General features: G+C 37.8%; 1 protein-coding gene across 1 annotated transcript; it reads left to right on the top strand.

Annotated features, from left to right (window-relative positions):
• The first annotated feature begins 15,382 nt into the window (after positions 1-15,382).
• On the top strand, positions 15,383-46,200 carry VRK1 (VRK serine/threonine kinase 1). The gene is made up of 13 exons (XM_084208057.1): positions 15,383-15,457; positions 20,722-20,877; positions 22,375-22,430; positions 26,761-26,830; positions 27,223-27,310; positions 28,730-28,838; positions 28,980-29,072; positions 30,066-30,198; positions 31,426-31,546; positions 32,406-32,464; positions 33,306-33,484; positions 37,415-37,508; positions 44,618-46,200. Exons 2-13 carry the CDS (start codon positions 20,727-20,729, stop codon positions 44,692-44,694), a joined length of 1,230 nt encoding a protein of 409 aa, XP_084064183.1. The 5' UTR covers positions 15,383-15,457; positions 20,722-20,726; the 3' UTR covers positions 44,695-46,200.
• The last annotated feature ends 17,359 nt before the right edge of the window (positions 46,201-63,559 follow it).

Raw genomic sequence — 63,559 nt, 5'->3', positions numbered from 1 at the left:
TTAAAATGAGAAACTGTTAGGAATTAAATGAGATGCTTTATACACACATGCAGCAATAGTTCAGGCATACTGCAAGACACTTCAGAGACAGATATGCACACACACTCACCTGCTCATTAGAAATATTACATTTATATTTTTTGTGATTTCTATTGTCTTCTGAAACATTTCTATTTATATGCTAGAAAAATATGAACAGCATGGCATACAGCACTATTTAAAAAATATTTAAATATGGCAATGGACCTCTCCTGGGTCTTTACTTTGCAGCTTCTCTAACTGGTAAATTAACAGGGATTTTTTTCAGGATGCACTTGTAGAATTTGAACATATTTCTCTACTGGAAAAGTTATTTCATGGAAATAAAAATCTGAAGATAGCTGCACCTTTTTATCCAGTGCTGGGTTTTAAAGAACTTAATAGCCTCTCAGTATTTTTAATGCGTGTGATATTACACAGCTAACAAATAATTTCAGAATTCAGTTACCACAATTAGGAATTTGAAGCAGGTGGCTCAATAATGGGGCTTTTTCATTTCATTTATTAGAAGGGGGAGGAAAAAGCCCAGCAACGCAGAGCTTCATTTATTTTCATCAGCTCCACAGTAAGAGCATGGCAATTTGCAACACCAGAATCATTTCAAGTACAGCTTTGCATACATCATTCATTTCTTTAGTTTTAAAAGCTTCTTATCGTTCAACCAAAATTTGAAAAGATAATTTCCTGTCTAAAGTCCAATCTGGTCTGAGCATCCTGGCTGCTTTTTAACACTATGTTGGCTTTCTTGGTAAGCAGATGGAGCGTCGCTGTTACTGCTGCGTGACCCCCAGGTGAGTGTGACTTTGCCCGCGTGTGCCTGCGCGTAACACATCCGCAAGCCAGGGCCGTGCATGATACCCAGCTCGAAGTTTGCCTCACCTTCCCGTTCGCTAGGAAGAGAGTTTAATTTCATTTCTCTTCAGTCCCAAGCCCGGTAGCAGAAGCAGCACGCTCCCAGCAGGAGGATGCAGCGTTTGCAGCGGTGCAGCCGCGGCCGGCAGCCCCGCCGCACGCAGGGCAGCGCTCGGCGAGGCTGCGGCGGGGTCGGGGCAGCCTCCTGCCCATGGCGCCGCTCCTGCCGTGCGCTCTCCGGGCTCGGGGGCTGCGGGGGGCTCGCACCTCGCCGAGAGCCCCGCTGCCCTTCAGGGAACGCAGCTCCGGATGCACTGCGGGCCCGGGAGACACTTTGTTGGCTTCTCACTAACGTGACGTGTTTATGCTGCTTCGAAGAACAACAAAGCTCTGTTGTTCTTGCGCCAGAATAAAGGGGTTTCACACTGCGTGAAGGTACCTCAGTTTCTGCATGTATCGCGAGGGCAATGGCTAAGGAAAGCATCAAGGAAATGTGGCAATAGTCTGAGGCCAGGTGACAGGTCTTACCGTGCATTAGCAGGTTGCTTAGGTTTAAGTAAAACAGAGGCCTTAAAGTGCTGCCAGTGGTAGGATTTACACCCTCAGTGTCCCACAATTTAGAGATCAATTCAATGCTGCAACCACAAGTGCTGTTACAGAGCACGAGTGGGCTATTGCTGTCCACTGTGCGTTTGAGAACATGCAGCCCCTTCTATCCACAGGAATTCCCATCAGAAACCTCCTCCTGGTTCAGAATCCAGGCAGAAACTTCCTTTAGAAGCAATCTCTCGGAAGACTTTGAAGCCCCCCTGCGCTGTACCATGAGCCCTGCAAAGCTGAACCAGCTTGTGTTTGCTACTGGGCTAAGTGCCCAACAAAGAGCCCCTTACCATGGCAGAGAGAATCTGTTACACACGATGCCATATTAAGCAATTAACAGGGTTGTGGGGCTGAGCTCAGTGCCTATCCTCTGCAGTTTAATCATTTCTCTGTTTGCAAGGTTTCTAGCAAATAAGACATCCATGTTCCTCGCATTAGCACATCAACAGTGTCTATGGGAAAGGCAGAGACACAAGGTGCACTGCTGATCTGCTCAGGAACAGGGTCATATTGGGCAATACTAATCAGAGGAGGTGCAGCTTCTCAGCTGACTGCTCCTGTTCCGATTGCACAGTCAGCTGCCTGCAGACAGGATGCCCTCCTGGTAAGACCTTGTCCAAACACGTTTGGCTCCATGTGGAAATTTTGCAATTCTTTGTATGAATATGTACTTGACAGTAAGCATTACTGAAAAGAATCTCCTTTTGCCCAGGTGTTGCCTGCTTTCAAACCAGTTAATGAATACTGGTGATAATTTAAAATAATAAGGAAAAAATGACATATGATTCTTAGCCCTAAGAAACTCTCTTCTGCAGAGCACAGGAGGCTACTCAGCTGCACAGGCACAGCCTTCAGGGCTGTTTGAGCCAGCAGCCTCAACACAGGGCAGCCTTCACCTGCCCTTGCAGTACAAGGGTGCCTCAGCCCCAGTCTCAGATTCTGCAGCCCCAGGGAGCATTTGTGTGCCCTTGGATCTCCTTCATGCAGCCACTCCTGCCACTGCTGGCAGAGCTATCTGCTCTTTGACAGGAGCTCAACAACCCTGTGTAAAATTGTCCTTTCCCATGCTAGAGGGAACATGAACCCCCCGATATTTCACTTTAGATTGACACAGCCCACAGTTAACATCACCCCAGGATACTGTATGCTACTTCAGTGTAGCTCACTGCAATACTCAGGGTAATGGTAGGATTGCACTGAAATGGGAATAGTGCAACTTTGAAACTTGGAGACTGGCTCAGTCCATTTACATTAGGCTATCTATGAATACTTTATATGCGGAATATCAAGAATAAAGTGAATTAACGTGAAGAGGCAAACTGACTCTGTAAACTGACTCACTCTTTACAGCCCACACAAAGAGGTAAAATAGGGAAAGATGCTGGAGAGGTTGAAGGAAGACTGTCCAGTGAGTGGAGCACTATTGCAAAAGCAATGGACACTACAGACTTGAGCCCCAGTCTGAAGGAAACATGGAAGCACCCTGGGCCTTTCATTCCCCATGTATAAATGGAAATTATTTTATCAGTTGTCTAATGAAATGATTTCTGAGTATAATTGAAATAGGGGAGATATGTGTCTCAGATAGATGAATGGACAGATGGTTTACAGTCTCATCCTGCCCACCTGCTGCAGAACACAGCTAAGCCTACTACAACTGTGTTATTTGTGAAGCATGGGAACTGCTGGTCCAAAAACCCCCAGTGAAAAATGCAATGACAGCAGTAATGAAAGCAGCTCCCACATTTTCACAACAGTTCATATTTCCATCTAGCTAACAATTACTTCAAAAAAAACGCAGCTATGTTATTTTTTGGCAGACAACAACTTGAAATCCTGATGTGATCTATGCTACTGGTCTCTTCCAAACACTGATTGTCTCAGTAAGAAAGCAGACATCAAGATTCTACAATGTGACATGGAGTACACCTGCTCCATCATCTGGACATTGAACTGACTTGCTTACTTTAGAAAGGGAAACATTGACTAGTGCTTAGTTTGTTTCCAGAACAGAGCACTTTTCATTCTTTATGACATCCTAAAGTAGCTACAGCCAGATTCTGCAATGATCTATTTGACAGTAGGGAGTCCCATGAAGTCTACAATAGTTCTTACTGGCTTACATGTCATAAATTTTACTAGAATGACAGAAGACTCACATTGCTTTTGTGATCAATGAAGCATTTCCTTATTAACCAGGGACACCAATCCCACCCTTTCTGAAGTTAGTGAGAAATAATATTGCTTCTTATATATTTTTATGAGGCCTTATGACTGCTTCCAGTGCATCAGTAATGAGTTAAATATTGGTATTAAAAATTTTTACTTTTGCTGGATGGTTTGTTGGTTGCTAGAACCTGGAATGTAATTTCTGGCTCTTCTTCTGTTGTTACTCTTTCCCCTCAAAATTTAGGAAGAGGAACGTTGTTACAGACTTAAATTTATCACTAAAAGCTGATGCATGGAAAGGCTGGTTGGTGCAATGGAAAGAGGCTGGTTTTATTTAGGCATTTAGAAATTGATATCTAATTAAATTTTGAAATGAAATGTTAAAACCAGTGGGTGACAGACTGTCTGTAGGCGTGTCCCCTGAGGTGCTCCCTATTTTATTTGTTAATGATCTTTCTTCATTGCCCACACTAAGCCAAGCTCTACCAACTACTGCTATAGCACCATTATTCAGCATTTAATTTCTTACAATCTTAAAAAAAAAATAAATCACACTATATTTAATGAGTTGCTCATTTAAGACCTCAGTGATTGGTTCTCTCCTGTGCACAGATCCTTATCTCTACCCATTTCAAATACTAAAGTATTGTTTTTCAATCACAAGATTCTGGCATTGACAAAAGTGAGGTGACATGGGGTAAATTAATGAACTCAAACTGGCATGACAAGAATATGCAGGTGGCCAAAGACTGAGATCTAATTTTAACTATTCTACTTGGAAAAGCATAGATGTGTAAAGAAGTGACTTGAGGGCAGATATGCAGCCTCAACCTGGAATTTTAAACTTTTCCTTTTTGAAATTTTTCATTGCTTCTTTCTTTTTTCCCTATCTCCCTTCTCTATTAAATCAATGTCAAGAAGCTACTTCTGTCTGACCTTAAATGAATAGAAATGCTCATTACCTTTAGGTCTTTGCAGTTATCACTAAACATATTGATATTCTCTTGTTGCTTTTTTTTTTTTTTTTTGGTGTTTGCTTGTTTGTTTTTTTTTGGGGGGGAGAGGGAGGGTGTTGCTTTGTTTTTTATGTTTGTTTTTTTTTGTAACCACTGATAACATCTCTGATATACACAAAGGCACTGGAGAGATGCATTAACAAGTACATGCAGTAGTCTTTTCAGCCTGTGCCACTGGATGGCTCAATGTGTCACAAAAGAAATCTCTGTTAGCAGTATAAGTTAAACTCAGTTATTCAGTTTGTGAAGAAGTTACTTCTCAAGGAGGATCTGAATATATTTTGCTAAAGGTATGAAGATCAGAGCAGCCATGATGGCCATGTTATTGCAAACTGTGAAGTTTCCTTTATCTAAAATTCTGTAATATCTTTTTCAAAACCTCCTGAAAAAGATGAATACAAATTCCTCTCTGTGGAGAGCAAAAATGGCTTTGGACAGCTGAGTTTGCTTTTTGATACTAAGGAATCAAGAACAGTAGGTATACACTAACTTGGCAGCTCAAAATTTGCCTATTCATGGACTTAATAAGAGCTGTTGTTATGGCTGCTCCTTACCACTGGCTTAAACAGGGACCAAGTTAGGAATATGTTGGAACATGTGTCTGTGTGTGACATGAAACCACAGAGACACACTTCAGAATAGTTCCCTGCTTAGACAAACTCTAATCGTTTGCTGCTCTTCAGTCTGCAACACAGACTTCAAAATAGGTAGATAGGGCTATTTTTGTTCTTTGTACCCCATTTTTCTCTAGGAAATGTACTGAAACAACTAAATTCTTTGCAGTTGCTTACATAAGTTGGCAATCATTGTTTTTTTACCAGTCTTGATACACGTCAATAGCTCAAATCCAGTGCAAGATTAGAAAGTAAAACTACCCATGTTCCAGGTCCCTGAGTTGTCCAGTCCTATGTGTTTTGGTTAGTAATGAGGTCAGGAAAAGGAAACCAAACTCAGCCTTTCCTGTCTTCTTCCACAGAACTTGAAAAACATGATGCAGCTTGTTAATAGTGCAAGTCTTTATTTAAGATATAGTTTGCTGTACCAGCCTGAAATTTCAACTGCTCTTTGAATGATGATACATTAAATTGTCTGCACTAGAAATATGCTTTTGGAACTGCTCTGTTTTTTGTGATAACTGTGTTGGATTCTGAGTCATAAAGGTTATAAAACAGATACAATAGACTATATTCTGCCACAGAGGTGGCATAGTTCAGCATGACTGAGTCACTGCTCTGAAGAGAGACAGCACTGATTTTTATGCAGGGTATTGCAAGTCAAGCCTGAAGTGCATTGGCAGAGCTGCATTGTAGCAGGCAAAAAGCTGCTCCTTAATACATACCTAATTTAACTTGAACAATTCACATTTTTCCAGATACCCATCATATAACATTCTAAACTAGATTTTGATGCAAGTGACCCAGGATCATTTCAAGTAGTGAAAAGGGAACAAGTAAAATTCTGAACCATTATAAATGGTCAACTTGGCAGGTGCCAAGAGTAGCATGTGTGACCATACTAAACAAACTTGGCTGGGAAACTTGAAGTTGGCAAGTATCTTCTACCTGCTGCCCTGTCTGCTTCAGTTTCCCTCTTTCCTCAGCTGGAAAAATCTTACTTACTAGAGTAGTGGAAATCTTTGCAAGACTCATGTTTTCTTTTTCCTCCTCCTACCTCTGCTTGTCCTTTGCTTTACAATCTGTGCTGACTTGAAAAGGTTTTCCAGTTGGCCATGTCTTCTCTCCAGTAACTCCAGTTTTTTTTCTCCTTGCCCTCTTCTGTCTGGACTGTCTGCCCTCTTTGTGCTTTGTCTCTTTCCCAACAACTTTTGTGCCCAGAATACCAGGTGCAATTCTTTTCTCCTTGCCACCAGACCAAACCCCTCAGCTGCCCACTCCTACCTGCTGTCATCTCTGTCACTCATCTGTTAAATCCCCAGGCTTCTTCTATTCCTAGGCAAATGTCCCTTCTGGTTCTTTCTTGGAACATCTCCTATGGGTTTTCTGAATATTTCTGTGTGTATATTTCTCACGATAGTTTTGATTTTTTTTTTTTGTGTTATTCCCTCTGTTAGTATGGCACGAGGCTATTTCAATGCTCTATTTTATTTATTAGTACCCTGAAAGGTTTGGCAGCTCATTATTGATGTGAAACATAAATTCACTATGCATCAAAAGTGAATAAAAACACTATTAGACCACACCTTCAATGATTCATGTTCAATGTTCATGCCCTGGTAAAATGACCACACAAGGGCAGATGATAGGTTGATTTGCATTATACTATGTTGTTAATTTGAAAAAAAAATCCTTTCATCTAAAAATGGTGTTTTACAAGGAACTTTTCAGATGCTTTATAATAATCTGCATTTGGTACCTTATGCTTAGCTTTCCATTGGAGGAAAAATAAACCAACAACCTCTAGGCTGTGTGTGAGTTAAATATGTCATTCTATGAAGAAAATGATCCATATGTCCTTTCAGTCTTTTATGCTTTCCATCTTTTTAGTGTTTAGTAACTAAAGATTATTATACATAATAAATTAGATTCTTAATCAGTAATAAAACTTCAAATACTTCTACCCAGTATATTATATCTGTAATGTGAATTAATTGTTCACAAGTGGCTTGTTCTAAAGACCAGGTACAAATGTTTTTCAGGATATCCCAAGGAAAGCACACACCTACACATGCATACCTCTTCCATTCACCTTTGTGATTCTAGGATGACATAATAGTTTTTTATTTCCAGCAGATGTTCTAGCAATTCAGAGATGTGACAAACAACACTTGCAGGAAAAGGTTATGTATCCTATCTGACCAATTGCATACAGAAATGGCAAACTTCCATGCATATGATTTTCCCTTTCAATTTTCTTACATGAGAAAATTTTCTTGCATCACATTCTGAACATTCCCAAACATAGCCTTTCTCTCTTTCATATGACACAAAAATTGGTCACTAAATAATTACATTTTGAGCTTAATCTAAACAACAGAACAAAGGTATCACTGTTGAAGTGACAGCAAGTGTATCTTTAGCTGGTTATATAGGACGATATTGTTTCTGGTTATATGGGTTATGTTGTTTGGTTTTTTTAAAGATTCTGGAAAAGTTGTGGAGGTTTTTTTGATGCCCGAGGTGTGAGTGCTGTGTGCCATACCATGGGGTCTTGATTAAGAGTGAGAGGCAATGCAGCATCTATGTTGAATAGGTACTCCATGATAGCTGACTACAGGAAGGGAGCTTTTCATCCCCAAACAAGTGCTTGAATAACATCTACACAAGCAGGAGAGAGAGACAGCATGTGCACTTTGGGATAATTTAGCTCTGTCTGCATACAGGGTCGAGCAAACAGCACCAATGATTTCATGCCTGAGCCAGGCAGAACTGTTCCTCTGCTAGGAGGCTGTCCACACACAAACAATATAAAGCCAAGTAAACAGCAAGCACCCAGAAAATATTTTCAACTTTAAATAAATGACTTAATAAAAAGGGTATAACACCTTTTAGACAATCTACTACTTTTAAAAGTAGTTGTACCCTCTCAAGTTTTTACAACTAGAAATGCAGGCAAATGCAGGCTCTATTTTGGGGCTCTGCAGATAAATTATGTATTAAAAATATGCTCCTACTTTAATGATCATTCTCAAAAGGCTCTTTGAAAATGAAAGAAAAGCAAAGTTTACTTTGGTCAAGGAGACGGGACACAATTCTAAAAAATATTCAAGAATAAGTTATATAAAATTCATGAAGCTGGAATATTTACTCTTTTACCCATCAATCTTGACCCAGCTAAGTTACTTTCATCAGGAGAGATGGAATGCTTTATACTTATAGCCTTTCTAGCAGTCAATATAATATTGACTGTATTGCAGCCAATGTAGCCAGTGTGGTGATGAGATACTGTAGTTTTCACAAGCTTTCATTAAGTTTGCTGTGAAATGCCATGTTCTCATATTAGTCATCCTCTCTGCTTTATATCTTAGAAGATGCATTTCAAACTGTTTTTAAAGTACATTATTATTCAGCTGTTCACCAAAATAGACCAATATACATTATAATATGTTTACGAGGTGGCAGTCTTACAATTCAACAATTTAAAACTTACATTCTATCTGACATAGCTACAAAATTGTTTCAAATGGCTGTGCTTACTTTTTGGAGCAAGTAGTTCTAAATGAAAAGGTTGATGGCTTCAATTTGATTATTAGCAAGTAAAAGAACATTGATGGAAATATTGCAGTCAGTATGTTGATATTCCCAGGAGAATGAAAAATGTTTAGTGGACAGTTTAGAATACTGTCAGTATACAGTGTCATAAAAACTGCTGAAGTTGTTTCTTTATTTATATCATTGATGTAGGTTTCATATCATTTAAATATCTTCAAAGCCATGTCATTACTGAAAAAATTAGTTCTTTTAACAATACATGGCAAACACTTTCTTTCTAGTATACTTCAACACAATATGAGTTATAGGCAGCTGGAGAGGGACAAAGCTCAGAATCTCCCATCAGAAAGTCTGCAGGGAATGTGGAACTCACCACCTCCAGCATGAGATATGCAAGGTCATCTTTTGTATGTGTGGATGGAGTTAGGTTCAAGCATTTGAAGGGAAAGGAGGTGGATGAATGGAAGGAAAAGCCAGAAATTTAACCTGTTGTCTTAGTAACAAATCATAAACCAGAGAGCCCATCAGATTCTACACAATTTTTCTCTGCCCTGGTAATTTCACTGTGGCAGAGGACAAAACTGATTATCATGTTTTCCTAGTTGCTACTACTCTATTAATTAATTCAATGCTTTCAGCAGATGTCTGCATGAAAATACGGCAACTCAACTTGAAAAAACAGATCTTAAAAACAGAGGTCTTAGGAGGTGAGATAATACTCAAGTAAAACAGTAGTTCTCTGAATAACAGGGCCAGTGCCTGTGATATGGAAAATAAGCAAATGAGACCCTGAGGACAGAAAGAAGATGGAGAGAAGGAGCAGAGTTACAGTGTGTCTCCTGAAGTCGAGGTTGGAAAAGTGCTGAGATTGTGTGTGAAGCTACATGTGTGTTTCTGCAGCTTCTTAAAGCCTTGCATAACTCTTCAGTGAAAAATGTGTTTGGAATTTTCCCCACCTACCATCGGAAAGAAAGCAATTATTAATTTACTATCAGACAAGAAGCTGTCCTAAGCTATCTACACACTTGCATCAAGCTATTCTAGTGGAATACCTGTCTAGAAATATCCAAACAAGTGGCCTTTAAAGCAAAGAGCACTGGTCACACAGAAGATCCCTGCACTAACAATCCTGCACACTGAAATGCAGCACTGTCAGTGGAACTGCAAACATCCACCTTCCTCACCTGCCTCCCTGCAGCCAGAGGATGCTCTCCTGTCTCTCTTCCATTCATCCTGAGCCTGTGCCGCTGCCAGCACGTGTGAAAACCATTGCCAATTGTGACAGTTGTTTTTGTGAAGGGGGACATCTGTCTACATAAAATGATGCTGGGATCTGCAAACTCATTCACAGAGGACATGAAATAGTCATCAGATGGTAAAAATTACCTTCTTGGTTAAAACACAAACTGATGTCCCAAAAGTGAGAGAGATTCTATCTGACTAACGCTCACCTGAGCCAGGCTGAAGTTTGTGACATATGTGTTCAGGGGAACCCTTGTAATTGCTGACAGATGGATCTCCATCTAAAGAGCCTTCCACCTCTACTTGCATCTCTCATGTTTTGAAATATTAACAATAAAAATGACCTTCTCTACTCTACATCAAAAACCAGGAATATGAAATTCTTGAAAAAGGTATCAATATATTCTCTAAATGTCGTATCAATGAGCTGTTTACAAATGCCAACAAAACAGCCCATTGGCTTTGGGGCTCTTCATAGATGGGGTTGTCTCAGAGGAATATCAACATCAGCCCAAGTCTCTCCTTGGCATCCCCTTTCTCCTCTGATTGTTTCTCTAAATCTTTTGCTGTAAGTCTAAAAGCAAAAAAGTCCTCTGTACAGTTGGTTCCAATTAAGAAAATTAAAGCCATATATTTGTAAGCAAAAATAAAAATTACACAGACAACATTTAAAGCACAAGAAGAGTGAATGAGCAGGAAGTTCTATTGACTCTTGACAATCTACCTTATGCAACACATTTCCAGGGTAAATACATTAGCAGTTCAGTGTTTAATTTTTGCAGAGAAGCATCTTTTTTTTTTTTGTCAGATCACATTTTGTAACACAATATCAATCTTGCCATACCCATGTTCTAGACGGGCTGTAGGGATTCTGCTGTAATTATGTCAAAAAATGAAATATTCCAAAATCTGATTGACAGCTTGATTATAATAATGCATGTGACTTAATCCAGGGTGTACTGGTGTAATGAAGGAGAGAATGTCAGTGGTAATCAACAGTATGTTTGTTAAATTTTGTGGAGCATTTCTTGCTCTTGGGTTGTAGTACATTGAAACCAATGAGACACCTAGTGGTAACACTTTTTTAGAGTCCCTTAGCGCCATTAGAGATTGGGGAAAACCAGTTCTTATCCAAATCATGTATTTTGTTACATGTCATGTAAATAGGATGTAGACTAGCATAGTCATGAACACCAACACTATGCAGTGCAGTGGCAGGAAGGATTCCATGGCATGCTCAAGTATAGAACAGCAGATCTGTAAGTACTTTTTCTTCTCCAGACAGGTATTTCTGTATAATAAAGCTTGCCAGAAGACAGACAAGTATGAATTATAATGAATTGCAGTGGTTTATTTTTAATTTTCATTGTATTATATCTCCTTGCAAGGAAACAGTCAATGATTTCTGCCCCTTTTACTTCCTCAAAGAAAGTTTGTATGACCCAATTAATTCACCAAAAAAACGCCCTATTTATATGAATATGGATTAACTTTTGATATTTAAAAGGATGAAATGTGCTAATTTTCATTAGCTTTTTGTTTTTTTTTCTCTGAACAACATGCTCCTCAGATCAAAACTGCTGTCTCCAAATTTTATAAAAAATCTTAGGTGCTTTAGCATGTAGTTTATAGGTAAAAATATTACCTAAATGATAAATTTGTAGTGCCGTCTCTCATGAAACTGATGGATAAATCCAGAGACAAGAAATTATTATTTCCTAGATTTAAATAATTCAAGGTGCTGCACAGTATAATTGACTCAAAACTGTGTTCCTTCATGGGTCTGCTGATATCTGGTAACCTTGATATTTTGCCTGTACATCTTTTCCACAAGTTTTACTGTCCTTTCAAATGTCTCCCTTACAACTGCAAAATCCATTTCAGGCCAATATTTTTCCCTCGACCCAGATTTTATTCCCTTTTAACCATCTGTAACCACTGACTTGTCAGAAACCAGGTTACCTATATTTGTTCTATTTTGGGGAGTGAGGAGACAGGGTGGAACAACTAACAAGGCTTTTGAATTTATTTGGTATTTTCTGATTGTAATATTTTTCAACATGTGCTATGTTTTCCTCTGTATCTGGGTAACGTTCAATAAAATTTGCTTCTTGGCAAGGTATAGTTGGTAAAAATATACAAATGAGATGCAATCTAATATAATAAAGTGAAAGATAAAAAATATATAAAGCTGGCATACTCACTTAATTTCTGCAAAAAGAATTGAAAAGATTGTTAGAGGAAGTAACAAGTACATGGTGATTCTTTATTTTTCCCAACACACAAATACATTTTCAAAGTGTGCAGAAAGATACTATTTCTTCTATTTTCAAGCAAAAGAGTTAATACTGCGTTGTTTAAAAATCCACTGTAGAAAACATATGACAGCTTGGTGACCTTGGAAGTGATAGTGATGTTTTTAAGCAGTGGGAAATAGGGAACTGTAGATAGGGAGTACAAGGCACAGAGCTCTCCCTGTTTGCATCAAAGGAGGGTTTTAAAAAATATAACCTCATTCTTTCGCACATTTTGCTGGAGCCAAATCACCTTAAGAAATCACTATTTGATCAGTAAGTCCACAGCTAAGTATAAGCTCACCTCATTCAAGAGATCTACATCCTCTGAGCTACAAAGAATAGCAAATAATAAGTTTATAGAATTGTGGTTTCTTATTTAAATAGCATATAGTGACAACACTACTATTTAGCAGAGAAGTGTTTGGAGGTATGCTAATGGCCACAAGAAAATTTCAAACCTCCATAATGTGCTTTAATCACCAGCTGGAGATCAAAAGCCACCATGTGATTTTATACAGCATGGGCAGCTTCCAGAACTGCCTTACATGGAAAGAGATCAATGGTAAAATTGGTAGATACAGCAAAGCTTTGCAATAAAAGCGTTTTATGTATCTTGTTCAAAGTATTTAAGTGCCTTTTAGATCACTGATTGAACCATAGACATTATAAAGTGGAACCTTTTAATACCAAAATAAATTTGCAGAGTAAAATTCCATTACAGGAAAAAGCATTGCACTGCAACAGGACAGATAATAATTCTTTCACATGTAATGGAATATATGAAATGTTTGATGATAAACAGAAGTTCTTTGCATCGTTACAGTTAGATCCTATGCACTGCTGTTTGTGTGCATGTGAGTGAATCTACAGTGTAGGATATACAGTGCCCCCAGATAAAATGCATTTGTACCTATAAATATCACTCTAACTGGGATGGGAGGAGACATTTCACAGTCAAGACAATTCAGTCATTTAAGTAGAGGAAAACTGCCTATGCATATGAGTTTGGACCTTGAGCAAAGAAAACAGAAATGCTTTAGAAACTCATAAAAGTCCTTTAATTTGGACTAATTTAATGCATTTCAAACAGCTCTCATCTTATAAGCTTCAACTTATTTAAAATTATTTCCTTTAAAATCATGTGTCTGTCAGCATCACAAAACTGCCAGGAGAAAAGTGAAACTTCCAATGGATTTCACTGTGTAGCTTTTCTTTCACAGTGTTTTCATCAATTCTTCTAATACTTCATCCCCTTTCTGTTGAATTATTAGGGACTCTGTAGAGACTGGATCTCTTCTTCCCCATATTCCATTCCTCTCTTTAACAAATTAACTACTTGGAGAATGAATACAGATGATATACAGATTTAAAAACATTTTACCTGCCTCAGCATCTTAATTTTGAATTTAAAATGATTTGAAAAGTACAATCAATAATGTCTTTTCATTCATAATATCGAATAAGGAGTCAAGTAAACCAGGTCTTACTTTGAGATTTGTTGCAAATTTTCTTCATCACTTCAAGTTAAGCAAACTTTACCCAGCATCTCTGGGTCTGATTCTTCATTTGTAAAAAGGGTAAGTATTTATTTTGCTGAAGCGATTCTTTATTAAGTTCTTTAGGAAGTTGACCCTGACAAAAGCCAATATTGTACCTTTATTTGGTGAGGAAAACTTAGATGATGGCCTTATCTCATGGGGAACTTTTTAGACAGATGTGTAGTAACTCCACTGAGTAAATAAATAGTCTCATCAAATTGATTAAGCATTGAAAGTAACAGTTTCTTATTCACTGCATTCTGAAGGAATTAATAAAGAAAATTGTATATTCCTTCCCAAAAATACGGAAATTAGTCTAACTCGTAAAGACACCTGGAAAGATTGGCAAAACCAGTTCTGTTCCTATCTACCTTTGAACAGCACTCAGACACAATCAGATGTTGTACTGGTCTCCTAAAATACACACAAGCTCTGAGGTTACTGGGTAGATCACTTTAAATTCTCTTGAAATGTATATTAATGGATAAACAAGACAACTCTGGAGTGCCATAGTGATATTCTTAGAGAATAGTGATTACTCTTTTCAAGCTTAATAAAAGCACACATTAGATGAAAAAAGCCACAGCCTTAATTTAATTTATATAACCTCTTTCCTCTGAGAAAAATAGTGTGAAATGTGAATGGGAAGACAAAAAGAAAGTTTGCAGTGAACACATTTTTCCCTTAGTGTCAGTATATTCCCACTGCAAGAAAAAAGCCACAGCCTTAATTTCATTTATATAACCTCTTTCCTCTGAGAAAAATAATGTGAAATGTGAATGGGAGGACAAAAAGTAAGTTTGCAGTGAACACATTTTTCCCTTAGTGTCAGTATATTCCCACTGCAGGACAACAAGGATGCGCTGACAATGGAAGGAGGAGGAAGCACCGTCCCTGGAGGTGTTCAAGGAAAGGCTGGGCTTAGTGCCCTGCTCTAGTTCACCTGCTGGTGTTTGGTCACAGGCTGGATTCAATGATCTTTTCTAACCTAATTGATCCTGTGGTATCAGCTTGACAAAGGCCTTCCCAAACTTACTGCACCACAAGAAACCAAGGTTTCTCATAACTCTCAAAATTGCTTCACTGAAAAGAGCTATGAAGCACTAGAACAGGCTGCCCAGGACAGTGGTGGGAATGACAGTGGTGGAAGCACCCCTAGAAATGTTCCACAAACGAGTGGATGTGGCACTTAGGCACGGCTTTGCGGTGAACACGGGCTTTGAAGGTCGCCTCCAACCCAACCGACTCCATGACCGTAAGACTCCAGCTCTTGGCCCATCTCGGGCCGCGGTGCCTGTTGGGAAGTGTAGTCCGCGTAGGACCATCCTGCGGCCACTTGCTGCGGTCACGGACTATATTTCCCAGTAGGCACCGCGACCAGGGAGGGAAGGAGGCGGACGGCCGCGCTCGGCGGACCAATGGGTGCGGGCGATGCTGGGAGGTGGCGCCGGGGCGGGCGGGCCGCCGGGGCCGCGGGCAGTGCGGGAATTTCGGACCGGGAGGAAAGAGCGACGCCGGGCCCGCTCGGCCAGGAGGTACTTGGAGCTAGCGGATGCCTCTGGCGTGCAGAGATTTGGGGCTTTTCTTTTTAGGAGGCGAATTTTGGGGCGCTGTTTCGCATTCGTTTCGCCGTACCGAGCATCCCCGGCCCTTCTGGCGGCTTGCGGGCGGTTTTCCCCGCTTCCCTCGCGAAGGAGGCCGGTGGCACCGGGGCCTAACCGAGCCTTGTTCCCCCGCAAGGGTAGGGGAGGCGCCTTCCCTTTCCTTCCCTCTGCGGCCCAGCCCGTGGGCCGGCAGGGAGGGAACGGGGGCAGTGGGGCAGAGCTCCCACAGTTTCACCCCCGAGGTCTGGGGATCCGCCTTTGCCGGCTGTGGGCTCTAAAGCCGCCTTCGGTGGCAGCAACCTGAGTTGTTTTACTTCCTGCTTTTTGTTTTTTGGTTTTTTAGCACCAAAGCTAGGTGGAGGAGGCTGAATAAAAGCTGTGCTGTGTGCCACTTTAGAGGTTCGTCACCTTCGGGATTGTCTTGGTGTGGCATCACCTTGGCTGGGAGGCGTTCCTGAGTTTTGCTTTAAAGTAAACTTTTTTTTTTTTTTTTTTTTTTTTTTTTTAAACACAGGCCTACAAATCACAAAAATCTGCGATTTTAGGATCAGGAAAGGCCTGGTGTGTAAGAATTGGACTAAGCTGGTTTCTGTCATTGGTTGTGGTTTTTCTTCACTTCCTGTTTCTTGCTGTTTGACTTCCTTGTTTGAGACTTCAGCAGTTGCAGACAGGGTGAAATTTGTTGTTCTCTTTGGTTTTCAATTTGTGTTTAAGCACTCTAAGAACTGTAGGCTTTTATTAATTTATAGGGAATCCGTGGACCCTTTTTATGGCTAAGAAAAATACAAGAGCTGTTGTGAAGCTTACTGTTACTGTGTCAAAGGGCTTGTGCCCTCATCTGTAGGAATAAGCTGCCCACTAAATTCTTGGGGATGATCCCTAAGTGAGGTAGGATTCCTGATGAATTTTCAGAGCTGATGATTTTTATACAGTGTGCTAAATTATCAAAAAGCCTTTAAGTGTCTCACGCACATTTTGCAGTTGGTATAGAGGTGAGGTGGTTTGGAATGACATTATTTGGTTCCTTAAAATGCTCACTGGTTTTTATTGCAACAACTGAGTGATGGTTAAAATTTTCAGGAGAACCTTAACTGACCTTAAAAGAAACTTTAAAAAAAGTAATGTATTCTTCAGAAAGCAATTTAAAATTAGTAGCACAGTAATTCCACTTGTAAATGACTGTTTCCTGCCTCTGAACAAGCTACATTCTGAAACATTAAGTCATCTTGGTTTGTTTAGCAAAAAATGGAAAAAAGGCATTTCCTTGGTCAACTGTGCTGCTGTTGTGATTACATATTTCTCAGTAATTGTGGTCCACGAATGGTATTTATTAATTTTGTCTAAAAATATATTTTTTTTAATTTCTTGGGAGAGAGCTGTAGTGCCCTTCTTGTGTGAGTACCATTAACTGTCCAGTATCTTAATCAGGAACTTAGATTGGAGGGGTTTTCACAGACAGGGATCAGCCAGTCACAGAATGTCTGAATTTAGGAACGAAGGTCTTTGTTCACTGTTTTTCTCACTTGGCGTGAGAAGTCACTGACACATCAGTTATTTTTCGTGTTGTCACTCCCATGAAACAACTCTACAGTTTTCAGGAGTCTTTAAGTGTCATGTTCTTTCTTCCCTACTCCTTGAGAGCAAAATTTTAGTTTTGTTTTCTCCTTGTGTTATTTTTTTTTTTTTTAGGCAGGCAGACGTGGATTTCTTGCTTTGACTAATGAGCAGTTTTAATGATACATAGATTTCAGGTCTTGCTGGAACTACCTGCTCCTCTAGGAGCACAGGTCACCAGCATGCCTTCTCTGGGTTGACAATGAAAATACATCCTACTACAATAAACAACTGTAAAAATTACAATTTCCAGAAAATAAAAGAGGAAGATCAGGAAGCAACCAGTATGACTTGACACACAGCAGAAATTTCTTCAAAATATATTTGTTTTGTATTCATTTCAGGGTTTTGTTGATAATGAATGGCAACAAGAATTGAGAAGTGGCTATTCATATTTATTCTAAGAGTTCAAGTATCGCTTAAGTAGCAATCGTAGCAGGCAACATTTGTAAAGATAACACCACTGATATGCAGACAATTTTGCGTCAATAGTGCTATCTCAAGTACAATGTATTCTGTTTCTTCCAAGATGTTTTATTAGGTAGAAACCTTTGTAGTACTAAGAGGCTTCTGGAGAGAGTTTAGACAAATAGACTTCTGTTATTCATATTTCTTAGCAGGAAAATCTTTGTTTTGAGCACATTGTAGCAACACAAAATGCTGCTGTTTACAATCATGCACCTTGAATATTGTTCTTGTCGGGCACCTTAGCTAAGTAGGGTCAGGTCTGACACTTGAATGATAGTACAGTACTTGACATCCATGGCACTGTTTCCAAGGACTCTAGCATGATTGCAGGAACTAATGAATTAAACTTCACAATACCTGTGGATAGAAAATATTTCCTTTGTTGATGGAAAGAAGTATTGAGAGGAAAGTTTAAGATTTTTTTTTTCTTTTTGAAGGGATGGTGGTGGTGAATTTTTAAAAGTGATTTTAGGGAGAAGTAGATGGCTTTATTCCAGTTCTGCAGCATACAGTAGACAGCTAGCTCTATGTCATGTTTGTTGGTGCATGTTTCTTGACAAACTCCTTGTGTTTACTGTATTATGATTTGAAAAGCATATAGAATGATAGAATTTGTACTCAATTTTAATTGTCTTTAATTTTTTTTTGGTTGTGGTTTTTTTCTAGTTCTGTCTTTTCATGTAGAGAATTTCTGCTGTGTCCAGATGTCTTTGGTGTCAATCAATAGAAGATATTTGAATGGATTTTTCCAAATATATGTGAAAGCATGTGCAGCTATTGCTTAAATATTTCCTTGGGTAACAGCTTTTTTGCAAGAGATTGAGTGCTTAGTATTGTGCATGCTGCCCATTGCAAGCGAGCAGTGTTTGGCACCTATGGCCTACTGATAGTTTGACCAACTTGTAAGTAGGCACAGTGCCATGTTAACAGATGGGTATGAATACAGACAGCCAAGAAACCATGTATGTGTATCTAGTGTATTTGTTAAGGGCAGGGTTCCCAGCTGGGGACGTTCAAACTTATGTCCATTTTGAATTTTTGCTTTTATGGATAAAGAAAAGTTGTCATTAACAATTTTTTTTAAAAATAAATACCTTCAGGCATACAATTATTGACCATGTTAAACAAAATAAGCGGGCGTGTGGAAGAAGAGGGAAGCACCAGCTCTTCCTTTGATACTCTTGAGGAGCTATTTTAAGTAAATTTAATTCCTTTTTAAGCAAGGCTGCCATCAAGAGTCTCACTGTGAATGTCAAAGATGTGGAGTGTATCAATAGCTTTGTTTCACAGGCTTGCTAGCCTTATTGTGAGAGAGGCTACAAATTTTTCTTTTACGGGCAACAATCTGTCAGCATTCAAGCACCTAAGTGCATCTGTCCAAGTCTTGCCCAAATTATTTGTAATAACTCAGAGATCAAGGGGGTGCAGTCCTTCAAGCCCTCTGCATGGTTCTTATATTGACAGTAAGTTATTTCTTAGCCTGAGGATGAGTGTGCTCATTTTGGATATGTTCTGGTACCTTTTAGATGACAGCGTGTGTGATCTTGTCCCACATCCGAGTCACTGGGCAATGCTGCTGATTTTTGCACTTTCTTGCCTTATTTGAGTCAGCTTTGGGGCTCCAGACTTCTGGTTTGTTTCATTAGCACTTCTAATAATTTCAGTCTGCCCTTTGTTTTAATCCATTTCCTGATTTAGATGTCTTGTGAAACTGCTTAAAGGTCTGCAGTGATCTTTCTGGCCTGCTCTTGTAAGTGATACCAACACGTAGGCTTTTCTACTGCTCTGTTCCTTCTGACACTTTGACACCATTGCTTTCTCATTGGTATGGTCTTATCTGAGCTGGCTGGAATTGTCTTTGGTGCTTGAAAGTCTCATTTTTCTCCTGTAGAAAATCTGGAGGAAAGATCTTCCTCCAAGACAGTAAACTATGTATCACCTTGAAGATAAAAAAAAAAAAAAAAAGAAAGAGGGATGTAGAGAAGAGTTTCTTGAAGAGACTATGGATAATGATGTGGGTAAAGCTAGTCTTAAAATTTATGTAAGATGTGTCTTGATAGTAGGGAAGAATGTTAACTGTATAGAAGTGGAAATATGGAAAAATAATGCAGAATCAAAACATCCTGTTTTGTGATAATGATGAAGCTTATGCAATTTAGGTATTGATAAGTACCAATATCTTTCTGTGATGTGGGTATTTAATAAAAGTGTTTTGTTGAAGTTTCTCATTTAAATATAAGTAATGTATTCAGACGTGGTTCATGACCCAAAAATTCTTCTCAAGTTAACAAGGACCCTAAAAAAGAAGAACTTTGACCTGGAATGATGCATGATGTGCCTTCTTTTCTGTATTTATGCATGTATTGAGTGACTGTGGTGTCTGGAGACTGCTTGCTGCCAGAGTCCATTACTCTCTGACTAGGTTCTTTTAGATGTTCCATGTATAAAGGATATAATATTTAATATCAAATTTACTTCTTTGAAGATAGTTGATACTATGTGAGATTTCTGATTTAGGAGAGTGATATAAAATATGCTGAAAACAATACAACTGGTAAGTTACACTTGGCAAAATACAGCAATTGCAATACACAGTTCAGTCATGGTACTGATGTAATTCTCATTACTGGTCTCTGTAGTATGTGTTTTTTTACAGCTAGGAGGAATTCCTCATATTACCACTGAAGGCTTGCAGTTTTTCAGTATGCAAGTTTAACTCTAGGAAAAGTGATGAGCTTTATTTCATAAATTTACTTTTTCTAAGTTTAGACCTGTGATTTTTTTGTGATTGATTGAATGTGATAGATTCTGAGATCTTTTTAGCATGTATTATACAAGGTCTTGTAATAAGTTTCTCTTGTGAAGATTTTTGCTGTCAAATTTTTTTGTGATGCCTGGAAGAACTAGTTGTTTCTCACTTTTAATTCATGCCAATGAAACTGCTTATTGCATTTCTTTTCAAGCATCTTTGTAGTAACAAATTAGGGTTTAAACAAACAACCCATTCTTTTTTGTATTTCTAACAGATTTCTATGTAAAATAAGTTGGATCAATGTGTAACCTTTTTTTTTTTTTTTTTTTTTAAATTTTTTCCATCCATTCATTTTCTCTAGGAAAAATGCCAAATAAGAAAACAGCTGGAAGAGCCCCTTCAAAATTGAAACTTGCTGAATTCTTTAGTCTGGGGGAGGTTCTAGCAGACACGTCAAGAAAAGAATGGAAATTAGGTGTCCCTGTAGGGGAGGGAGGCTTTGGACGCCTGTACCTTGGTAAGTGCAGCTATCTTGGATAATTCTTTAAAATGGAGAGTAGATGTTTTTCCCCATTCAAAACAATGAAAAGTTGACACTAAGTTAGAAATATGAATATAGAATAGTGTCTTGACATGGACTTTTCTGCTAGAACCTTAGTTTGGGTCATGGTGTTGGAAAAAAATGATGGAAATAGACAAATGGTTGCTTTAAGCACTAGTTTTATGAGTTTACAGTGGTAGATCATTCTTTTTAAAAATCAAAATCTTTCTTACTTTTTAGCCATGGAAAGGATAGTTTAGTATTTATTTCAATTTGATTTTTGGTCTGTCTGAAAGACTGGATTTTTGCATGATTGTCTTTATAATGATGAATTTGGAACTGAAACTATTAGTGCATTTATCTGGAGGCTACTGGTCAGCCAGTACTTGGACTGGTTTTGACTTTAGTATTGCTTTTATTTTTTCATTACCATGTGAACTTCTGGCATGCCATATACTTTTTTTTTTTTTAATGTAACCAGTGCTAAAAACAAATTGAAGTGTTGAACTTTACAGTTTAGAGCCTCAGTTCAGGTCTTGTTTTGCAATTTTGTTGCAAGGAAAAACTTCTAAAAGTGAAGCAGTGTTCCATAATTAGTAGCTCTTTCACTTGGACAGATGAACAGATAAGAGAGGTCTTGAGACTTTTTTGCTTCATTTACCCTAGTCATTTTTCAAACATTTCTGAAGGGATGAAAGTTAATGTGGTCATTATAATATAGTCTTCCTCATCTTGGGGAAAAGGTTGTGCTGGATTCATACTCAAACAGGAAAAAAAATCTGTCCTGCTTTTAAAATGAACAGACTGCAGCATAAGTGGGTTAAGGAGAAAAACAGGACCAGTGGGTGGCTTTTTGCCAAAGAAGCTTTCAACTTCTTACTCAGCCTCACTCAATGAGCTACTAAATTTACTGGAGTTCCAACTCGAATTCCTGCTTTGTTCAAGCCAAAGCTTGCTCTCTGCTTCCCCATTATTTGCACAAAGCTGTGACCCTGACTGTTCCTGTACCTTGTACTTGCCTAACTTGATGTTCTTCATATCTGTATCTTCTGTCACAAATACCAACAACTTAGTAGCAACAGAAGGTCACTTTTGGATACATGACATGGCAGCATGGAATTTTTTTTTCTTCTTTATGTTCACAAATGTGTATGTTTATAATAGTCCTAGAAAGCAAAAGAATCACTATTGAATAGGAAAAAAATACTGAATTAAAAAAAAAGAATGCCTTCATTTAATAAACAGTCTGTACTCCTCAAAAAGAAGGGAGAATGCAATATCTGTATACAGTAGCCTTCATGTATACTGTGATTCTCTTACCAAAGGCTAAGGTGCTCTCTGTTCATGTTGTTGCTAGTTGCACCTAGCTACTTTGTTGCACCTAGTTACTTTGTTTTATGTTTGTCCATCCTGCATAACAAGTGAGTGTGTGCTGTCCTCTCCTACTACTAATAAAAGCTTCCTTTTTAACAGCTGATGTTAATTCTTCAAAGTCGGTTGGCAGTGATGCCCCTTATGTTGCGAAAGTGGTAAGAGCATTTGAATCTTTACTTCTGAATTTGAAAATATTTGTTCTAGAATAGAATGTCTAATTTAAAACATCTTCTGAAAACAAAGCATTTGCAAAGTGCTGTTTGAAATGAAAGTGTGGGGATACAGAGGAATGCTGCTGAGAATTGGGGCTGCTGTGTATGAGGAACATCATGATAGAGCATAAATGGAGCTGAAAAGGATCCATGAAGTGGATCAGATTCTGTTTCATTTGCTTCCTATAAACAACATAGATATCACCAAATGAATGAAATCTGTCTAGCTTTTGGAGAATTTCTGTGATTCAGCAGTGAGTCTCTGTGAACTGTTGCTCACCACTGGATGTTGATAAACTGACCCATGGCTCATGACTAGAAACAGCAAAACTTTAATTCCTGAGGTCTCCAAAAATTTTTTTCATAAAAATGTTTATTCATAAACTACATACATGTTCTAATTTCTATTGAACTGAAATAACATTGACATAATTTTTTAACTTAATCATTAGAGAGAAGAAAAAGCACTGTTGATAGTTTATTTATCCCATTGTAGCAAATACTCAAAGTTTTCTTATTACTTGAAATTTTCTTATGGTTTTAGTAAAAAAAAAAGAGTTATTTACTTGGATTTGGCTATTGCTCTTCCTAAGGTACAAAGTATTTTTTCTTAAATTTTGCCAGAGTGTATAGATATGGTAAGATCTTACACAGTCTTAGTAAAAAGCAAGGAATATGGCAAAAGTCATAGTAGATCCAGACCCTTCGTTTTCTTGGTGGTGATTCTGTTCTTGCAATAAAAGTAAATACCAGAGAACTGCACAAGAACTTCACAGTGTAGAAGATTAGTTTTTCAGTGCAGTTCAGAACTGCAGTGTTTTAACATTTTATTTATTAAGCTATATGATGATTCTGAAATACCTTGTTGCAGTAGCCAACCACTTTGTGTACATGTTAGTGCTTTTAACATTTGTTCCTGAAACTATAAAGTTAGGTTGAATTAGAGTAAAATACATTTTGGTTAGTATGTGCCTTTAATCTTGGTATTTACATCTGCTGACTAAAGGGAAATTCTAGAATAATGGTTTTGATCTGTTCAGGCACCCCAAGGTACAGTTTGTGATGACCCTCCCTCTGAAATGTTTTCCCTTGTTGAAAAAAGGCAGTGCTTGCTAAGCAAATGTCAGACTGCCACACTTTCAACATCGATCTGCTCTGCTGCCTTAGGTGTTTGTGGGCAGGAATTCCAGACAGACCAGGAGCCCCAGCCTGCAGCTGTGTGGTGGCCAGCCTGTCCTCTTGAGGGTGGGGGTGTCCATTGTGCATCTGTTTTAGAGGCAGATAACAGCAGTGGCTTGCCTGGGAGAGGCAGTGGCTTCTAATTACTGGCTCCTGCTGAGTTTGGAGTGATCAAGAAGCAGAGCACCATTTCACCGCCATGGAAGAATCTGGTTTGACTTGCTGGGAAAACCTTAGATAAGCATTACTTTAAGTGTGTGTAATTGCTGTTACCCTCTTTTCCTGAGTTTGAAACCCATCCATCTTCTTCTCTCCACTTTGGGCTCTTAATATAAGAGTTGCCCCAACTTTTGGGTTGCTCCTGTGCTTCACTTTGTTGCAGCATTTTGTAAGTAGCTCCATTGCTAATATCCCAGATGACTAGTCAATTTTAATTTGACTTTCATAATTTCGTCTTTATGGCAATAAAGAGTAGCCCCAGTCTTTGTGCTAGCCTCACAAATGACCCATAATATATTATGTCTCTACAGTCTGGTATAACACAACTTCAGATAAGAGACCATTTTCTGATGCCTGTGTGGATTCTAGTTTTTCCATCAGCTGAAGCAAAGTGGTTAACAGCTTTGAACAATTATTAGTGTTGAACAAAATATGTGCTTCTTTAGTATGTTCTTCAAATTAAGCTATTAAAGCAGGATGTAAATTGGCTTAATCTTTGACATATCTTCATAGTATTGATGTCTGAGCAGTATGAAATGAATCACAGTTTTTATTAAAAAAGAAATGCTTTTTAACAAGTGGACTTTTCAGATGTCATTGTTCAGGAGTGGATGCAGGGTTTAATTACACTTCATTACATTGCTGACTGAAAAAGATCAGAATTCTTAAAACACTACTTGAAATTTGTTCGGTTTTGACATGTACTCTATAATCTTTCATTATGTTATCTTTTTGAATAAGATTTTAATTTCAGTTTTGTAAGTCATGTATTTAGAATGACCCTGGGCATAAAGCTGTAGAAATTTGTGTTTGCACTCCTTCTGGACTATTATGGCAAATACTGGATGCTGTGTAAGCTTTTTTTTAGCATCATATATGCATTTCTTTATCTGTAGGTAGAATTAATGGTATTGTGGGAAAAAACCTTCATAGTCAACATAAAGATCTGGTTGAATCATTTATCCATTCTCCAAGTATGAAAAGATAGCAGATTTTTCTTTCTGACCAGAGAAAGATATACATTTTCAGCACTTAGGCATAAATTTTTTTGGAATATTTATTTATGGATAAATAATGTAAGAACTTTTAATGCCTACTTTTTTTGGTCTGTATTTTAGTAGGAAAACAACATTGTTGAAATCCATGTAAATTAAATGAAAATTATATATGAAAATTCATATTCTCATAAGTTAGGGTATTGATAGATAGTACTACACAGGATCAAGTGAATAGGTCAAGTAATGTGTGTGTTTGAGGTAACTGCAATGGAATAATTAATCTATTTTACCCTTCTCTGCATATTTAATCTCTGTATTACTAATTTGTTATCCATTGTGGATAAATAAACTAACTGTGAAAGTAAATTTGCAGGTACCAAAGTCTGTGTGTGTTGATCACACAAACTGTCTGGTCTTCAGTTTTGGGTTTTTTTCTGCTTCCTCCTCACAAGGAGAGGCCAAAAAGCTGTCTTGGTTCCGTTGTTTATCTGGGCAATGCTGCTGGAGACAGGGAGGTGGAGACAGGCAGTAGCATTGTAATCAAGTGTCCAGGCCCAGGAGTGGTGCCCAGGCTGGGGGTATCTGCTCCCAGCCTGTCCCGTGTTCCAGCTGGGGGTATCTGCTCCCAGCATGTTCTCCCGTGTTCTGGCTGGGGGTATCTGCTCCCAGCGCTCCCAGCATGTGCTGTGTTCCAGCTGGGAATATCTGCTCCCAGCCTGTCCTGTGTTCCAGCTGGGAGTATCTGCTCCCAGTGTGTCCTGCTGTGTTCCAGCCCAGCAGAGCCTGCGGTCAGGGCGCTCTGAGCTCTGCATCGCTCCAGTGAGACTGGACAGCACTATGCCTCTCTTAGCACCGTGATACACTCTGGCCTGTAGCAATTGGCTGGATCACATCTGCATTTAAAAGTTAAAATTAAAACCATTTAAGAGTGGTGTGTATCTAATGTCATGTGATTGTATTATTCTTGAGTTTCTTTGCCAGTAATTGCATATGTTTTGTTATTTTTTAAGTGTAGGATATTCAAAAATGGGTATTTTTATAGAGATAGAATGAATTTGGATATATATGAGTAACTAGACAAAAATAAATTGCTTAAGCTCATCTCAAAATCAGTTACTCAAAAATTACAAGAATTGAGATTTTTTTTTTTTTTTACTTTTTTCTTTACCATGTTCTGGAAATGTAGAATCAAGATACTTGCCCATCTGCTGTTCTTGAGAATTTAAAATATTTTGTGTTTTCATAGGAATTTCTCTCTTGAACTTTACTTGTAATCGATGGTTCCTCTAGTTTTGTCCCTTAAAAATGGAACTGAAATGTACTAAATACAAGGTATTTTTGAAATTGAAATAGGTGCAGTTTCTTATAATTTTGAGAAATTTTGAAATCCTCTGTTATTTTTATCTTGGTCCACTAATGTATGAAGGGAACAAAATATCTTATGTTCAATAATAATTTAACTTTTGTTAAGATTTTTTCATTGGATCATTTCAGGTGTTATTTTAAAATCACTAAAGGCTACTAGAACTGATGCAATCTAGCTGTAATCTGGAAAATCTGAGATAACGTTGTTTAATATTCTCTGCTAAACTTCTGCCAATAATTGTTAATATTTCTATACATTTTGGTTAATTTCTTATTCTTTAGTCTTTTGCTGTGGGACAGTATTTTTTATACCCTTAATGTCAAGCCAGTTATAATAAAAACAGCTTTTAGAGCTAAATTTCTTTTATAATAAGAAGATATTCTAGTGAGTTTATCAGCTTCAGGTAGAGCATTTAAGGGATAGTATGTTTTTATAGGGTGAATGCTTCAGCTTTTAATAATTATTAGGCATTAACACAGCAGTTTTTAATGAATTTTAAATTGTCTTAAAGGAACCCAGCCAGAATGGACCTCTTTTTACTGAGTTAAAGTTCTACATGCGAGCTGCTAAGCCAGATGAAAGTAAGCAGTCTATTAAAATGTTTTAATGACCTACAACAATTTATGAAAATAGAGCCTGTAGAAGTAAAGGTTGAACTTTGAGAATCTCTTTAGGTAATTTTCAAAATAAATTTTAAATTATTGAAATTGAATTCAGATATTCAGTAAATTAGAGGGTTTTGGTAAGAAGGTCTTTGTAGTTTTGTTGGCAGTGTTGTCTAAATTTAAACTTGAGTTGCATCTTTGTCCTTACAATGGATATGTGATTAACTTTCCTGTATACTTTGTGTATACATTTCTGTGAAATAAGCAGCTCACAGGTATGCAGAAACTGTAAGTGATGTGACTACTCCCTTTTTATGTAAGCCTCTACTCATGCAAATTCATGAACTTAATTTTATTTGTATTTTCAGTTCAGAAGTGGACTAAGTCCCATAAACTGAAATATTTAGGTGTACCAAGATATTGGGGTTCTGGCTTGCACGAAAGAAATGGAAACAGGTGAATATCTTTTGTTGACATATATTGGAATTTAAACAAACATTATCTCTTTTAGCCTTAGTTATTTTAAAGGTCTATTTTCTGCTTATCTTCATGTTGTTAACTTCTGCCACAAATTTTCATGTGCATGGCAAGGGTGTGTTTAAGGACTATATAAGTAGATATATTTTGTTTGTTCTGTTTCTTACTCCTATTTGTGTTTGTTACAGTGTTTATAATTGAGATTTCAATTGTTGTGAACACTGCTGTAAAACAATGATGCTCTTTATGTATATGTGGTTGAGAAGCTTTTTATATTGTAATTAAAACAAAGTCAATTTCTAATGTACAAGTCCTGAATAATGCAACTAAAGTTCTTCTTGTTGTGTGCACTTAAAGTGTATTTTCACTCACAGATATTAAGGACTTAGTGGTCTCTCAAATCTCTCTATTTTCCACAGGGATGGAGCTTTTTCTGGCTTAATCTGTGAGCTAGAATAACTGTTAGTCTCACGTTAAATATGTTTTAAGTTTAGGGATGGTTTTTAGTATTGTTCCATGCCAGGAAAGGTTTCTGTTAATTGGTCTTTGATGCTAATGCTTGCTTATGTAATAGTCCTTGTTTCCTAGTGGCTCTTTTCTAAACAGGTGTGCTGCAGAGGAGTGTCAGTAGTTCTCTGGCAGCTTACAGTATGTCAGGCTGCTTTGTGTGGTTCACGGCATAGAGCAGTCAGTATGGATGCCCTAGTATGTCAGAAATATCAGTTTCAGTAGATCCTCAATTGAAAAAATAACCTAATGTAAAAGAAAAATTCATTTTGATAGCAAAAGTAAATGTAGCAATTTTTTTATCCTGCAAATAAAAGTGACTTTGCATTCAATGTTTAGTGCATGAATTTCTTTATTATAACCACTATGAAGTCTCATAGTTCTAGAACCAGTTCGGCTATAGCAATGAATATCAGAACACCTCTGGCAAGTGAGAGATTTTTGTTGTTAACAGTAAGTCAAAAAAAGTTTGTAATAGATTTCAGTAAAGGAACATTGTACATGGACATGTTAAATCACTTAGCCATTTATAAAATCTAAGAAATGTATTTTTATAAGTAGATGATGCTTGGTTTTGCCTATAGTGAGTTACAATAGGGATGCTTTCCTCTGTGAGTACTGTTAGTACTTGTTATTTTGTTGCATAACGGGAATATACAGCAGTTCTTTTGATGGATGAATGTTTCAGTAGCTGATGTGAAAAAGGTAAGAATTGATGTACAGTGTTAAAAAATTCTGTATTTCAAGTATTTCCCTCAGTTTCTTTTGAGAGAGACCTATGCAATCACTAGTTAGTACAGTTAACATGCAAATAAAAAATTTTCACTAAGTATGATTCAGTAACTTTGCTGGTTTTTTGGCTTTGATTTTTTTTTTTCTCCTGGAATTTAGTTATCGATTTATGATAATGGACCGATTTGGCAGAGATCTTCAGAAGATGTATGAAGAGAATGCAAAGCAATTTCCCCATAAAACTGTACTACAATTAGGCCTGAGAATAGTAAGTTTAAAAAATACGTTTTGTTTTCTCAATCTGTCTTCCCTGTGTAAATGTCTCAGTTCAGTCCCACTTTTGTGCCGAGTCCAGGTCCTCTGGTGGGCAGACCTGGGTACTGCATTTAAATGACTTTTGTTTTGTTAGCTTGATATTCTGGAATATGTCCATGAGCATGAATATGTGCATGCAGACATCAAGGCCTCAAACCTCCTTCTGAGTTACAAGAACCCTAACCAGGTATTTATAATGCATTTTACTCCTCATATTTTAAACCTTCTATTTGACAACAATGAAAGTGTATTGAACCTGTGAAATCTAGCAGAAGCTAATTTTTAAGAATGTATATGGTAACATTATTTCTGCTTGACATTTATATCTAGTTAATATTCTATGATTTTTTTAAAATGCATTTTGCTGGACAGTTATCAATTGACTATTTGGCCTAAATAGTATTCTAGAGAAATTCTTGAGATTAAAAAAAAAATGACTCACAAATAGGTATTTGCAGGTTGAAGCCTAAAATTATGTAGCACACTGGTAAATTATGTTTGCCTGTCTGCATTGTTACCTCTGCTTTGTTCAAGAAATCCATCAGATAAGTGTTCTGTTACTTGGAAAAATTGGTCTTTACAGTGTTGATTGTTCCACTTGATTTATGGAAGTCTTTCATTTTTCTGCATTTTTAACTCTCTTTACTGTTCAAACAATTCATATTAGAGTTTCAAATTATGGATTTGTTCTTGCTCAAATGTTTTAGCTTGTGAAAGTAATTTCAGTTCTCTTAAAGTAACTGTGTTGTTATTGAGAAGTAGTAGTATGCAGTATTGTTCAAGTGGGTCAATTGCCTTTAAAAGAGGGTAGCACAGTGAATGTGTTTATAACTCTATGGACATTACTTCTTTTTTTGCTTGTTACTTGGGTTTGTTTTTCTTTTTTAAAATCTCATTTTACTGGTAATAACTATTGTACTGTACTTGCCTTCTGTAGCAGCAAGAAATGACTTCCAGATCAGACTGCTTTGTGGAAAACAATGAAACCTAACTGACACATTGTTTTCAAATCATATGTGTTAAGATTAATAAAGTACTGAGAATCATTCACAGTTGAACAACTTGCCATTCTTAATACTTTCAAAGAAGTTGTGAGAATGGCTGGGAGTTGTGTTTATTATTTGTGTATTTTTTGTGTTTATGGTTCTTTAACCTTCTAATGCTTTGTGGGAATTGCTAGGTGTACCTGGTGGATTATGGACTTGCCTACCGGTACTGTCCTGAAGGAGTTCACAAAGTATATAAAGAAAATCCTAAAAGGTGCCATGATGGAACTGTGGAATATACCAGTATTGATGCACACAAGGGTGTGGGTAAGGATGTAAAACTCTGCAATAGGCATTTACATATCCCTTTTTATAAATAAAAGACTTATAAAACTCAGTGCAGCAAATGAACAAACCAGGTTTTTGATTCTAAAAAACACGCTTTTCCTTTTTTAAAATTTTTGTTCTTTATGTGCTATGCTGGCATTTTTCTTTTTTTCCATTTACTAAATTTTACTAATTGTATTTTTAATGTAGCTTTGTTAAGAGCTCCTTAATTTACAAAGATAAGAGGTTCAGCATATTGCTTTTTATTAACCAAATAGAAATGGAATAGTGCTTGGTAGATCTTGATAGAAAAATAGGTCCTGCTTTTAGGAGAAAAATAGTTGCTGTTATCAATGTGAAAATATTTTTTATTTTTACTCAAAAAAATGTCATTTAATTAATTAACAGTGCTTATAGTCACTGAAAATCAAAAAACAAGAAGTGAGAAAAGGTTGAATATGTAAAGGACACATTTATGTCTGATTAGTCATTGAGGATTTATAGTGAATATCAATTTCATTTTCTTATTTCTTAAATTTTGCTTTATTAACATAAGAGTGTTTTCTGCAAAAATAACAGTTGTTGAAAATTATTGGATACTTATATACTTGAGGATACTTTAAGCTGAACATTACCAAAGACAGCTTGATCTGCTGATTTATATTTCTAGTGTAGTCTGTGGTCACTGTGTATGTTAATTTTTTTGGTGGGGTTTTTTTGTGCTTGCTTATTTCTAGGTGGGGTTTTTTTGTGAAGGCTTTGGGATCTGATCTCATACGATCCTTTGTTCAATTTTCAGGCCACATAAAATAATTCAGCATTGTAGAATATTTTTTGGGGAAGGTGGGGGTTTCAGCACTTTTACCTTTTTACAGATGAAGGGAAGTAAAAACTATTTTGAACTGAAAGTCAATCACTTCACTAACTTGTTCTATTTTTTCCACAACCTGAGTAGTTAAAAAGCTTCCCAAATTGGGATAACTGCAGCATGTCATGTCTTTGAATAGGAGAAGTTGATAAAGGGCTTGAAAAAGAAGTGATCCTTCCACATATAGGAGTAATGTTTTTTTCCTTCCTAACTCTCATGCTAAAATAAACACATAAGTAACAGATAAAGTAGTGTTAGCATTGTCTTAACATATTTTTAAATTTTCACTGTTGTTAAACTGTGTGTGCTTTATTAACTAATGTTATGGTTGGTTTTTCTGTATGTGCATCTATATGTAGCACCATCGAGACGTGGTGATCTGGAGATCTTGGGTTACTGTATGATTCATTGGCTTAGTGGCCATCTACCATGGGAAGATAATTTGAAAGATCCAAATTTTGTCAGAGACTCAAAAATCAGGTGAGAAACTATTTGTTTTTATTCTCTTTTGAAAATGAAAATGTCTTTCTGTAGAAATGCTTTGTACTTTGAGTATGTTCCCTTTTGGTAAGCAGCTCTTATTGTGTATACCTCCCATTTTTCTTTTGTGTCTCATGTATCCTTGACATGTAATTAAACTTCACTTGTACTGTTCTGGCTTCTTTTGTGTGTCTGAGATGTTTATTTTTCCACCACAGTACTGGCACTTTAGCATTGCCATGGTGAAGCCAAAACCACTCTTAGCAGGATAAAGGTAACCATCAGTCATGCTTTACAGGAAGAGAAGTGTGGAGTGTGGGTCCCTTTAACACCATGCTCTCATGCATGTGGCAGAAGTAAAGGCTTAAATGTCTTTGAGCATCATTCCAGCTAGAGCACTACTGTTATGGGATTTTAAAATTATTTTTCATTTTGTCCTTCAGCCTCAATGTCAACATGCCTTCATCTTCCCCTCAGCCCAGATCAGCCTCCTCTTGTCACATATTTAATATGAAGAGAGCTGTCCCAGTGCAGCAGTTTCTGTCTCATTAACAAATATTTGTTATTTGGCTTCCTTAGCATCAGTATGTGAGGGTTGAAAATGAACCAGTTCTTTTTCTTCAGTCTTCTACTTGCTTTTGAGAATCAAAAACTGTTTCAGATGGCCCATCTGGCATTCTTTAGTTCTGAAATGTGCTGCACACCTACAATGGCTATGCTAAGTCATAACAGAGGCTTATGCAGTAGTGTTTCTTGTATCTGACAGTAGCCCAAAATGGGTACTTAAATAGTTTATCAGAACAGGACAAGATTGAAAAATTCAAAAGAAACAGTAGTTTTGACTAATTTTGTTTTTCAGATGTAGAGATAATATTTCCATTTTGATGGACAAATGCTTTCCTGGGAAAAATAAACCAGGTAAGAGGAGCATTTTAAAATACTTGTTTACTGAACTTTTTACCTATTTTAATTATTCCTTTCAAACAGGAACAACAAAGTGGCATGAATTAGATTGTTGCTTAAGATAAGTCTAGACTTCATTTTAGCTGCAGCTTTGTACACTACAGACACTGTGTTGTTTCTGGTTAAGCACAGTATTTATTTCAGACATGAGATGTGCCAATTGATTTTTTGCAACTGAATTTTAGATATGGAAATATAAGAAGTAGTGCAGTCTTAAAGTATACATTGTTCCTATTTGGCACAGGTGATTTGCTGAGTACATTATTTATTATTTTTAAACTGACTCTATTAAAAATACACTTTCCTGGGATCTTACTATTTAGTTATTTTCAGCTATTCCTGGTGATCAGAAGAGTTTTCTCGTTCAAGTGTGACTTGTTTGTTTTTAAAGTGGTCTAATGTTTCATGTATTATTTTGTATGTTTCAGTCTTGAACTGATGAAGTTCTGAGATAACATTGAATTTCCTTTTCCACATTTTTAAATATAGACATAAGAAATACCATGTAAATAAGCATTCATTGGTGAAAATTGGCCTATTAGGGTTTTTTACGACTGACTGTTTTCTTCATTGCAATAAACATGTAAAAAACAGTGATGCTGTCATCACTGGGTAATGAACCTTGGTATAATTTTTTTCTAAAATGTGTAGTAAAGACATAATTATTATGAGTTTATAAATAACCATTTCAAGAATAGCATAAGTAGTGCATGCATAATTTCTGTCTCTTTTGTAGTAAAAGTGAATGATTAAAATGTTTTCAAATAGAAATTAATTGGAGGTGCCATTTCTTTAGACGAAATAGCCAAATACATGGAAAAGGTGAAGGTACTCAGCTATGAAGAGAAACCTGTTTACCAGCATTTCCGAGAAATACTTCTGCAAGGTCTCAAGGCCATTGGACAAAAAGATGATGGTTTGCTTGACTTTGGCTTGGCAGAGAATGGAGACTTCCAAAGAAATCCTGTGCAAAAGGTTTTACTCTAAAAATTCATGTCATCTTTTATTGCATTTGGTTGAGTAAGAGTTAGTGATGTTGGAAGTAGGTGTCATAACTTAATCAAGTAGCAAATAATTAAATTGTGAAATGTTTAAGTCCTAGCTCTACACATTATTTCTCTAATTAATCTTTACTAATTAACATTATTAACTAAGTTAATAGAACTTAATACAGAATGGTGTTTATAGAGGTACTTTTATAGTAGATAGTACCTTGGACAACAAAACTTGTATACTTAGATATAATGATGCTTGAACATTAATTTGGTTAATTTACTTTTTTCTTTAAATTGGTATAACTCTGGCTGGATCAAAGTACATGTAAGATTAGTCTAGTTTTGTTTTGTGTTAGTTTCCTTTCCATGACTAGTTCAAAGCTTAGTTTTAAGTATACATCTTCATGGCAAGTATTTGATTCTGGAATTCACATATTGATTTCGCTAATCTGTTATTTTTGAGTCTTAACTGTATTGGTAGGCTAGGGGTGTTTTCTTCCTTGTATTTAAGAGGACTTAAACTCTGGACTTCCAATTTGAATACAGCATTAAGGACTTTTTAAGCTTTAGGGAAAGTGTATGTTAAAGCAGCTTATACCCATGAAAAGGTGGTGACATAATGGGACAGTAATTATCATCTTCTACTTCATACTGCATTTATTTACTTCTTTATTTACATTTGTTAATAGCAGGTGGGCAGTTTACTGGCTCCTTTAGCATGAACTAGGCAACTGAGACTTATAATACAGGATAATAGTACAAGTATGTTGCTTGCTTATTGACATGATCAGCAGTGTGTTAAAGATGGGGGAAAAGCAGGAAAGAAAACCTGTAGGATTCTAAAGTCTTCTGAAGATATATGTTCAGCATTTTTAGATCCTTTTGCCCAGTAAATATTCTGGCTAAAATCTATAGCTGTGATCTCTATACTAATATTTTGTTCTGAATTGAGTATAAAGGTCCCTCCAAAAGGAGAGTTTGATAGCATAACTTCTGTTCCCCTTGTGGTTTGATATGGCTTGTGACCTGTCTTTTGGGGAAAAAGTAATCTGTCTTTAATGGTTGGCTGGTTTCTTTGCTGAGTAAGTTGGCCTGCTGCAGAGCCAACATCTGTGACCTTTAATGTCCTTGTCCAGCAGAGATGTCTGGTGCACATTTGCAATAGAATAAAAACTTCAAAAATCTTGGGTTTTTAGCCTGTATCAGTCAAAACCATACCCAAAGGGTGGGATAATCCTTTTCCATAGGTTCTTGCCTCCAAGCAAAAAGAAGTAAGCCTTTCCATTGGGTTTCTTTATTTTTTAATATCCTTTGAGAACCATGTGCATGGTCAGCTTACTCAGTTGTCACAAATATGAAGCACTTAGATAAAACAGGGAGTCCTACTGGCCCACTTGAGTAAGTGTTTTCAGCTGTCAGCTTCATTTTTCAGTGGACTTGATGCTCCTTCATGCCAGCTACTGCTAGAGAATAAGATTGATGGACAACATAACATTCTTCCTTTTGACCAAACACCAGGAGAGATGACTCTTCCTCCTATGTTGAGTTTTGTAGGCCTTGTAACTCTGCAGTATAGGCTAGGGTAGAAGATGACTTAGTGTTTTTAAAATAAGCTCCAAATTCCAAACTTCATTAAAAACTATTATCCGTAAATATGGTTTGCCATTGATCAGTAGCATTTTGCCTCTGAAAGCCAGGATCTTCTATCACACGCTGAATTTTGTTTGACATACTTAATGCCTAATTTGAAAAAGAAAAATGCAGTCTGACATCCACCCTTGAGAAGATTGTGACCTCTTACACAAAATATTTATGACATTTTGGTTCTATTGTCTTTTAATCACAGCAGGTCTTAACACACCTATTCTTCATTTCTTTTGGTGCAATCTACCATAATGACTTGACTAATTTCCTTAAAACAGTGTTATTTGACATTCTGAAGTTATGGTGTTCCATAGCTAGGAGATAATATTTCTAGCATCTCTGTAAATACCTTCTTAGACTGTAGGAGTCTCCTGTGCTATCAGCTAGTTGAGCCATGGTGGGCATTTACATATTACATATAAACATGGTTGTTCTGGAATCTCAGTCATTCTCCAGTATTGGTATCTGGGTAAAAGTCACAGATGTCTGCTATATTAAAAGTTAGCAGTTAGCATTTTATTTTCTATATCGTGTCTCAAGTTTCCCCAGATGTATGAGTAAATGAAACATAGTCCACAGATGTGCTTGAGGTTTTTTGTTGTTTTTTTTTTTTTTTTTATTCTCTAAGTAAGCATGCTAGTTTGAGTGTAGTATTCTCTAGTAGTTCTAGACAAACAAGAAGCTAGTAGTACCATGTATTGAAGGAAGCATTTCAAGCTTTTGACTAAATTATTTAGAGCAAGGACCACATTTTACTGTTGTTCAGTGCTGAAGAGTGTCTGGGAAATATTGGGAGTGAAGTAGCCTGGAAAAATACAGATCTTAGCGATTTGTGGCTCCTTCTAATGTTCAGGTTCAGATGTGCAGGTGTTGCTTTTGTCAGATGAATGCTGCCTGATTTCTGCTGCTATGTAATTCACCTGCATCAAGATTAAGAAACCACTTTTTATTAAATAAGCTTGGAAACAAGATAAATGTATTTTGCTTTTCTGTAATATGTATTGAATATCTGTTTTTCTGATGAGCATTTAAAATGTTTCCTAGCACAATTGGGAGGAATGCATTATCTCTCATATAAAAGGAGTGCAGTGCTGAAATAGTCCTCCTTAATTTTGGTCAGAATGAACAAAAGTGTCTGTGTTTATTCCTGCCTAATGCATCACAAATCTGCTGACATGCTAACCTTGGAGTCTTGGCTGGCGGTAATCAGGCCTGTGCACCGGCAGGAAAGATGTACCTAATGCACTCCATCAGTGCAGTTTGCATATGGAAGTTCTCACAGGGGAGCTGCCCTGTGCCAGCTGAGGGTTACCTGCCCACTGCAGTTATTGTATGTAATTATCGAACCAATCTGTTCAGCCCAGCAGGGTTTAGATGGTAATCATGAAGCAACACTTTGGAAAGGAAAGATGTAATGCACTCTCCCCTTCTCTCGTGAGCTCTGTGAAGTTGTAGCCACTTTTAAAGCTGTATTAGTAAAGCTCTAGTCTCACACAATTAAAAAATAAATAAATTAAGAAGAAGGAAAAGTAAAACTCCTCCAGTGTTCAGTGCTTTTCATGTATGCCTGATGCAGGTCACTTCATCTTTTGCAAAAATCATGGCTTTAAAGCAATAATTTTCCATAACTACTTCAGGAATAGTTTGCAATAGTGAGATTAATTGTAAATACACAGATAATCAGAGTTCTATCCATTTAGAGGTTTTAAGGTAATGTACCTTGAATAGAGTTCAGATTTCCCAAATACCTCTCTTTGGAACAGAACCCATGGTTGCTATTAAAAAAAAAGTACTGTCAGTGAGTATTAGCTGCTTTTGAGCTGTGTAAAGAAAGCATTAAGTGCAAGGATCTAAACAAACTTGACTTTAATGTGGCGTAATTTTTTTAGAAAACCCAAATCCCAAATATGAACTTGGGATAAAATGTTATGTGTTCTTTAAGTTTTTCAGATTGTTCCTTTTGTAACATTTATTCTGTGTAAGATAAATAACCCCTGGTTATGGTCACAACACCTCATGTTTTCCTAAATCAAAATTTCAACTGCTAAAGTACTCTGCAACTGGGTAACTGTTGTTTCAAATTGTGTATGGATTAGTACCAGTATTCTTGTGTTAGTACAGGAATACATTTTTTCTATGACTGGAGGCATTTTATAATATATTATGTAAAATAGGGGAATACCTTGTGAGTATATTGTCTGTTTTACATGGTCTTTCTTGCTCTTGAGTTCAACTGCTAATTTTTGTAAATGTTTTTTTTTTTTAGAGAAGAAGAAAGGCAGCAGCTGCAGCCAGTGAGGGTGCTGAGGCAAAAGTGGAAGATACAGGAAGTCCAAAGAAAAAGAAAGCTGCTATTTCAAGTAAGTCAAAAGATTGTTCTGACAGTCACAGGTACTGGTGTGGCAGGATACCTTGGCTAAAGTCCAGACCCTCACACAGCCACTTGCTCCCCTCCTCAGTAGGACAGAAGGAGAAAATAGGATGAAAAAAACCCATTAATTAAAACAAAGATGAAGAAATCTTTGTTTACTGTTTTGGGCAAACCAGACTCAACTTGGGGAAAATAAATATAATATATTGCAAATTTAAAATAAATTTGGATAGTGACAAGCATTAAAACAACACCTTTCCTTCCCCTTCCCCCAAGCTTAACCTGACTACTTTATCCTAAACTCTACCACTCTTCTTGTTCAGTGCAGGCGTCCTGAAGGGGAAGTGTGCTTTGGTCTCTGCTGCTCCTTCATCCTTACATTTTCCCCCTGCTCCAGTGTGGGCCCTCTCTTTTGGGTTGCAGTCTTTCAGGGGGAGAAAAAAAAAAAAAAAAGGTGGTCCAATTTTTTCAAGAAATATCCATTTTTTTCCAGGTTGGGCTCTCACATGAGTTTCAGGGGATATCTCCTCCATTCTGGGTCCTTCCTGAGTTACAGGGAATATGTGCTCTGGGGCAATGGAATACCACTTCCACCTCTGACTTTGGTGTTCTGTCTGCTGTTTCCCTCTCTTCTCCCTGCACTGCTACTCCCTTTCTACCTGCCCAGTGAATTTTTTTTTTTTTTTTAATCCTTTCTTAAATCTTTCCACAGAGGTGCCACAAACAAAATTGGCTCAGCTTTGGCCTACAGTGGGCTTGTTTTGAAGCTTTGGCCTGCAGTGGGTTTGTACTGGAGCCAGCTGGAAAAGGCTGTGTCAGGCACAGGAGAGCAGCTGGACTCTCCCACAGAAGCCAGCCCTGAAGCTGACCTCAGCTTACCAAAACCCAGCCACATAAATACGCAGTAGAACCTTTAGCAGTTCAAGTGCTTTTGATCTTTTGCAATTTCTTTTTAGATTAACTTTGTTAAGTAAAGTTAAAATATTTCAACTTTCTATGTAAGAAAGGATTATGCTGCAGTTAAGAGGTGCCCAATGCTGGTGGTATTGCTGGTGATAAAAATTGGTAGCTGAACCAATTTATTTTCATTTTGCCATCATTCATTCTCTGCTCATTCTCATTTTTGTCCTCCTGTCTTGTCCAGTTCACTGTTAGAACATGCTGACTCCTCAAGATTCCTCTGCACAGTGTTAAAGCCAAGGGCTAACAGCAGCAGCTTCCAAAAGCAAGCATGTTTAAAGTCAAGGAAAGGATTATCTGTAAGGATAGAAAATGCTGAAGCCATTATTTCAACATAATTTGGCATAGTTTCAGTGCAGTATGGAAAAAGTCATGGGCAGATAAAGTAGGATTATTGAAAATCCAATGTGAGAAATCTTCAATAGAGCTGTATAGGGAAAGCTGGTGGTGAGTGTCCAGTTAAACTGCTTTATGGATCCAACCTTGTAGTGTCTTTATGTAAATGTGAACTGAATAGGAAAGATATTTTTCCTAAAGAATTTTTTATTTATAATTTTAAGTAAAATACCAGATGTTGTCTGTGGTCAAATAGTCCAAAAATAAAGCAGTAGGACTGAAGTCTACCCCAAAACAAATGTCCTTGTTTAAAAATGGTTTGATGGAGTATTGCAGGATGGGGAACTGTAAGCTTTCAAAGACAGTAATAATATTGGTGAGTTCTGGATTTACCTTGGTATACTTATTCAAACTGTGTGGCACAAAGTCCAAGGAATGAAGCTAATGTTATTCCAGGAGGTGACTCTGCTTTGCTTTGGTCATTTTCAGCTGTTCAGGTTATAGAATTTTAATCATTAAGGCAAATTATTTTTTCTGTTTTTTGAATGTGTATTTACTTATTGATTTCAATTTATTATAAATTCTCTAGTCTGTCAGTGGCTGAAAAGGTGTTAATTGGGTTATACTTTCTTTCAAAGCTGTGGAATGATGCTGACACAGTTTTAGCATTTATGCTTATATGATGCTGACACAGCTTTAGCATTTTAGATATAATTTAAGACTTTTTAACAAAATACTTAATACAGTTGACTATTTTCTGGTTGTGATTTGATACACATGTGCAGAACACACTTTCTTTTCTTATATTATACTAGTTTTTTCTGGGACTGTAGATTGAAATTCTTATAGAAGGAAATGGAAAAGAACTTGAAGAATTGCAATCCAGGTGGTAACATCAGCTTTTTGTAAATAATGAGCTTTTTTGAGACTAAGTAAAGGTATTTGGGAGGCTGTATAGATTTTCAACATAAGCTTAAATGAGAAAAACTTGCTAGTTCAATAAAGTTACAGATGAAATGGCTCTAATTTCACCTTTTTACACTACTCAATTTAATGAATACCAGATAGAGGGAGTATATAAAATGCTTTCAGGTGAAATGTGATACATGTACTTACTCATTTGGTTCGCTCCAAATTTGGAATTAAAAACTTTACCAACTATTACATGATTCATAAACCTGTGTTGAAGGAAAGGGCAACTGTTTCATAATAGTTTCTGATTCTGATGCTTTTATAGTTTGAAAAGGGCTGATTATTATAGAAATACTTAAAACTGTGTTTCCAAATCTGACTAGTTTTGTGTTACCATGGACTTGTTTCTTCATTAAATGGTTTTTCCTGTGACTTAAAAAAAAATCCTGAAGTTCAGTAAAATGGATATTTTCTTAGTTGTACAATTTGAGGTTGAGTCATACAGGAATGCTTTAAAATTCTATATTATTGGTTTCTAAGGGCATAAATATGGTGGAATGGTGGTTGCTCTTCAGGTATTCAAACATCTCATAAATGTTTCAACAAAAAGCAGTAGCAAGAGCTTTGCAGGCTCTTCTCTTGCTGTTCAGCTCATCAACATTAACCACATCTGACTTTGCAGTTTGTCTTGTCCAGTCCAAAAGATTAGTTGTCCCCAAAAGATCCTGATCAGCTGTGTGGCATTTTGAGTACCCAAAGGTGCTCAGTGGCCATAGGAAGTCTGCCAGTATTGAAGTCTGCTGGGGCTGGGGGGGCCCCAGACTTGTAGGATCTTCAAAAGCTATTTAAATTAGAAAAGGTGTGGTAGGAGATGCTTTTAATGTTAAAGATTTTTAAATATTGTGGATAGGGAGGTTAAAATAGATTTGGTTTACATTTAGTTTATCTTTGTGGTTCTTCACGAATAGTAGGGCTTTTTCTGCAATTTGCAAGTGACAAATTCAGTGAGAATTACTTTGAACATGTGCCACTCATCATAATAAAGAGAAAAAATTAGTGTCCAACATGTAAAATATGGGAGTGGTACTGTGTCCTTCTGTGTGTGCTTGGAACACAGTTCTTTATTTAATCTGTGTTTATATTTTAGGCTTGTTTCTGCACAATATTTTCAGATAATTTCTAGCACTTAAACGCATTTAAAATGTAAGTAATTTATGTTCCCTTTTTACATTTAATGGGACTTTCTTGTGTTTGCTGCTAATAAAAAGTATTAAAACCAAACATCTTGTAACAAAGGTTTTCCATGTGTAAGGTTTTGTATAATGACTTTACATGTAGAACTAAGTAATTTCAGAAAAAAAGTTTTGTCTGCTTTTTTGGTTGTTTTTCTGTGACCTGAAGATGAATTACAGTATGCTGAACAAGTATTGCAATTCAAACTCAGATATAAAATTTGCAAGTGAAATTTTTCTACAGGAAAGAAAAATTGTACTGCAGTGACTCAGATTTTTACAGGGAACTAACCTTTTGCAAGATTGCAAGTAATGTTTTGAATTAAACTGCCTTCCTCCTGCAAATTGCTGTGTGGCAAAGAGGAAGGTAAATTTCAGACACATGCTGCATGGGCCAAATGATTTCTGTTTATTTACAATTGTGTTTTGAAATATCTTCAGTGAAGCAATTTTTGCAAATGGACGTAAACCAGTTTCAGTTTCATCTGAACAATTTTATATGAAAATTTTTAAAGGAACACTCATATATTTGATGTTATCTGTAAGAAATACACAGGCATAAAGTCATAAATAATAGATTCTTGTGTTCTGATGTTTTTCCTTATGAGAATAAGAAAACTATTTGCTTTATTTGTTGCAGGAAAGGGAGTGCTTGGCAGAACAGAGTAGCTAAAGCTAAACTCCATCCCACAATTTCACTGACTTTTCTCACTCATCCCCACCCCACAGTCATGTATTTACTGGAATTCAAGTCCATATTTTCATTCTTCTGGCCTCTCCTTTTTTTTCTGAGTCAAATTCTTGTAGAAAAAGAGCTGCTGTGAAAACAGAAAAAGCCAACTAACCACAACTACTATTTGTCACCATTGCAATTTCTTCAGCAGCTTCAGAGCACTGAAAAATGCTTGTCTGAGAAGTGTTAATCAGGTTTTTTCAGTTAAGCAGGGGTTCCCTGGCTGAACTGGGAAAGAGCTTGTCAGAGGACTCTTCCTTAAAGGAAGAGTTTTCTTAAAAGAAGACTTCATCTTCTTACAGTCTTCTTAAAAGAAGACTTTGTCTTTTATCTTCTTTAAAGGAAAAGTATCTCTCCATTGGCTCCATATTCAAACTGCCCAAAGTGATTGGAGAATGTTGGTGTTTAACTCATTAAATGCTGCATCCTGGTCCAAGTTCCCATTTGATGTTTGCTCTGTTTTCAGATATTCTAGCCTATGATGTAACTTAGAAGGCACCTAAATCCTACCTGATTTTTTCTGCTCAGTTGTTGTGTTTTCATGTTTCCAAAGCTCTCACTGTCCTCTTTTTCATCAAAGAAGGCAATTTGAACAGGAAAGTAGGGCTTTGTTTTTACCAAAGGACATTCTGTAATTTTACAAAAACGTTAATTTTTTTACTTGAGCACAGTTTTATTTCTTAGTTGTAAGCCTTGTGTGGTTCTAAAACTGTACATAGAATTGGAATATGAGAAGTGTCACCAAGAAGAGATCTGCTCTATACACCAGTCTAATCAATTTATGTTGCTATTAATCTTCATAGATGCTAATGTTTTATCTTAAAACCTGGATGATTATTCTAAAACTTCCTTGGTCAACACCACTTGTAGTACTTAACTATCCTTACTATTATAAAGGATTTTATAAGGGGGAGCATTTTAATATTTTTATTACCTAATATTAATTTCCCTTAAGCTTAGTGGTTGTTCTAGCCACTGTGGGCATAAAAATCACGCTCATTTTATGCAGCAACCTTTTGCACATCATATGACTCCCTTTTTTCACTCTCTTCAGATGAACTAGTTAAATTCAATGTTTTCTTGTTGTTTTTGTTAGAGAACTGGAAACCACTTTTTCTCCCCATTTTTCTCAGACCTTTTATGTGGGACAGAGCCCAGAACTATACACAGTACTGCTGGGTTTCTTTTGTAAAGCTTTGTTTTGCATTGTGCTCTGCCTCCTTGATTCACCCAAGTTTACTCATTGAGCTTCAATAATCAGTGACTCCCACTGCACCTAGGCTCTTGTCTCAAGCAAGCAGCTTCTTTCTTCAGGCCTTCCATGAAATTCAGTTTTGCTTTTCTTTACCTGTGCACTTGACATGAATTGTGGAATTATATATAGTTTTACAAGCAAGAACAGAAGTAGTTAGGCATGCTATCTTGAAGGAGGAATTTAGGATTAAGAAGAGAAAAAAAATTACATGACTAGGAGATGAAAAATATTTCATGTTACTCTACATGCAAAAAGGTAGAAATTTTTGTGTGTAATATTTTTTTGTCAAAGTGATTTCAGTTGAATACGATTCACAGAAATGAGCAGTGATGTTTTGTTTTCTTCCTTTTCCCTCGCAGTGGGCAGGCATGAATCAAAGTGCAGGGAGGTTTTTATTATTGCTTTTAGGTATGGTCTCTTTGAACAACCTGCCTACCAGGTTTACTAGGAATCTCATTTAGATGGGATTATTCCTTACCTTTGTTAATAAAATATTGTCAAGTGATAGCTTGAATCTGTAGGCACAGTTGCACTGATAGCTGAGCTGATTTAACAGAATCAGACATGGCCAAATCTTCCTTTCTTTTTCACCTCTTTTTCTTCTACCTCCCCTTGTATAAACTCCATTATAAATTCCATTCAGAATGCTCTAAGATGCCACATTTCACTAAACTGTGAACATACCAGACCAAATTTTGTTGCTAAGTGCCCTATTTTCAGCTGGGATAGAGTTAATTTTCTTTGTAGTGGCTGATGAAGTGCTGTGTTTTGGATTCAGTATGAGAATAATGTGGATAACACAGATGTTTTGGTTGTTGCTGAGCAGTGCTTACCCTAAGTCAAGGACTTTCCAGTTTCCTGTGCTTGGCCAGTGAGGAGCTTCACAAGAAGCCAGGAGAGAGCAAAACCAGGCCAGCTGATCCAGACTGGCCAGGGGGATATTTCATACCATGGAATTTTATACCCAGTATATAAATTGGGGGAGTTGGCTGGAAGGAGCCAGTTACTTCTGGGAGTCAGTCAGTGAGTGATGAGCTCTTGTATTGCTCATCACTTGTGGTTTGGGGAGTCTTTACATGTGTGGTAATTAATCTCTTTCTTTTTACTTTTGTTATTATTATATTCTACTTTATTGTAATTATTAGACTGTTTCTATTTCAACCCAAGGGATTTTTTTCCTTTTTTCAATTCTCCTCCACTTCCCACTGGGAATGGAGGGGGAGTGAGTGAATGGACTCTGCACGGTAGGTAGTTACTGTCTGGGGTTAAATTGTGATCCCAGAGCTGGATGAGCTTAGCACAAGGTCCAAAAAATAGCTTAATACTGGAAAGCATTATAAAACTAAAAGTTGGCACATGGGGAGGAAGGAGGGGTGTAGATTTTGTAGAGGATCTAATTCTTTTGGTGAAGATGAGCTAAAAAAATGACTCAACTCCATGTGATGATACTCTTGGAGAAGTTGAGCTGAACAACATGTTTTTTAGGAGGTCAGTGTCCAGAAATAGTTGAAGATTCTCCTCTGTCCGTGTCATATTCCCATCCCCACTTAAAGCTCAATGAATGATTTGATTTGAGCTATACTTTTAAAAACTAAAGTTTTCTTCTTGTGATCTGTTTTTGTTATTTTATTTAACACACAGTCGGTCTTTTTGTTTTGTTTGAATTGCAGATGCAATTGCTGCCAGAACCCAGAAGATGACCTCACCAAAGAAAAGCACAGCAACCAGAAAGAGAGTCAAGAAGTAAATAATATATGGAGCAACAAATGAAGTTGCTCTGTGGCTCATTTCCAATTTTTTTTTTGTTGTTGTTGGTAGCACTGGAATCTTTTTCTTTCCTTTTTAAATGATGAATCCTGTAAAAACATGGACTGCTGTTTGTACCTGTTTTTGAAGAATAAATGTTTTATTAAAATATTTGCATAATTTATATACACATAAATACTAATGCAAAATTTTGCCAACTTCTGAAGTGGGGATGCGTTTTTATTCTTTATATACATGAATTCATGTCTTTAAGGCAAACTAAAAAAGAGTGCTTTTTTCCTGATTTGTAATGTAGAGATAAAGCCTTATTTAATAGTTTCATTATGGATACTGTATAAGAAACAGCAGTGTTGAATCTGATTTTTCACAGTTCTGAGTAAAGTCATATAGGTGGTCACTTAAATGCACACTGAGATGGAATCTGAAAAAAACACAAATAGCTTTTAAATATGTTACGAGTGTTTGAATTAAAAACAGAACATAAGACAAAAATCATGGCCTTCCATTCTAGTTTGTATAAAATGCATTTAATTCTTTGGAAGACAGGTACTGAATTTTAGCCATTTTTTTTGCATAGTATTTGTGTTTCTATCCCTTTTCCAATTATTCACAGTTTCTCTGGAAAGAAAGAGACCAGAATTTCAGACAAAGGGCCCAGGACAAAGAACAAAAACGACCAAAACCCAATGCCTATTCTCAACCACCCCCTCAGGTTTTCTTTTTATATTAGTGAAAAGACTAGAATATAATTGCGAGTAACTTTATGCAGGATCTAGTTCCTGTGAAATATTGTCTCATGTCTGCTTCTCTCAGCAGTAATGGTTTACCTTTACTTGAGGAGCATGTAATCTTCCAAATGGTTTTGTACAAGTACTTCCTTGGTTAGCTTTGAGTCTTCTCTTCAGAGTTGTTAGTCAAAAATAGAATGTTGGATTCCTGTGTGAAAAACTGCTACTTTTCATATATCTACTGCAATGTACACATGATAAGGCATGTACATCATTGGCAAACCAAAAGGAATCCATATGAGCCAGTGAGAGTGTATTTGTGTGGATGTCCAGCTTGCTTGATTGTATAATGTCAGAGTAGGAACTTATGAGGTTAAATAAATATGTTGTAGCATGAAATGTTGAATAAATGAATGATAAGGTTATGTTTTGGAACAAGGGAATCCGTTGTTTTGAAATAAAACTGGAATACCATATTTAAGAGGTGCTTTCTCATTTCTGTTGACTGTTAGGCTCATTTTCCTGGGTATTAGCAAAGTGTGGCTGATAACTTTAAGTGTAGCATTCTCTTCATTTCAGATGTAAAAATAGGTTTGCTAAAGCCTCTCTCATGTTTAAAACTCCTCAAATCAAACTATCATTTTAATGACTTCGTTTAATAATTTTGTTCAGAAAGTGTGTTACACTGTTCTGAATAGCTATTGTCAGGAAGGCATACTGTATTCTCTTCCTTGTCACATACTCAAAGTTAATGTCATTCTTTTGTACTTCAGTTGTCTGACATTTTGGTTTTTTTAGTAACTTATTTACCAGTAAACTTCCTTTGATTACTTTCCAAGTTTTCAAGCAGTGTGTTTTCTTTTGACACCACCAAAGCCAAATGGAACAAACAGTTATTTCCATATATTTGAAAAGAATGTTTTGAGGTGCGAATTTCATAAGCCACCCTTATCTCCTCCCACCCCAAAAATGTCCTGGGAAAAGATGTCCTGGCAGGTGTTCTGTGAAGGAAAAGGGTGCTTTTTATTCAAGGTGGATGTTGTTTCAGGGCTTGTCTCTGCTCACAAGGCACTGCAAAGCCCCGGGCTCCAGCTCGCTGTAACTGCAGTAGCGTTTAACGCGTGGGACGGGCAGGAGGAGCGCAGGGAAGGCTGTGATCATACCCGCAGCGCTGCCGTATGGATCACATACCATGCGTGCTTGCACACACGTGTTCCCTCTGCTTTGCAGAGCACTGGTGGGGAAATACAGCGCTTCATGAGAGGCGGAGGGTGCAGTCGGGTTTTGTTGACATCCCCGTTTGAAAGTAAAGCCCCTAACACAAAAGAAGCAAGCTGCCTTTAGACTGCATTTACTGCTCTTGATGACTCCAGTTGTGTGTAAATATTAGAAAACAGCAGGGTCCTGCATTCCAAGAATCACTTGAGCAGTGCCATGAAGACAAGTGTCCTTACTAGTATTGTAGTCATACTCCCAAGCTCTCCTGCTGTTTCTAATCTGTGCGTGCAGCCGTGAAAAAACTGGACTGACATTTACAGGCACAGCAGGGAGACGCTTGAGAAGGGAATGTTAAAGACTCCGCTACCTATGTTTCAAAGTGGCCACCATACATGATAAATCTTCATAGGAGAACTAGTCAGCACTTCAGCTGATGGTGTAATGAGGATATTGATAATGAAGCACAGAATGCTTCTTTTAGTGCTTGAACATTTTGCAGACAGATTGTTTATATTTTCCCCTAATATATCTGGAGAGACAGTCAAATTCAGGATGGATATAGCATATTTTTTAGATGGTGATGGTTTGATAATTTTTACAGGATTATTTTCCAATAAGTTAATATAAAATAATAATTCCCAATGTTTGCTGCAACTAGCATTAAGAAGGGGGTCAGTTGATTTCCTGAATAGTTTGACAGACTTTTCTCACTGTTTTGTCCCAGTGAGCTGCCAGATTTGGGATGCCATAATACCAGTAATGCAATTAGGTTTTCTGCACGTTGTCTGGTTGACTTCTCAGTTAAGAGTTTCTTTCCCTTTGGGAATAAGACTAGACAGACTGTCATTTGCTATTACTAATTCTGCTTAGCATTATCACTGGAGCTTTTTTGTAATTAGCTATCTTATTTGGCTCTTAAATTTTAATAGCCAATTGAAGCTACATTTTAGCCAAGTTCCATATCTAAATTGCATTCAGTCCATTAACAAAGTTGGTTAAAAGGCTATTAAAACAAAAGCCAATATATGGTGGTTAGCACTTAGATCTTTGCAGCAGTAGCAGTACCAGCCTCCAATGAATATTCTCAAGAAATGGCACTTCCTTCTAGAAAGGAAGTGCACAAAGAATGACCAAAGTTTGTTTTGGCAACAAAGGCTGATATGCAGAATACTTGTAGAAAAAGTAAATAAATTGAAGTGTGTCCTAAATTGAAGAAGGTGGGAAAGAGAGGCAGGGGGAGATGTAGAAAGGGGCAATTAATGGTTCTGCTCAGATTTGACAGGTTCTGGAAAAGCCAAATAAATGAAATGATGTTTTTCTCCATTTCAGCTGATCAAAATTATTAGCAAAACCATCTGAAGCACCTTCTGGTGGAATTGTCATCTTGCTGAGTTTAGTTTGTAAAACATCCTGCCAGACATTAAAAAAAACTGTAAGCATGCCAGCACATAGGCTCAGAGCACCACTTCTCTAATTGATAGACCCTATAATTTTCTTTTTTACTGAAGATCATGGCTGGATACCTCAGCCTCCCATGTAATTTAATGTAGCATCAGTCTGAATTTTTTATCCCTAGTAGCATTTGTTTAAATTAGCTTTTTCTCCTCTTTTCTTTCTTCAGGTGTAGACAGGAGATTAACTGCCTTTGGTTCATCCTGTGACTAATAATGCCTTTCTCAGACTTTGCTGCTTAAAAAAAATCTTTACTTTTGGAAAGACATCAGATATTAATGCTGCTATGGCTTTAACAGAGAGTCTACCAGTTGCTGATGAGCTGTTTCAAGGATGGTTTGCAGTGCCCTGTATAGGTGATGATAGGTGAGTATCAGTAGCTTCATTGTAGGAGGTGTGAGGCAGACTCCAGATTGTGTCTTAATAACCAGTACATATCTGCTTTTGCCAGCATATGTAGTGGGACATCTCAATTAGAGTTTCCAAGTTTTACCAGTTCTGCTGCAAAACAGAACACAGAGCTGGTGCTCTTCGAATAAGACTTAGATGCCATTGCCTATAGTGGCACTGCAACATCAAACTGACTGGGAAAGCTCTGTGGGAGTAAATACCAATTCCTTTACCTCCCATGTTGTTTTTTGGGGTGCTGGGCTCTTTGCAATGATGAGATACTCAATGGGAGAAGGAATCTGTTCCTTGTGAGAAGGGATTTTCATTATATCCTTTCTCAAAGGCAGAGAGAAAGAAGATGTGGTGGGATCAACTTTTTTGAAAGGTCCTGGAGTCCTAGTTGGGATCTCAGATAGCTTTATGCAACTGCATGCTAACTGAAAGGCATTTCAGTTTTCTTCACTCATCAAGATTCAGCAGCTGAAGGTTTACAAAGTTGATTCAATGAATTTGATGCTTATTAAAGTTATTTATCTCCATGAATGGTACCTCTATAGCACCAGTTTGGGGTTTAGAAACATGCAACAGCTCTAACTGGCTGCTACAATGCAACTACTTTTCTCTATATGGATGTGGCATGTTTTTAAATATGAAATCACAAACAGTATTGCACTGGTACTTCCTTCTGGAGTCTGTGTTTCATCTTATCCTACTAAAACCTGTCTTCTTGCAGACTGTTGCATATCTTGCCTATGTGGTCTTCCATGCCAGATTTTAATGTCCTTGCATTTAGTTCTGCATACAAACACCTGAAACTGTGAAATGGCCCTCAAGTTTCACAGCTTCCTAAGCTGCTATATGTGAAAGTTTTTCTTCCCCATTGAGAATGCTGCAGCAATTCAAAATTGAGGTTTTGCATTTTCTCAGGAGTACCCCTAAGAGTAAAAAGAGTTGTGGAGGAGCTGCCATTTGGTAGGAGAAAGATTGGCTCCCATATTCTACCCCCTGTCTTGGAAGATCAGCTTTCTAACCCTGCAGACCTCAGCTGCTGCGATGGGTTTTAATATACTCAAAAGAAAAGTGATGAGAACACAGTGAGACGGCTGTGAAGTATAGTAAAAGTAAAAAGAAAATATACATTTTTATGAACTTTCCTGAACTAATTCCTTTTGCCAGACCACTTCAGACAGGAAGAAGCTGGCACAGTGGGAATCTGCATCTGCAGCTTCTGAGAGAAGAAAAATTCTTCTTTGGCAAATGGAGCTAGAAACGCAGAAAATTAAGGATTAATATGTTCATTTATACAGAAGCAGTGAGAACACAATAACATGAAATACAACCAAGGAGGATGCATTTAAAAGACAAAAGAGCCCTGGAAGGGACGGTATTTAGCTTGTTCAGAATGCAAACTCTAACATGCAGTTCTGGGAATTGGTGAATTGCACAGCTTAATGTTAAAAGAAATTACTTCGTACCACAACTAATACACGATCTGTGCCTTAGAAACCTGAAGGTACTTTCTCTTTCTGCCAGGAGAGGAGTGGAACACTGGATCTACTTGAAAGTAAGTAACCCTCCAGCTAATTTTGTCTATCTGCTGCTAAACCTGAACAAAAACAGTGTAAGTAATAAATTGAATTCCTTTCTGAAAAGAGATATATCTATAAAAAAATAATAATGCCTTCATTCTTGCATTCTCACTAATCTCTCATTGTGGAGCTGTTTCCTTTGGATTGGTGAGGGTGGATCTGCAGTAGCAAATGTGCAGTCCCTGACTTACTTCTAACAATACTTGGTGATAGCCACAGCAAAAAATATACAGCAAAAAGCACCACATTTAGAAGACAATGTAGTGCTGAAAATACCTGGGTGTGGTGTAACAACTGGTTTCCTCTGTCACTGAGAGAGCTGATCATCAGTAATTTGTAGGCTTTGGGCTTTTTAATTGGTGTGGTCAAATGTGGAAGGAGGCAGAATTTGAAAATATCTCCTATCTAGACCAGGTATCACCTGATAAATATCTTTGGAGACTGACAACAGTTTTTGCCTTTATTATTCTCATATGTGTGATGGTTTATGTGTGGCAGTGAGTTGTGTCACTGATTGCTTGTTTCCCTCCCTCATGGCAAAGCCCTCTTAAAAAGAAATTTTGAAATTTGTCATCCATTTCTGGTGAAAGCCCTGCCCAAGATTTTCTCTAAATCTGACCAGAATACTTTTCTTTCACTGCGTAGAAACTATTCTGTTTTGGGGGTGAATTCCAGTTGTTTATATTAAAAGCCTGACCTTTCAGAGGTAGTAGTGCCCAAAATATTATTTGAAGCCAGTAAGGGCTGCAGGTAACCACTCACTCTGAAAATCAAGTTTATGTTCCTCTGAAAGTATATCCTTTGCCTGCTAGGAAGATAATGACATTTTTGGCTGTCAAGCACACTGCTGAATTATCTTTAAAGATTAGAGGTAGGAGCAAAATTGCAAGAGAGACCCTAACAAGGAATGAGTAATTCAGAAGTGAAACTGCATTCTGCAAACCAGTAACTTGAGCTGAATCACAGAAGTTGTGCTTGAACTTGACATTCCTTGATTAACTACGGGTACTGTGTCCAAGGTAATGAGGAGCTGGAGGAGCGAGAAAAAAAGTATTTGAATGTGTATGTGTTTTTGCTGCTTTCTTCACAGGTTTTTTTTCATAATGTCTCTTATAAGCTCTTTCAAGATGTGGTTGTCTTCTTACCCCTCTGCATGATACCTGCTGTACTAGAATGTGAGAAGTTCAGTGTCTGTGATAAAATTAATTCCTTTTATTAGTTATTTTGTTTATTTCATGGCAACATGCTTCTTCCTTCTGCCTTTCAAGGGAGTATTTTGATTATTCAACAAGTATGTTAGCTTTATTAGACTAATTATTTAGCCTCATTAGATTAATTATTAGCCTTAATGAAATTCATGTTGCCCTGAGGAGTACAGAAAATGAGGGGAGATGCAGGAGACCTGGGGCACTGGTAGGCGTTGGAGTAGGCCAGGGCACAACATTGTGCTTGTAACTGAGGAAACGGAATGGCTGCTCTGGACAGGCTCTCTTGCCCCAGGCTGATGATTTAAGAGGTGGGCCTTGCTTACAAGCATGGCTGCCTGGCTGCTTCCTCTTCATCACATCTGCCTGGTAAAAGCAGGACAGAGCCATCTGCCTTGGGTCTTTCCTTCAGCTGTCTCTTTCAATCCTACGGCTCTGATTTCTTCCCCATTTCAGCACAGATAATGCCATTTGCTGCATTGTTCTAATCAATCACTCTTGCAATGTTCAGAGCCCTGGGACCAGAAGTCTGAGCCCTGCACAGCTACTAGGGGACCCACTAGATCACTGTGGGTCACCTGAGTTTCACAGCTTGGCAGGGGCTGTAATATTACATGGAGCTTTTAAGGAGATCCAAACAGTACATGAGAGTTTCCTCTCTGTTCTCCCCTGAACTCTCTCCTTTTATTTCTTTTCTCCACTTTAACATCTCCTCAGGTCTTTATAGGTTCTACAGATGTTGTTCTCTTCCTTCCATCCATTTTCACTCTACTCTCCCACAGAAACATCTGACGACTCATCAGAGAAGCCTACACTCACTGCATTTCCACATTATCATTTTACATTTGACAGTCCTATTAGTTTTTCTGAAAGACCATCAAACTGAGAATGAAATGTACCAAGGAAGCCATTTCTTCTAGAAAACAGTTTTATCCACTTGTATGATGTTCAGCCACCAGAGTGTTCCTTTACTTCATAGGCATGATAGTTTTCTGTGTATACGTCTCATCAGGTATGGCTTTTCAGGAGTTCTTGAGTTTCTTAACATATTAATAGTCCCCAGGGGAGAGACCCTACTTATCTCTTGAAGTCTCAAGAATCTAGAATGAAAAATGGACAAAGAATTTTGTAAATCATATGACATTCCACTGGGAGTATTTTTTCCCTGAGGAAACCTACCTGAATGGGTGGATAGTCCATATAGGTCAGCAGCAAGCAATGGAGTGTCCAACTAAAAATTGCAAGTTATATTTCTACTGCAGGGCTTCTTCAGACAAGTGCCAGGGGATATTATGTGCCCAAGAGCTGATCATTCTAGTAGAACACCAATCAAACTGGGATCCAAACCTCTGGTGGCAAAGGGCATGACATCATTTTCCGTCTTAGGAATGGCTGCCTGTTCAAAAAGTGGAACTTTAACAGGAACAGCATTCATTAAATAAATATCCATAATTAAAAAAATTGATGTCTACTAAGAGATTTTCATTATTTTGTTTCCTTTGTTGCAACCTAAAGATGATATCTTTGTCTGAACTGGTAAATTTCAAACCCTCCCCCACTAGGTGCATTCCAGTAATGGGCAAGAACGCACCTGCTCTTGTATCACAAGCAGTGACACGTTTCTAGTGTATGATCTGCTGGCAAATTATTTAAGCCATCAGCCCACAAACAACTATCAAACTTGCATAACTACCCACCTTATAACAGAATTTGTGAGCATTGCCAGTTAACTATGTTTGTACAAGCTATGGTGCAGGTGTGGTCTGTTCTTCCTCTCCTCCTGGTGACATCCCTATATCTGAAGGAGACATTCATCAAGAGAAAGGGTAGGGAATATCTGATGGATGGATGGGAAGGAGGAATTTTAGGAAAACTGCTCCAGAGACACTTGTCTACAGGAAGTCATAAGTCCCAGTTCCATGTACACTTTATAACCATCACTTCTGCCTTTAATACCATAGTATATTACCCAATTTGCTGTCATTTATTGTCACAGGATGCTCTAGAAAGATTTTCCGTTCTGTCATAAGTTCTTCCAGGTCTTCTTCCAGGATCTGGATTTTTTGCTTTGTGGTTCTCTGAAGGAAACAATCAAACATATGTGATGACTGCTGATTTTCTGCATTAAATTTTAGTAGTAGATTAATCTTGACAATTAATGAAGCACTATCAAATATAGTAAGAAAGACTTTTATAAGTCCAATGAGAAGGTTGGAAAAGTTAGAAAAGAAGGTTAGAAAGAATTAATGTCTCTCTGAATTGAGCATTTCCTTCATTTTTGAAGGCCTGGGGTATTTTTTTGTCTTTGTAGACTATCAGCACAGTCTAAACACTGAAACAAGGTGGGTGAATAAAACTTCAACAGATCCTTGATCATTCAGACTCTGCAGAAATTCAGGGCAAGTCATTGCTGCCTAGCTCTGTTTTCAGAACAAAGGTTTTTAGAGCAGTCAAGTTCAGCAATTACTATTTTTGAAATTTTAACGGATCACTAAGATACATTAATCTTTTTTTTGCTTCCTCTTCATCAAAGTATTTGATTACTATTTGATGGTTAGAGGACATCACAGTCAGAAACCGTTTGGCTCTCACTGCTGCATCCTTTGCAAAGCAGCAGCTGAGTTCAAGACCTGCCCCAGTATTCATGCCTGGTTTCTACCTCCTTTTGAGAGGTTGAGTGGTGTTAAGAGTTGTACATAGCTTACAGAGGGCATACACATAAGTGATACCAAATGGCATTGAACTATTTCTGAAATGTTGAGAAGTACCTCTGATGCAGAGGATGGTTCTTTTCAGAATTAGGGCATGTTATTCCTCTACAGTTCTTTGCTGTGCCAAAAGAGGACTAGTCAGTGGATTATTTATATAAAACTTGTATTAAGTTTTTCTTCATACTAACTATGAGGATAACATGTGTAGAAATTTCTTTTTACTTTCAGGATTTCTTACTGTTGGTCGATTTTACCAAGGTTAAGATTCAGTCCATTCTCCGTTAGACTTTTTTGTCCTTATCAATGATCCTGACATTATATTGATGAGATAAAAATATAAAAGGGAAGAATCTGCAAGCTCAAACTCAGAAAAAGAGCTTTTTTCCCCCCCTTAAGCTATTTTGTCCTTCCTACCCTGCAAAACATAAGCAAGCACTAGAAGAGGAAAATTAATCAACAGCAAACCAAATTATATAGAGAGACATTATTTTTCACCTGTCCTTTTTAGAAGGGTAATTGAAAGAGACAGAAGTCAACTAAATTTAGTACACTAAAACAATGTACAGTACTGTGAGTACTTTAGCCTAATGGATCAAATATAGTTCTTTAAATCCTTCCCATAGCAAATCCAAGGAGAGAGAATTAAAAGAGGCTTTCTTTTCAGAGCTGTTAGTCAGTTAACTGTAAAATAATTTCCAAAGATAAAAAGATGTCCTTAATGCTTTATACTGTGTGGATTCAGGTTAGAATATTTTTGTTCTGTAAGGTTTCCATCACCAGAATCTCTTTTCTTCCTTGTACAGACATTTAAAATCCACATTTAGAACTGTTAAGTCTTAGAGAATGAGACTCATTTGGTTCATTATTGTCTTACATGTTTCTATAGATGGGCTTGATATCAATCAGAGAATAGATTAACATTTCAACTAAGCCAATCCAGTGGGCACCTGGGGTCAGTAGCACAGTCCCATTTTCTTTTGCTGTTCCCTGGTTGTGTGTTCCTGCCCCCTTTGCAGTGCTAATATTGTTGCTCATTGCAGTGAACTACCTAAACCTGCTGGGTGTACAACCCTTTGTTAAAATAGGGCATGGGACTTTTCTTCTTTTTTTTTTCTGAAGTAGAGTTTAAAGACCCTTTTTAACTAAGGAATAATTATATTTCCCTGGCTCATAATACTTTAATATCATCCATTACTGGGCTGGATGTAAATCATTCAGGTACTGGCCAAAAGTAGTTGTTGAACAGCTCTAAATACCTGTATTGTCCCAAGAGTTCCACATACCTTCTTGAGAAATTCCCTTTTACCTTCAAACAGTGGAAAATTAGCCACGTATCCTATCGGGCTGCATCATTATGCCTCATCACTGATATTTTCTTATTTGGAATAAGATATATATATATATTCTTATAGAATACATATATCATGCATTAAGTCAAGTCACATGTGAAAGTCAATTATGAAAAACAAACTTTTGGAGGCCAAAGAAGAAATGAAAAATCTACAATTACCTCTATTTTCCAACATTGCTTCTAGTAGTGGAGCCTCAGGGATCACCAGGCATTGTCACTCAGCCTGGCGCCTGCATCACATTTTGCTGTCTCCTTGTCACCAATCTAGCAGGTCACAGGGTTAATTCTAGAATGTCCATTTCAAGCTATTAACTTTGTAATCAGAATAAGTGTTGGTTTGGAATGTGATGAAATGGTTTAGAGTAATTTCCAGGGCTGTCAAGATGCACATGCTAGCCCTGTGACTGCAGTGGAAGCTGAATGATTGGCAGGGACAAGCTGGAACCAGTTGCTGCTAGTCTATCCTGTATGGGTTGTTGCATTATCATAAAGCCATGCATATACAATAGGTGGATTTGATTTTTCACGAAATGGATTACCAGAAAGTCTATGAGGTGGTCATGACATTATATTTCACTGTAACATTGAGTGGAAACAAAACACACATCCTTTCTCCCAAAAGCAATGGCCCCCAGAAAGTCTCTTTGTATTAGAAGGATAATGAGAGCCTTCAAAATTTCAGGCACTCACCTGAAATGTGCATGTCTGAAGCTTTGTGTGGTGTAATTATAAAGGGAAGGCATTCTTCCCAGTAGTATATTACCTGTTTGAGAGAAAGAGAAATTACAAAGAACGTGGAGTGTAAAATGAGTCTTGATGTTTTAAATAGTATTGACTAAGGCCTCTAAAGAATTCTGTGGGCTGCTTGATAAAGCAGAAAGAGACAATAGAGAATTTTCTGCATGCTGGCTTTGCAGGAACATGTTCTATATTTGATTGTTTCATTGAGTGCAACAACAGAGTATGCTAAACATTTGGGATCAATAATGGTTTTGTACATCTTTTTTCCAAACATGCTAAGTTATTCTACAAGAACTGAGCGTCAATAGGAGAAGCTCATATCTAGGAACTAGGTACCCTCTTCCCTTTAAAGGGAAACAGGGGACCAGAAACAGTTCAGCTTGCTCAGCATCACACACTAAGTCAGGTACTAAATTGCATATAAAATTCCCAGACAGCACATGTCACTTCATCTCCTGGTGCTTCATACAAGCCCTGAAAAGTGTTTGTTCTTGATTAATTGTCAAGCTAAATTATTTAGGTACAATGTTAATGTCCTGTGGAGGCCTTGTGAAGTAAACCAGCCTCAGTGTATTCAGTCAAATTCAAGGAGCTATCTATCTATCTGTAGTGGAAACTATACAGGTTCTTCTCTAAACTCCTTTATAAGTCACAGACGAGGAGTAGTGTATGTTCTGGATTGTTTCTCTTGTCCATTTGCTCTTAAATATGAAGGGTAGCGATGAACCAATCATCTGGCCAGTCCTGGGCTGGGAATTGCATTAATCACCTTAAGATGGCAAGTGTATGTGCTGCACCAACCAAATATTCAAGTGGCTGCCAATTTCCCAAAGCCCTTTAGCAGTTAAAATATAATTACCTATGTGGACATGAGATGGTTGACTGGATAGGTTATATCATCAACATAATTATAATGCTAGTACTCTGTAGGTGTTGTGGAGGGCAGAAGTTAGCACATTTCTGCCTTTTCATCTGAGGGGAACTTCCTAATGCTTCCTGCAGGGAAGTCAACTTGCTGCTGGGTTCAGTGTCTGTCTCTGTTGCTGGGAATGGATTAGTCTTTGAGCCTTTCTCACTTCTCTTTAAGAAATAATAAAACTCATAGGCTGCTTCTGAGAAGTTCTTTGCATTTTAGAAACAAAAAATCATATGCAAAAGCAAATTCTGATTGCTTAAGTATTTGCAACATCTTGTGTGAACTCCCCCACTACTTTCTTGAAATCTACTTCATACAAGTGGGCACACTAAACAGGCATAACTTTCTTTGCATTTTGAGGATCTGATCTTTTCCAAATGGTAGATACTATTTTTAAAGGAAGCTTCTAGTACATCATTAGTAAAAGAACAGGTATATTTTCCTTTTGAAATAATTATTTACAATTTCTCATTTTTGTAGTAATTCCATGATTGCAATCGGGTCATCAGTTTGTAGGAAGAATTCTGAATATATATTCATAGAGGGCATTTTCTCAGAAAAGGAAATAACAATGCACTACCTAGTGTATTAGAGCAGTAAAAGTCTTCCACTGTTTTTACAAGTTTGGGTTAAATGTATGGTGTTTTGTAATGCTAGTAAAAATAGCTGTGCTTCACTTTCTGAGAATAATGAGGGGAGGCAAAAGTGTTGCCTACATATTCTGAAATTTTGAGGGGAAACTTAGTTTGTCAGGAGATGGTTTGAAACAGATGCTCAGGTAATGTAAGGAATGCACACAAGAGAGTCCAGCATTCCTAGATCCATTTTTGTTGAATACAACCTCTCCAAGATTGCATGCTTTTTTGTATTGAGTGTAATTAGGTCATTACAGAAATGTGTTCTGCCTTCCTCTTCTTAGTACTTGCTACAGCAGCCCAGAAGGAAGTTGACACTTCACATTACCTTGTGTTTAATAGCTCTATATGCAAAATCTCCACTGCTTGTTGGGTTTTCTGCTGGAAGCCAGCTGTGACCTACCATCAAAAGCTGTGTATCAGGTTTCAAGGGCATGTCATAGTGGGGTGGTAAAACCAGTGGAGCCACATATTACTCTGTGTGGTAGCCCATAGAAAGGGGCAATCATGCAAGGTGAGAATAATTTTTTTCAGAAATAGGCTTCTAAGATCCAGCTGCCAGGTACTCACAGATTGGGGTATATCCCTGCCTATGGTTTTACTCAAGGACAGAGCAAAGCTGGCAGTAGAAGGACTCACGAGGAGAAGCCCAGGGAAGTTTGGGGGTGGGATGTGGGGTGAAAGACTGAAACTAAGGATAAATCCTTCATCTAAAGGTAGTAGTGGACTTTCTGGTATTCCATTCTCAACTCCTCAGTGGGTTTTGCCACAATTCATGCGCAGCAAGGCCAGTTAAGTCATGCAAGGGGCCATACTGCCTGGAAGAGGAAGACCATGGCCATGGCACACAAGGCATGCTGGAAGTTGGAGGGTGGGCCAAGCCTGCAGCTCAGGTTTGTCATCATATGCAAGGCAGTGTGGGCTGCAGGAAGGCCAGGGGTTTGTGAGACCTGGGGCAGCACTGAGGGATGACAGCCTGTGTGTCCAGTCAGACAGCTATGAGGTTCTGCAGGTCCCCAGGAAGAGTACATTTCCTGGGATCTGGGGATTTGAATTATTACAGTGAAGCTCAGTCAGGAATTTGTGGTTGGAGGAAAACTTTGTTTTTAATACACAGAAGAAATCCTCTTCATGTGGGATACAGCTTTGACTTAGCTCCACTTGCAAGTCCATAAAGACACTTGAAAGTTCCCAGCTCATGCTCCATAAACACACTAGACCTACACCACAGCTCTGGCTGACAGACTGCCAAAGCTTTTAAAACTTTATAAAGTTATAAACATATATAAACTATAAATGTACCCTGGAAACAATCCAGATTCAAGAAGCACCTGAGAAGGCACGTGGTAAACACAAAGTCAGTAACTTTCATATAATGTGGAAGCTACTGTTTTGCTTTAGAACTGCAGAGGTCTGACCACAGTGGATTTGGAAAGGGGGCTGATGTGGCTTCAGTCAGACCTATTTCTGCGTTGGAGAAGTGATTTCCCAGGGATTTGAGGGAGAAGTAGTATTCCCCTTAAGCTAAAAGCATCTCTGTGCCTCTGACTGCCTTATGGAGCCAACTACACTAAGTGTACAAAATATGCAGTTGTCATCCAGGGTACAACTGGATCTGAGCAGAGTCAATGGATTGTCATTTTCTCCTGCCATGCTAAATCTCCTTAATTTGCAATTTATTTTTCCTTATACTTTCATGTTCTGCAGCTGCTTGTAAACCTGTGAGCTATACTCAGTTCAAGCTGCCTTCTCCACAAAGAGCAGCCACAAAAATGTGGCTGTGGGCTTTTGTCCACATAAACAGCTGTGGGTGCCTCTGCTGTTACTGAAGTACTTGCTGGCATTTGAGCCTTTTGTGCCCCATTTCAGACAAGTGGTGGGTTTATTTAAAAAAAAAAAAATCTTTGCACATATTCAGGCTTCACAGCCAGGACTTGCAGCCACTTAGAACTACAGGTGTTTTCATCACTCTGTGGTAACAAACTAAGTAGGTGAAAAAGGAGCTAGAAAGTATTTTCAAAAGAAGAGCATCCTTCAAGGAAGGGAGGTCTCGCTGTTCCATCAGAAGAAGGAAGCCTCAGTGCTGGGCTTGCCCAAGGCCTGGGCTTGGGCTGCAGTCCCCCTGGATGTCACCGCAGGAGCCTCTCACAGCCTTGTACTTGTCATTATTTGAAGGCTTGTTTTTAAAACAATATTTATGCTCTCAGGCTTCTCAGCTTCTTGCTTCTCTGTTGCATTACCTCTGAAAGAGTTAACACGGGAATGAGCTACGAAGCCAGAAGACTGATGAGAAAAAGGGACCTGAAGGCTGGGAAGGGCTGTGGTCCATTGCGAGGGCTGGGCTGAGTGTGGGCGCTGCCAGCTGGATCAGTCACCTGGGGAAAGAGTTTCAGAGCCTGAGCGAGGAACCGGGGCTCATCACCCCCGGCCTGCTGTTGCCCTTTCGGTGAGGTCGGGCCCGCTGAAGCGTTTGAGGGGCGTGGGTTCAGCCGAGAGCAAGTGCCATGGGAGGGCAGCATTGCTCAGACACACAGCCCGGCGCCTTTCAGCCTGTCCTGCACACACCGTGGAAGGGCTTCTCCCCGGAGAGCCCCTGCACGCCCCGGTCCCGTGGGGCCTGCTGTGCCGCCATCCGCCCGGGGCGCTGAGGAGAGCCGGGGCCGAGGGGGAACCGCCGTGCCCGTGGTCGGCCTCAGCTGCTCACCTGTCCCTCGGCAAACTCTGCTGCTCTTGAGCTAGTTCGGCGAGTTTTTTCCTTTTGTCTTCGAGTGTCTTCAAAAGATAATTACATGGAGCCGGGGCCATTTGCTCAAGTTACTTTTAATTCCCATGGTGGTTGTAATGAAGTGTGTACTGCACATCCATTTTACTAAAGTGGTGTATAAGGACACACTTGACTTGCTTTTCCTCTGCAGCTGAGAAAGGACAGATCATTAAGGAAACGGGACTGCTCTGTTATTGGTGCCTTCCGACAGATCCCCTGGCCTGGCTCCTTGGAAGAGGCGCGGGCTGAGTCTGGGGCAAACGGAGGCTTTGGTGAGGGGCTGTGAAATGCTTCCTCCCGGCCGGGCTGGTGCTGCTCCCAGCGTCATTGCAGGTTTTATCTCAAAGCAGATAGGCTTGCTAGTGAACAGGAGAAGTGTCCATTAGAGGAAACAAGGGAGAAACACCCTGCACCAGTGAACAAAACCATTTCTGAAGATTTCCGCTTTGTAGTAAGGCTGGCAGGTGCTGTTCCCACAAGGTTCAGCTGGGGGTTGGAGGTTGTGTGTTTAGGTGCTGGCTGGTCTGCCTCATGCTGAGTGCCCAAGGTGCTGTCAGAGGACAGATATTTTCACATTCAAATCCTCCTTTCCGAGTTCTTGACTTCACACAAGTTGCAGCACATACACAGATGCACATTCATTTATTATTTCCTGAAAAATTGTCTCCTTGGGGCTGCTCTCCATAGAAGCGCTATCCTGTAGTCTCTCACAGAGGAACTGATGACAGGGATTTAAATCAAGCCCTTCCTGTATGTCAAAAGAGTACGTAACTCCCCAGCCAGAGTGCATTTGGAAGCTGAGATTACATTGGAGCTTTCAACCTAGATATATTTTATATAAAGTAATTGCACAGTCTTGTGTTTAAGAATCACACTCAAGTTTCTGTCTTTGATCTAAGAAATGCTTATTTCCCAAAGTGGAACAGTGTCAGTAGGAAATATTCATACTTCAAATGTTACTTTGGGGCTGGGGTGCTGTCCTGGGAGACTGAAAATAGGGCTGTTCTGTTCCAAGTGATCTCCCTAAACATGGAAATTTGTGAACAAAAGTCAGAGGTGAAAAAAGGGAAAGTGGACATCAGCAGCTTTGAAACTATTTAGATTTGCCTTTTCTCTTAAAAAAAAGCCCTACAAGTTACAGAAATAATCCTTTTCAATCCAAATAAAATACAAGGGTTTTATTTTTGTCACAGAAAACACAAAAATATTTTTGGGCGGGATAAATTTTATTTTCTTCTTTTATTGTTGTGAAAAATATTCTTACATATGCTTGTAGGGGTCTATGCAGAGATTCATTGAACAGAAACCTGTTCATACTTTTACAGTGCTTTGATCACTGGATCTGGCATTGTCTATCAAAGCTTTGATTAACATGACAAGTTTATGATGAATTTTTGTCCATGGTGAATAACCCAACATCCTTTGCTAGTATGAAAGGGGATTTATATTATTTTTTTTCATATCTACAGATGGATGCAGACACCAGGAAAGGATAGAGTTAAATTCCTAATACTTGTTAATAATTTGCCTTTATATTATCCTGCCATTCTTCATTTCTTCCACCAAGTTTTCTAATGTCAGGACATACTAGAATGAAAGTATTAGTTTAGAGGTAACTGGGACTGAAACTCTTGCTTTAGGATCAGGGACATCATTTCAACATGAAAGTGTCCCACCATTAATAAGGTCTTTTTCATTGTTCTGAAATTCAAGGGAACTTTGGGGTCCACCTATGTAAAGGACCAATGTAAAATCTGAATGACCACTAAAAATAAACCCATTTGCTATTTATATTTTTACAGCTGAATGTGCATTATTTTATAGCTGAATAACTCTTTCCACTTCAGATTTGTGAAAAGAGAGGACATCCTTAGTTGTCTGTGCAGAGCATTGGCAGACTAAGGAGTCAGCAAGCACTGGTAGTATATTTATAATCACGCAGGGCTCTGCTATGTTTTCATAGTAAGGAAACTATATTCTCCTGTAGGAATAACTGTGTTTGGTCCTTTGCCCTATGTTAAGCAGATAGTAGCTCAGATTTTAGGGTTCCTTCATCCCTTAAAGAATGTTACCTAAATCTATCACTCTGAGTTAAAAAATGCCATTGTTGTATTAAAGCATTGGAGTGTTTCACAAAAAAAACTAAAAACACCTTTTGAACTCTATATTATAATGAAGAGATCATATAGAAAACAGCAAACCAGTTAGTTTTGCAGTGAGAGTAAAACATATTCTTTGAAATCCCCAAGGCAAGTTTTCCTGTGGTAAGGCTTCAGGAGGAATAGTAAGCAGGAAATGATTCCTGTGATGTTTAGGCTTGTGGTTTGCTGCTTTGCAATGTGACACATATATTGGTCAACAAAAATGTTTATTTTCTATTTGATGTTGCTGATGAAGCACCCATACTTCGAGGACTTAAAGTGAACTCCAATCCTTCATTGTTATGTTCAGGAGTCAGTGCTGATTTCTTCTCCACATTACCCTGTGGCAGACTTAAATACCTTTATTTTGCCATGATGCAAGATTGGTATCAGTCTATTTTCTTTCCTTTCTTACTGTATCTCAACTTGAATTGAGCTTTTGGTGGGCTCACCCCATGCTTCCCTTAGTATCACATTTAAGGCGTCCAGATGGGGTGACAGAATGGAATAAGACACCAGCCCTCCATCTGTTAAAAAAAAGAAGAAAGAAAAAAAAAAGAAATTAAATACAAGGTTTTATTGTTCTTTAAGTAAGAACAGATACAGTCTGTATGTCAAGGCCAAACTATATGCTATTAAATCTATCCTTTGAAGTCTTCCATTGGGCTGACCAAGGACAGATGGTAAACTGTTATCAGTTGATATGGGATTAGGTCAAGTCGAAGTTCAAGACTGAGGGGTAACAGTGAGTGTCTCAGTTCAGTTGTGAAATGTATTAGTTTATTTAACGAATACCACATAGTCAGCATCTTTGCTACTGTTCCTCTAGTTTAAGATTTGGGAGATTTATTTACCCAAGGATCTCCACACTCCTTAGAAGTTTAATATGGCAAATGTATCTGTTGTAACTTAGATACAATGAATAGCAATAAAATCTTTATTCTTTTGGTGGAGAAAAGAGTTCAGATTTAAGATGTACCAGCCTAAAATATACTGCAATTAAT

This window comes from Fringilla coelebs (genome assembly GCF_963513975.1).
Source record: "Fringilla coelebs genome assembly, chromosome: 6".
Lineage (NCBI taxonomy): Eukaryota > Metazoa > Chordata > Aves > Passeriformes > Fringillidae > Fringilla > Fringilla coelebs.
This window is presented reverse-complemented; position numbering and strand designations above follow the sequence as displayed.

Excerpts from the sequence above, each read along its gene's own strand:
- VRK1 (XM_084208057.1), top strand. The coding sequence starts at position 20,727 with ATGCCAAATAAGAAAACAGCTGGAAGAGCCCCTTCAAAATTGAAACTT. Across the intron at positions 31,547-32,405 it reads GTCAGAGACTCAAAAATCAG|ATGTAGAGATAATATTTCCA; the intron begins GTGAGAAACTAT and ends TTTGTTTTTCAG. Across the intron at positions 32,465-33,305 it reads TCCTGGGAAAAATAAACCAG|ACGAAATAGCCAAATACATG; the intron begins GTAAGAGGAGCA and ends CCATTTCTTTAG.